The following is a 72,089-nucleotide window of genomic DNA, read 5'->3' as shown; positions in this document are numbered from 1 at the left end:
TTTTTAATGGCAATATGCAATACATACTCCTTCTATTCAATTTGTACACAAAATGTTAGTAAAGTGGCCGCATGTGCAGAGGGAGAAGGGAAAAGGGGGGTAACTTCAGCACTGTATCAATTATTTAGTAACCTATAAAGGGAACAAAAGAGAGAAGAGGAAATGGTAGGAAAATCTCTCTGACTAATAGTGAAGTGCATCATGTTTGTTGCTCATTAGTATTTCTCATCATGCCCTCCAGGGTGAACCTATGACAGCACCCAAACTTGGAAAAGCCTCAAACATTATTGTCTAAAATTTGCTATCTGACATAAAGCAGGAGCTTAACTGCAGCTTTGAATTTCTAGAAGGAGTATTTCAGGCACTTGTTGTTAGAGGGAGATGACGTCCACCCACACAGATACCCATGCCAATGATGGACATATAACACTGTCTCAGAACACCCTTCTTCAGATGTTGGAAGAAGTTTAATTACAGAGTTCCCTCCTAACCATTATTACCTCCACAACTGCACAGAGAGCTTTTTGCTGGTTAACATGATCAGCTCAACTAACAATGAGTCCTCAGAAGGTGCAGTTGAATAAGCTTCCCACCACACTGCAGGGTGGCTGCATCTTCACATCCATCCACGAGTTCACAAAAGCAGCACTTAATTTCGCTTCCTTCAAACTCTTGATTCCCCTCGAATTTTTCACAATACATCAGTTCCCTCAGAGTTCACTTTGCTGATGCCCCTCCAAAGAAAGCCATGGGACTGAAGTGGAACAGACAATTCTGCTTAAGAATAAGCATTTCTCACCATTCACCAGGTAAAGTCACCTTCAAACAGCTTATCTCAGCACACCTGTTAGGAAGTCTATGTTGGCTTTCAGCTGTAGCACCCAGCCCTCTTTTGATCTTTCCTTTTTTAAATCAAGTCATTCTTAATTTCTCACCTATAGAACACAAGTTTCTCATAAGACATAGTCCAGACCAGATAATTTCAGTAGGACAAGCATTTTCTGATATACAGAGGTATTGGATATTGTGTTTTCTTAGCTAAGGTGTCAGTTTGGTAGATTTTTTAAAGTGCATTTAAGGCCATGCTTTGGAACTTTTATTCAGACTGAGCTTCTCATTCTGTGAAAGCACTAAGTTCATTTTCTTGTGCAATAATTTTTTAAGAATGTGAACCTGTGTACCCAGCAAAAAGGGTAGATCTCATTAAAAAAAAAAAAGGGAATACCGATCTAATCTTAGCAACCCTGTACCAATTGCTGGTTTTACCTTGAAAGAGTGGAAAACAAATTTACAACATTTTATTTCCTTGGATACTTAAAAATGACAACAGCAGTTTGCCCAATACCTTAAAAAAACCCCCACCATATGAAGAGGGGACATTTTATTCAAGATTAGATGGTAAAGGCAAGTTCCAAATCAATACTGTAGGTCCACAAGTAAAACAGGTTAAAAGTAGGCAGCTAAATTCAAGACCAGATGCTCTAGGTGCCAGATTCTACCTTCTCATATCACCCTTCTCAAACCAACACCCTCATTATGACTTTCTACTGCCTAATTTAAGTAGCCTGAGGGATCCCCTTTTGGATCACATCGCAGAACTTACCATTAAAAATATAAAGGGTGCATTTCACTCGTTGTGTATTCTCAGGTTTCTGCCTGGCAGAAGAAACAGCTGCCTCTCTCTTTACTGTGAATCAGCATCAAATTGTGCACACATAGGTGCACTTTCCTGTATATTCAGTGTTAGAACTTTCTAAGCACACTGTACAAGAAGTTAAGTGGATTCAGATATACAAACTTGTTTTTAATGAAGAAATAATTAGATAAATCTGCAGAACACTCAAACATTTTAGATTATGTGTGCAAAAGTACCAGGTTTTTTCGCTGCTTGGGATCTGATCTGCCCATAAAATTCAATAATCCTGCTGCACACGGTACCTCATAAACACCTCTTTTTTAAACAGTAGAATTTTCTGGTTCTCTTAAAATGGAAATTAATAAAGGACTTCTTTAGTAACCTAGGATTTTTTTCTTTTTTTCATTAAGGCTCATCCTTTGTAGTCCTTAATATTGGAAAGCTGCCACCAAGATCAGCAAGTATTCTGCCTAAGGGAGGCAGGAGAATTTTATTTTATTTTATTTTATTTTTATATTAAAGGAATGCGTAGAATATAAAATTCAATATCCAGAAACCTATTTCTTTCAAACTGAGTTTTTGTCCAGTGAATTGCACAGATGCCTTAATCTGCATGGCTCAAAGTTTGCTGACATGAAAAAAATAAAGTAATATTTAAAGTATTCACAAAATACTTAGAATAGTAAGAGTTTACTGTGACCATGAAATTTTTTCACTGCTGGAAAGAATTCACAAATTGCTTCAGTGATGTTTTCCTGTTGTAAAGGCACCCACAGAAAATGTTGAAAGGCCTGAAAAACCAACTGTTTAATCTCTGTTGGTATTATCCAATAATATCAAGCACAAAGAATTGGACAAAAATATAATATAGATATGGTATAATATTAGATTCCTGAAAAATAGTATATGACACAGCAAAGAGCTAAAGAAGTTTCTTTTAAAGACTATGACATGTTTCACAGAACATTGGTGAGGACAAAAATACTGTCAGATTTAAAAAAAGACGTGCACACACATGCACGTAGCAATTATTTTTAAAAGTACAAATGAAACAAAAATAAAAAATGCCTTTTAAGGTATTTAAGGAAGGTATTTAGTTATGAAAACATCACTTTGATTATTCACTGCACTTCCTGACATAAGGCAGTAAAAGACCAACTTTTTTTGTTTGTTTGTTTTGGTAGGGTTTTTTAAAAATCTAAGCAGTTATTACAGCTTATTCTGACTGGTCAGCTAAGCCAGTTATTTGCCTGCTGCTTTTGGTGAATGGTTAGTGGTGAAGCTTGAAAGGAGCAAAGGCTCTGAAGATAGGAAACCCTTTCCAAATACCTCTTTATAGATCAGAGGAAGGGTCCCTGTGTCTGGAGTTGTGAAGGGATATATTCTGAACTTCTATTTTAGTTTGAATCCTCCACAAATGACAGAACCCCCTCTATTCATTCTGTCTTTTGGGCAGCAAGTCTTCATAACATTTTTTTTTTTTTTTTTACCATTTTTCATGTGTTTACCTCTGCTTCCCTTCTTCTAGATTTTCTACAGAGCAGTAATGGATCCTTTAAATGAGATAAATCCTCATGTTGCTAAGAATATATTTGCATTTGTTGCAAAAGTATGAGGAAAGCTGGGCTAAACCAAAAGGCTTTTACTATGTAGGGCTCAACTTTAAGTAACGTGGCACAGCTCTCGACTATAAAACTTCAACATTCCAAAAACATTTGGTTCCCCTCATATGAATGGTTTCATAGATTATAACTCAGAATTTATGCAGGTCATGTTAATTTCAACCCCAGTGAATAGGATTTTTTCTCCCATCTAAATTGTTTTTCTTAAATAACCATCCTCATTTAAAAAAGGAGAAATTCTTTAAATCTGGTCTCTTTAAGATTCTGTTTCTAACTACATTCAGAAGACATATTTCCATATGAAAAGGTAATCGTTTTCTTATTATATTGATTTTCTACTTACAGTAACTGCAAAGATTTTCAGTCTTCCTAAAAAGAAGGATCAAAGTCAACATATTTTTTATAACCTGATGAATATTTTCCACACTGAGTCATTCAAGAAATGAAAAATAACACTCTGTAACATTTAAAATCATAGTGAGAATACACTCCAATGTACAAGTGCTGCACTTCAAAATATTTAAAATTATTGAGTTCTTGGCAGCCGTAGCTTACATGTGTATATGTTTAATGTATTTACACTGACAGAGATTCCACTTCAAAATACTCTACCAGATAGGAATCAAAAGATGGTATCATAAACGATTTGCTGCATCTTATCAAAAGTTAGACAAGCTTTTGTTCCCTGTGGCAATTTTTCCAAAGAATAAGTAAACAGGAAATGAGAATAACTACATCCAGATTTCTGTCTTGCATTGGTAGGTACAGCTGTGCTGATGAAGCCCTGCAAAGAGGACTGGCAAAATTATCTGTGTGGGCATATACATCCTGAAATAATAAGTATTAATTCTACCACTTTTAGAAAATACTATGAAAGCCACACATACAGGTAAAAAAAAATACTGCCATCAAAAAAGGAGCATTCTATTACAACAGAACAGAAGGACAGAAACATTCCTGCAGAACAGGATTTAATAGACTCAAAAGACAAAGTGACTCCTTTCTTTTTAGAGAACCATGCAATCCATAACTTTCCAACAGCAGCACAAATAAGTTCCACAAGCTGCTCTGCCTGACAGCAGACACGGAATTGCCAGAAAGGCTCAACAAGTCACTGCTACAGCACTACCCCCAAAATGCCCCAATCAGTTCTTTAAAACAGAGATACAAGTGGCTCTCGCATTCTTCTCTTTCACCAGCTCATGACAATCCATCAGACTGTTTGGAGGAAATATTCCTTTGTATCTAGGACACAAAAACATTAGTAGACGTCAAGACAATAGTCAAAAGAAGAGCCCTTTCAATGATGCAAATGGCAAAACCTCTCAAATTCATTTATCTCTCATAAAATACTTTTGAAATAATAACACCTCTTATTTTAGCCATTTAAGCAGTGCTTAAATAAGGAAGTGATATCAGTGCTTTGCATGGTTATTAAAAGATACCCTAGCTATAATTGAAGCCAGAGAACTACAATCAAGATGATCCTTATTAAAATAATCAAATGAGATTTGATAGAATGTTAATTTAAGCCTAAATACCAACAATGTCATGCTGTCAGCAAATGAAATATATTAACTGAAAACTGTTGCATTTGATTTAAGGCCCTATCATGCAAAATGAGAAAAGAGGTCACGCTGGACCTTCAGGGAATCTGTTCTTACAGAAATTTTAATTTTGTTCACAACCCCTGTGAAGGGAAAATAATGAACTGCCTTGCTCAGAGATGTGAGAGGTGTACCAGTCACACACCGACAGCATTACTGTTCATATTAGCTCATCTACCTATGCAAAATATTCAGCTAAAAGTGCAGTGATGATTGGGACTAGATAGTGTGCTCCTTTACTCGTAATGGAAATCCTATTTCAGTGGAAATGCTCATGTGAGCATTAATATTAATAATTATTAAGTATTAAGTATATTAAGTATTAATAATTTTCCTTTTCCCTGAATAAGTGCTATACCATACCGTTCTCCTGTTTCAGTCAGATGCAGAAGGAATGGGTTTTGTGTATTTTAAGTGTAATAAAATAGCTCCTTACAGAGCATGAAAGCTGTAAAATAAGGTAGGGTGAGCCATACACTCTTTAAAAGACTCTCTGGAGCAGTTGCTGACAGCAACTTGTAAGTGCAGAGCCTTTTGGATGCAGTTTGGATACCAAAAATATTCACCCATCCAAACCTTGTACTGCATCTGAAAACCAAGGCCATGACATGCAAACAAAAAGTGTGTGACAGTTTCAGTCACACACATTTCTAGGCCAGTTGGCCTCAGAACGTGACCAAGAAGCCTGAAGGCTCTGCCTCTGGACATCAGCTGGTCTTTTGCCCTGGTGTCCACCATCTGCTTGACAACCAAGTTGCTCTGGCTACTGGCTCCTATATGGACTCCGTGGTCCAAAATCCTCCAAAGCTAAAATTCTTGAAGGCACTACTATTTTAATTCAACTTCCCACATTTCCCCAAGCCTCAGAAAACACCACTTAGCAGCACAAAACAAATGCACTGCAAAGTGGAAACCTTTGCAGCACCATCCTAGTTCAGAACAGGTCCCAGCACAAGTCAGGGCTAAACATCAGTTACCCAAGGTCACTGGAATGGTCTCTACCTCCAAAACATATACTTTGAAATGTGCCATTGGGAAGCTGGGCTGCCTCTTTTTTATAATGGTACAACCAACTGATTGGAAGTTGCACTGAGGTTGCACAGAGGACATTTTGAAGACTGGCCAAAATCTTTTCTTCAGCCCTTCGATGCTGCTTGGGAGGACAAATAGGCAAGCAAAGAAACCTATTGCTAGTGGCTTGGATGGCCTGGTGGTAATAAAAAGTGTCTTCTCCTGTATGAATAGTTTGAGAGATGACAGCACAGTCAGGAATTGTACCTCAGTTTAGCAATGTTTTGTTGGTAACGGTTCAACACTCAATAAAATCTGCCTTAGTTTTCCATGTGAGAAGGCCACTTCTCAGGCTCACTTTTTCTGGTTTTGAGAACTCCACAATGGTCTGAAATCATCTCTTTCATGAAAATACCAAAGATCAGTCATGTTCCTACTTACCGAAAAGTGTTATCTAGTTTGTGTGGAAGAGTACCTGACATGAGAGATTCATCACACAGAGAGAAATCACTGACTTTCCAACAGCCACAGTGGACATTCATTGACTATTTCTGAGGGTCAACTGACACTGGAGTCATATGTATTATTTTAACAAATGAGAGTGGTAAAAGCAAATCAAGTCATATACAGGAAATGATGATTTTTTTCTTTCAGCTTAATGGCCATCTGAAAAAAATCAGCATTTAAGATGACTAAGTTGGTAGTTTGGCTTTAAAAGTATCTTATCCACTACTGAACTTGCAGTTCAAAGATTACCTTCAGTATTTTCCTTATAATTTCCTAAGGCATATTTCAAGGGTTGGGTTGGGGTGTTTCTCTATCTAATGGAGTAAAACTGCTTATTTCTGGGGTGTGCAGTGCAGGAACACTTGTGGCACCAGTGAGATCTGCAGAAGGCATAGTGTAAGTGTAAAGTATTTTGATAACTTGCACACTGGTGGCAGAAAGTTTCCTGCTTCTGCTTATTAATGACACTACAAAGTCTTATTTCTTGTCTTCCTACTTTTCTTCCTGTCAGAGACTGAAATGGTTAATGATTTATGCATTCTAGGAGACTTTTGTAGGCTTTTGACTTGCGTTGTACCTCTGATGAGCAATCGAGTCCCTCCCTCCCTCCCTCCAGTGCTGAAGGTGTGAAGCCCTGAAAAGGCAAGAAGAAAACAACTCCCTGCCTCAGGGAAGATGTAAAAGCATGCTGAGGGTATATAAACTGACTAGTGACTTTGGGATTTAGGGATTTTTCCTTCTCCCCCACCGCCTGCACGTCTAGGCATGGCCCGTGACACTGACCATGGATATAACTCATAACTTCTTGGAGTGTGGGGGCTTCCCTCCCTCACCCCCAGCAGGTCAAGGCCACCACTTCAACTGACAGACATGGAAGCTGCAACTACTAAGTTTCATCGCTGGACCCCGTGGGCAGTGACTATATACATCTGTCCACTCTCAGCTTTTCTTTCCCTTACTCTCCCTTACTCTCATCCTGCCTTTCTCTCCCCTATGCATTTTCTTCCCCTCGCCAAAGGTTGTCTCTATGTCACATTGTTATATGACAGCACCCAAAATTCTAGCATACCTGTTGATGCAAAATTGTCCCCTATGCATTTTCTCCCCTCACCAAAGGTTATCTCTATGCCACATTGTTATATGACAACACCCAAACTGCTAGCATGCCTGTTGATACAGAATTGTTAAAATAAACCTTGCCAGTATATGTTTTCAGACACCGATTATTCAGTGTCGTTTCACTCTAATCCACCCCAAGGGAATTATTGATAAAAACCTGGGTTACCCCCCTCCATTTTTCTGGGGCGGGTCGTAACACTTCCCTCTTTGTTTCTTCATCCCACTCTACTTCTGTCCCACCAACTCATTTTCAGGGTCTGTATGGAAAACAGAAACATAATTAAGAGCAAAACTTACAGAGCTTACAGAAGATGAGAAAAGGAAAAACAACCCACTTTTATTCTGGTATGTGGAAGAGGTACAACTACTTGTGAGATACAGTATTAACAGCAAAAGGATTCTGAGAGAACCTTGGACATGGCCCAATAAGTCAAATCAAATTTCAAGGCAAGGATAACGTAGTTCAGAAGAAAAAAATCAATGAATATTCTGGAGAGAAATGTGTAAAGATTGTGTAATGAAGTGCTAAGTCAAAAGTGCATTTATATGAAAATTATTCTCCTGATACAATCAGGCAAAATGAAGACCATGCAAATTTTGCAGAGCCAATACATCCACCTCCAGAGAAAGTGGTGCTTTTTTTTTTTTTTGGTGTTCCATTTCTTAAGCGGTAGAAATGAGAATATTGTAAAAAGGAAAAGGTTATGTAGCCAGGAGTATTAAACAGCTATGTCTGCCTCACTGAAACCTGACAACTAGTCTGAATAAAACAGCTTCGTAGTGTAAAAAGCCCAACTTGTAAAAAGAAAGAGAAAACACTGTAGACTGAGAATCTATAAATAATCTCAACTGGAAAGCTGGCATTCAGCTGGCATAAAATAATTTCCTTTATTTTCAGTCAGCTTGGAAAAGTAGTGGGGGGGGTTATTATATATATTTTTAGTGGATGTTCCTTGATTTTTCACTGTATTTGTATTTATCTTCAGAGGATTTGGGTTTTTTGCAGTAAAAAATTTGCATGAGTGTGTAGGCATTGTTTGGTTTGTTTGGTTGGTTTTGGTTTTTTGTTGGTTTTTTTTGTTTGTTGGTTTGGTTTTGGTTTTTTGGGGGGTTTTTTTGTTTGTTGCTTTTTTTTTTAAAGAGTATGTTCTGCTGTTTTTTTCCTGTAGATTTCTGTAGCTTGGTACCAGTGAGTCATCAACATCCATCCTACTGAATTTTCCAAGTGGAGGAAGTACACAACGCACATTTTTCATCTTATTATTAGCTTTCACCTTACGTTTTCTTCCTCACTGGGATCAGGTGTACTTCATTTCTGCTGCCAAGCTGAGTCCTTCTCTTTTTCTGGATTCAGACTGAGGAACTCCCTGCAAATAAAAGTCATGGTGAGTGGCCACAAACAGAACTGAGGCAGTGTCTGAGGTGCCTTTGGGACCAGTGTCACTTAGCAGATCCATTACTGATCTGGAAGATACATGTAAGAAGAATGATAGCGAAATTTGAAGACTGGAAATAAAAGAGCACTAAGAACCAAAAAGTTGTGCAAGAAGAATGGACTATGCATTTCTCATAGGCCAGTAATCTTCTTGCAGAATGATGTCTGTGGCACTGTTTCCTAACACCTGATTTTTTGGCAAATCCTAAATGGACTACATTGCAACAGTGAGGAACCCTAATTTTTATATATTATGTATGTTTATTGTTTTAAACCCTTCTCTCCCTCCAAAAAAACCCCAGACAGGCACCAACTACTGAGATTTGAAAATTTCTAAGAAGGATTTCAGGATGGCATGACTTTTACGAACTTTAAAAGAAAGAACTGAACAGCCCCGAATCCAGCAAGTGATAAACCTGTTAAAAACAAAACCGTGAAACTATTCCTCTCTTGCTTTTTAGGTTTATCAGGAAGACCATGTTTTAGCTGCTGTTTTCCCAGTATCCTTATCCTCAAATCCTGGAAAATAGCCAATTTTAAGTGGCACCAGTGGGAATTTTCAAATTCCTTTCTACAGCAGACCAATGCAACATGAATCACTTTTGCAGAAAATGCCGTCTTTGCATCCATGTTAAAAACTGAAAATTCAAAATCTTTCATACAATGATACTGAATGTTCTTTTTTTTTTTTTTGAGTTGTTGCCATGGTCTGAGGTACCAGGAATAATAATCAGCAGGCCTATGAAGTTGCTCATCATGACAGTGTTCCCAGGTAAAAGCAAAACCTAATATCCGTTCATCTTGTCTGACCTGGGTTTGAGCAAACAGCTTTCATTCTGCAGTGTTTCATGGTCAGATACCAAGAGGGGAAAAATATTAAAATCTAAACTGTGCTTAGAAGAAAGGCAATAAACATCCTTGATCACTATTATATATAATGGTTACTGAGTGCTTCCCAGGGATGATTGATGTGCACGGAGCAGTGGTCTGCATGTGGAGCAGCTCTTCAGCTGGAGTTAAACTGCGCATGTCTCTAAAACCCTCCACAGGATTGATACAGAAACACCACTATCAAGATATGCAGATTAGGCCCCCAAATCTGACAGAACCATATGAAATCACTTTTTTTTTTTAACCTTTGTTGAAGGCCAATCAGGCAAGTTGCAGTGCACTAGCTCATGCTGTGCTGTGCAGAGCTTCTGATTTTAACCCAAAATTCCTGCAGAATCATGTCTGTCTCATCAAACAAAAGTCACAATTAACATTTTTCTTGTCTCAAACTCTACATCTTTGCTCAACAGAATGACAACATTTCACTATGACGTAATACATGGAAACACACTTATTGCCCCAAAACAATGTTCATCTTGCTCAGCATCTTGCTCAGCAATATTCAGTCTTGGGAGCCTGAAGGATGACTATGGAAAAATCTTCTATTCATATATCCTCTTGGTATCCAGGAACCAGCAGCTCAACACTGTTCCAGTAACTAGTCTTCAAATCACGATAAGGTTCCAGAATTAATTTTAAGATACACCAGAAGGCTTTATGATAAGACTCCTATGATGTTTCATCCTCTTAGTTTACCTGTACCTGACATATAACTGGGGAAAAAAAAAATGAAACCCCAGAACTGTAAAAAATTTATGAGAAGACAAAACTGTGGAAAAAAGTACAATGAGAACCCACACAGGTTCACTTTGTGGGACATTTTTGTTGTTTCTTTGGGTTTACTATGTCTAATAAACCAAAAATAGGGCCCCTAAACCAAAGATAGGGCTCCTAAAAGACTGCAACCCCACAGCACAGGGCGTTCGTGTAGAAGAGCTGGGAGTCTCTCAGCTCAAACCCGCTACACATAAAACAAATAAACAACCTGAAGGAAAGAGGGGTGGGGAAATAAACACCCAAAAAAAAAACGACGGCAGGTGGAAAAACTCGGCGAAATGCCCGTTTCGGGTCACTTTCACACCGCTGCCGGTGCGGGGGGCGGGTCCAGCTTTTCCCAACGGCATCCCCGGGTATACCACCATGACTGGGAGGGATAGAGGAGGGAGAAGGGCCCAGAAGAGGGGAACAGATGGGGCCACCGGTCTCCTCTATATCCCCAGTGTCCTCTCAACGCTGTGCTGAGGTGCTGCGGTACCGCGCCCCGCATCCCTCCCGCGTCCCCCCCGCCGCATCCTCCCCGCCCGCGGGGCCCCGCCGGCTTCTCCTGACGCCGGGGGTGTGTTTTTTCTCGCCGTGCCCCATCAAAGCCCCCTCTGTTATTGAAATATGAGGCCATTTCCTTCCCGGCGGGGAGGGAGCGAGACCGACGGGGTGGGCCGGGCACCGCCGCCCCGAAGAAACGTCCCTTTGTGAGGGGCAGAAGGGGCCGGTGCCGCCCCACCCGGAGGTTCAGGTGCACCCCCCCGAGCTCTGGCGCCGGCTCCGAGGGGTGTGGGCAACTCTCCCCCGACCGCCAGGGTGCCCCAGCACGGAAGGATGCAATCCGGGAATGGGCACCCAGCCCAAAAATCCTCCCCGTGACCACCTGTACTTCGCTGTTTTACACTGGAGAAATGCATTGCACGGGGTTTTTTGGGGTTTTTTGGTTGTTTTTTTTGTTTGTTTGTTTGTTTGGTTTTGGGGTTTTTTTGTTGTTGTTGTTGGTTTTTTTGTTGGGTTTTTTTTTTTTTTTTTACTGTTATTGATAGCCACAAACTCTGATATTTCTTTCTCTCAGGCACTCAGTATTCTCTACTCCCCATTCTCCTGGGTTTTTTTACAATTTTGTGTAATTCACACAAGTGCATTACAGAAGGAAATAATAGGTTAAACTTAAATTAAAGTGCTTGTTTTAATATGGAATATATCAACAGAGATGATATTTTTGGGACTGTCCTGTGCAGGGTCGTGATCCCTGTGGGTCCCTTCCAGCTCAGGATATTCCACGATTCCAGACAGAGGCCTGTTTATTTGCTTGGGGCTTGTTTTGTTTGTGTTTTATTTTTCCTTCCAGTGGGATGTGCTGTGAATTAGCCGCTGAGACACAGCAGTGGTGACCCCTGCTCAGTGACACCGCCGAAACTGACGTCCCTTCAAATGTGCTTTTGCACCACGATGTGTCAGGCTCTGACATTTCCTGATCGAGGAGGATTGATGGGCTGCAGCCTCTTTTTGATGGTACAGGCTGAGAGTTTGACACCCACAATGATAAAAGCTTAGCAGGGTCCAGACTAAAAAATTATGTTGGAAAGTTGCAGTGGGTGTGACACAGTTACATTCTTCTGTTTAGGGGGGGAGGATAAAATTAATCCACAATACTAAGTTTCCTGGGCTACCTGTGTTTTTTGATCTAGCAGATTTAAGAGGTTAAGAATTCCACATACATTTCCTACTGTTTGGAAATGAGGCATCAAGAACCCTATTTTTTTCAAGTGAAGGAAAGTGACACATGCTTTAAATAAAAACATTATTTGAGCCCAAATTTGCCAACCTGTAGTACATCATTAAGGTCTGGCCTTTTTTTTTCCCCTTTTCCTTTCAACTATTGTTGTTTGATTTGGGGTTTGGTTTTTGGTCAGTTGCTTTTTTAAATAAGACACATTTATAGGTACAACAGTGTCAGCACCTTTTGCCTACAGTTGTAAGAGGGGAGACTCAATCCTCATGCTTTTCATTCCATGGCAGTTAGGGAGCTAAAGCCACATAATGCATGGGTTTTAGCAGACTTTTTTGGGGTTGTGTGTCTCATGATGTGAAATGGACACCAATCCAGAAATTTTTGATGCTGGAGCAACACTTTGGCCTGAGATGGTGCTCAGAAATTGCATAAAGACTCAGAGCCAACAGTTACCTCACATTAGGAAGTAGTCATGTCAGTGCCCTGAGCAAGGTGTGATCTGTATTTGAGGTGTAACAAGAGAAACTGGGTTTGTTTCCTGGATTAATAATTCAATTGGAAATTGGTGATAAAAGAAAAACAGACTGGGATCCTGTTGGGTCCAGCTGTTTCCTCCCCACTGCACACTCTCTTCATGCATCACTTTCTCCCTATCTGAAACCAAGTTTCCACCTTCAAAGTTAATGCGGGGTGGAGAGGGTGTGAATAAGGAGCGGGGGCAGGGAATGAGCAGAGGCAAGTGGTCAGAAGTATCATGTTTCTCAGGGTGTCACACACCCTAAATCCCTAAATTCAATGGTCCCTTCATGAGGAACACTACCAACTTCCTTTTTTTTTCCCTTCCTTTTTAATTCCTTCCTCCTCCCCACCCTTTTTTTATGTGGATTTTTTTTTTTTTTTTAGCCCCATGTAGTTTTTAGCTCGGGACTTGTGTGCATACCGAGAAGCTTTTTTAGGTGTGGGTCTAGGAGGGCTGGACCTAAGGGGCGAGGACAGGGATCTGGAGGGAGAGGGTAGCGTGGTGGGGCGGGGGTGGCTGAGTGTGGGTTTGTGAAAGAGAGGGAAACGGCATGTGTGGGTTTATTTTTTCCTCCCATTCCTGGGTTCTGAAGGAAGCACATTGAGCTGTAATTAAGAGATCTTGGAGGCGTACTTAACTCATGACGTGTTGCTTTTCTTTTCCTCTCGGTGAGAAAGTGGCTCTCTCTTCCCTGAATCAGATCCTCTGCCACCCAGAGCCACAAAGAGACACTCGGGACATAGACACACACACGCATACACTGACTTAAGGTGAGCTCCAAAACCTTTCTCCGCACTTCGCTGCCCTCCGTCCCAAACTGCTGGAGAGTTCTGAGAGCATCTCAAGTCGGGAGCTCTGCGCAAGGTAAAAAAAAAAGAAAATCAACAAACTAACCAAACTTTTGGAAAAGTTTGTTACTCCTTTGCTTCTCTAAGTCGGATGGGGATCCAGTGAGCAGAGCCCGTGGCTTCAACTGCAGGGCTGCACTGGAGGGATTTTTGAACGATCTGATTTGGCAGCTGAGGCGGGGGGCGATGGTGAAAGACGGATTGAAACTGGGTACCTTCAGTGTCTTTGACTTTAAGCGCTCTGCATTACCAAAGGAGAGATCGAATTCCAACTGCAGGTTCCGGCTGAAAGACAAAAGCTGTGTACCTTTTTTTTTTTTTCTTACGTATTTCTCCATCCATTCAGGTGCTTTTAGAAGTTTTCAGGATGTAGGAGAAAGAGGATGGTAGACTGAACAAACATTTCACGGACTGGAAGTAGGTCTGCACAAAGTACTGCCCATCCCGTTCGAATAAGAAGATTTTGATAAGATGTGATATGTTGCATGCTGATGTCATGTTTGGTTATTTACTGTCAGAGAAAGCCTGAATAACATTTGGCACAGGTTTCTGTACCATCTCCACTTACCAAGAAAGTTTGATGCTGCAGCATTTAACACGTGTAACTGCACATTAGCTGATCCATGGCTGTGGGAATTGTATCATTTTACTGTTTGTTTGGGTTTGGGGGTCAAACACATATAAAGTTGTCATTCTAAATGTTTGTCATGGCAAAAATACTCGCGTGGTAGGTATATATAGAAAGGGCTGGAAAGCATTTGTGTGTTTGAATCAAGGAGATTTATTGCTATTTGTATGTAATTAGTGAGGGTTTAATTACTGCTGGGATCTTCCAGGGCAGAAAGTGCTGCCATGTAAATGGCTGTGTGATGTCATGTAAATGATATAACACCTCCAGGAGGCTCTGGGAACCTAGCAATGCGTCCAAGAGAATCATGTGGGTAATTAACAGCAATGAGTTCATATTAATGGCTACCAAGGCTGTTTTAGTGCCTAAATGTGGAAAGAAGCAATCTGGGAAGGGTCCTGTTTTGTTAGGGAAATATTGCTAGAAATATTTATGATGTGGTAGCTGAGAACACAGATGCAGTGAGGCTGTGTAACTGTGATACACACCCTTTCCGTAAACACAGTATCTAGAGGCAGGTTATTTTCAGCACGTGGAGAAATTTATCATAAGCAGGAAAATTATCCTCAGCTCCTGTGAAGAGGGAACCAGAAGTCTGTAGCCTCATGTTAAGGCATGTCATACAGGATGCTAAATCTCTGTGCTGCACAGAGACAGCTCATGCTTCCTTGGATTTTCATATCCAGTGAAGCCTATAAAGCATAGCTAAGTCAAGTTTCTCTGGGTGTGTTCTCTGAGAATCTAACCCTCGTATATTTTTGGGTATTACATTTGGTGTCAAGGTAAAGGGTAGAACACAGAATGTAGAAAGGAACAGAAAGAAAGTGGGGGGAAAATATCAATTTGTGATACTTTTCAATGCAGCGGTTAGAGCAAAGTAGGGACAGAAGTGTAGAGAACAGCTTTTTCAAGTTAAACAAAAATAAAAGTCAGTGTAATAATCAAGACATTGCCAGTCTGCACTGAAATTGTGCCAAAAAGCCCGTCTTCCTAATGAGAATCCTGAATATATAGGCAGATTCCACTAAGAAAGACCAAAAAAGCCCTGTGTCATTATGAAGAAAAGTATTATCCACAAAAATGTCCTCTCCAGAGAATTACACTGACAGTGTAAATCACAGCAAAGCATCTTTTCGCTATAAACATAGAAGGTTCAGTTTCCCCTCAGCTTCAGTGAGCATGGTTAAAACAACCTATTAAAAAAACCAACCAATCAACCAAAAACAAAACAATACAAAACCTAAAGTTTTGAGGCAGGGGGAGAAGAGGTTTCAGAACCTCTTGAGGCAGAGTGGAGAGTTTTCTGTTGCATGGTGGAGTGCATTTTATTTTTAAAGTTTGTAATAATGATAAGAAGAGCTTTTTCTACTGCAGGTCCCCAGCCTTTCTGATTTTATGCTCATATGTGACTAAAAGTAATATTTTTACCCACTATTGATCACAACCTGGAGCCAAAAGAACTATTATCAATACTTAATGAAGTTGTTCAAATTCCCTGCCCCTCAGTAAAAGCCTGGAAATAATATGGACCACTCTTTAAAAAGTGTTTTTAGGATCTTCAAGTGAAGAGAGACTTTGCAATTGCTTATTTTTAAAAATATTAAAGGTTTTCCAATTCACTGTAAGGATTAAAGTGTGATTAATATTTGCTGCTTTTCATTTGCCTTTTCACTGAAGCAGTACTTAAACTATCTTTGGAAGTTGAAGTATTTTGCATTTCTGTTTCATTGTAAACCTGACAGTGTATTTCATTGCTTAAAACTCTATGGAAATTAAAATTTTTTGGGGAAAAAAAGAAGTTATTTTCATATGACAAGCTGCTTCTGTTGCTTGTGAGGAAGTATTAGACATTCCGTCTCTGCTGTTAGTAACTGTAGCATACAGTGCTGCACTTGAAAAGGGAGCTTGTAACTTGTAGGTAACAAAATGTTCTTTGGGGGAAAAAAAAATAATAAAGCCTGAATATACTTAGGATTTCAATCAATCGTGTTTAAGGAAGATTAGAGGAAACAGCTGGTTAAACAAATATTAGGTGTAGAGTGGATGCAGTGGTATAAATTAATAATGCAGTTCTTTATCTGCTGTATGAATGGGAGGTTTTGTGGAGATAAGGCGATTTAACACGGTCACCACATGCCACCTAGTGGATATTGACGAGTCTTTTGGCAGATTTTTCTATTCTTCACAACATCTGTAACTAATTCAGGTGCTATTTAACTGTAAGTAATTAGTTTTATTCGGGTTTACCACTAAAAAAAATATCAGCTGGGTTTTTTGTTTTCTGGTTTTTATTTTAATAGATTTTTACGGGAGGTTATTTCTCCTTTTTAAGTGCCCATTAGACCAGACAAAATCAGTTCATCTTTTATTTATAATTTGCCACTAACATCTATTTCCAAAGACTTGTTAAATCACTCAGTGACAAATATCCACAACTTAACAGTTGGTTAGATGTACTGAGCTGTTGCTGCAAAAGTGGAAGGATGTCTGTACAAATATTTTGTCAGCAGAAGTTTTGTTCAGCAGTCAGGATTTCAAAGCTCCTTCCGAATAACCTCTTTTATTACTTAGGATGTGCTTTTGTTACCCCCACTTTTGTTTTGTCCCTGAATATTTTGTCAGTGATAGCCATGGATAAAGAAAATGTTGTATTATTTCTGATGGCTTATAAAAGGTCATAAACCCTCCCCATCTTTTCCCCCACCTGCCATTTATCTCCACCTCCTTCAGACATTGCACACACTCACAGCTTAGACTGTCCTTTCTCTTTACTAGGGAAAGGAAAATTGCCTTTTTTTTTTTTTCCCACTGGATTGTTTATTCGCTGGTGGATGTTCAGGTGCTGGCATTTCTTGTATGTCTAAAAAGGATCCCATCAAATTACAAAGTTTTAAGCAGGCAAACATGTATTTGGACATCCTTTGTGATCAGATTTATGCTATGTGACCAGCTTACATGCTTCTATTTCCTAAGCTTTTTTAAAATATCACCATCACCACAGCTTCCACTGCAGTTATACCCTGGGTAGCCAAAGTAGGAGATGAATCCATGGTTGTGACACCACATTTTTCAAGTAGATGCCACAATGGCTACTGAAGCAAAGAAATACTAAAATACATGTCAAATTCAAGCTTCCTGTGCTTTGCTTTCCCCTGATTTTCATCATTGAACAGATTTTCATCATTGAATAGTCAATCAAATGGCAACATTACACTTAGCAGAACAAACAGTTTCTATGTCCTGCTCATTCTCTTAGCTTTGAAAGCATTTCTTTTTTTCTTTTAATTAGGAAAACAGAATTGATGTCTTAAACAGTATCAATAGCTCTAAAAACAAATATTTAACATGTGCATTAAGAAGTCACATAGCAGTTACCTGCACTGATTCTCTGAAAACTTTTCTCAAAGTTTACACATGACATTACCATAGGAGGTTGTTAACACGAGGCACAAGGTATCAGCTAAAGTGAGGGAAATCTACTTTTCCATTAATCAGGCAAAGTTTATGAATTAAAGTCTATGAATTAAAATACTATAGCAGCAAATGGGCAAATTGGCTGGATTCTCTGCTTCATAGGTGACTTACCTGTCTTTTTAGCTCTGATACTGTGAATCACAAGAGGTGCTAACACAGAGAGATGCAAACTGTGTTAATGAGAGTCTTTGCAAGGCCTCAGATTCTCTCCTAGGACAAATCTTCCCAGTGGTGTCACTGGCACGCAACATCACTGCTACTTCCTAGAGCAGGGCACATCAGGGCAAAATCTGCATCCTTAATTGTCTGGCATAATAGAAATAAAATCATGAGGCCAGAAAAATATTCCTGGATATCTATAACTCTTGCTTTGAAAAATGTCATTTTGTCATTTGTCTAATGGCAGGAGACCATTATCTTGAAAGAGCTTTCCATTAATAATATCTCCTAATTACCTTAAAATGTTTGCAGTCTAAAGGAACATATGGGCAACCAAGACAAGTTAGACTGGAGATGTGTCTGATAGAAATGTAAGTGGTAGAAGACAAGCTACTCCAGTGTAGAAAGAAGAAAAAGTGAGAATCATGGAATGCTTTGTGTTGGAAGGGGCCTTAAAGGTCATCAAGATCCAACCTCTGTGTCAAGGAGTTACTTAGATATAGTTCAGATTTGGGTTTGATCAATTTTGTTTTGTGTTTTTGGGAGTGGATTAAGTTTGGGGAGTTTTTGGCTTTTTTTTTCTTTTCATTTTTTTCTGCATGTCATATGTTAATTTGCACTGCTTATGTCATGATATCTGGTAACTCATCATCTAAATTCACTAGTACATCAATAAGTACTAGTGAATTATATCATGAGATATACTTACATCTATTGTGATTAACATTTTTTTGTGTCCCGAATTCCTGTCCTGCATTAATGCCTACACATATGCAGAAGTGGCAGTCTCTGTGCATCTGTGAGTATCTATAAGTACTGCATTTTAATGTAGGTTCAGCTCTGATCAAATCAGACAATAAGTCTCACTACACTGTGAGATTCTGATCCAGGTAAACAATATATAAGCAACTTTACTAACACCAGTAATTCAGTGAAATCAATAGAAAATCAAACAGGCCTCAGTGAATAAAACTATTTATCTATTTGCATCCATAATATCACATGTCTGATCAAAAAGCAATGCATAAAGCTCCTAACCTGCAAATCTCTTTAGCTTTATAGATATAGATGACTCAGTGATGTCAATAGAACATTAAGTGCAAATTCACTAAGAACAGAGGAATCAAGACCTGCCCCTATGGAATCTCTAGGCAGAAGTAGGTGATTAATGTAGGAAAAAAACCAACATTAATTGCTAAAATAGCTTCCCAAACTCTCCAATCAAAACTGAATGACTACATATCTATTCATTAACATTTGGGAAAATACATACTACAGTCCAAAATATTTATGTGGTTGTTGTTATTTTCTTTCCCATAAATATATTTTCAAGCAAAAAAAAGAAACCTATCCCTGAGTTACAAAAAAATAATACAGCCTGGAAATAGGAAAAGCACCTTGAAAAATGTGAAAACATTGTAGTGTTGGGCCTAACCAAGAGAACTATGTCATAGAAAGATATTGTTGCAGTAGGTGTTGTGGTTCTTTTACTGAAATTGCAGTGATACATGTGGTGCAACTATAACAGACCATAACAGTGCCACCACTCTCTGATCACACTGCTTGTGGCTTAAGGTAATTTTTTTAACACCCAAAGTGATGTAAATGCAGCAGTGAAGGTCTGTATTTTTAATTTCTTGCATAATCTGAAAGATTTATCTGCATGTTGTTATTTTCAAACTATGTTTCCAGATTTCCAAATGTCTGAAGCAAAATGTGAAGTCTTGCTGAGTGTTTGTAACTTGTTTCTCTAATGGCTTTGATTATACAGACATAAAATGGGTGGGGCAAAGCGTGACAGCTTTTATTAGCAAATCTTGCAAGCAGATACATTTTTTTGTTTGGTTTGGTTATTTTGTTCAGATGTTGTTGAATATATTCTTTGATTGGTTTCATTGGAACAGATTTTCACTGGTGCACTTTAAATACAGTTGGACTTGATGATCTTAAAGGTGTTTTCCAACCTGAATAATTCTAAGAATGTATTAATGCAATGATTGTGTATTTGTCTGGTTGTGGATGTTGTGGTGTACCTGGTCACATGTTGCTCTGATGTACTTTGGGGATTTAATGGTCATCTCTGTGAGCCAAGAACCAAGGAGAGACAGTAAAAGTGTTGATATATCAAAGGGTTTCTAGATTTTGCCCAGCTGAAAGAATGAAGGGATAGAACAGTAATTCAGCAATTATAGATGCAATCAATGTAGCCAATGAATGGGTTGTTGCTTCCCGTTTCCAGGCGTTTCACTCTGTTTTCCCCCATGGGCAGGCTGAGAGAAGCAGCCTCCATATCTGGTTTTATCTGCTTTTTAATGTAAGTTCAGCTCTGATCAAATCAGACAGTAAGAAAAACTTTCAAATCCGATAGGCCATTCTCCAACAGGATGGGAGAATAATAGTGGCAACTTTAACATCTTCATAAACAAGCCAGGGAGATATGGTCTTGATTAAAGTAGTGTGACATGTTTTCAAAACTGATTAGGAAACAAATAGCTCACGGTGAAAACAGAAGCTCATTTTAAATAGGATTTTGCCAGGACTAGTCAGCATTGATACTCTCAAGGTTTTCATTAGTAACTTGGATAAGTGAATAGAAAGTATGCATAGGTTTTTAGAAAATGCAAAGTAGGAAGGGACTTTGAAGTTAAAATTTTTTTACCAGACTAGAGAAAAAAATGGGGAAAAAAGTTTAAAAAAACAGAATGTGGTAAACTGAGGCAGAAATAAAACAACCTACAAAGATGTTTTGGCATCTAAAGAAGCAGAAGAGTGTTTAACAAAATCCGAAGAGGTTAATGAGTGTTCACAGTTTGTGGGTCAAGATGATAACACTTCCTTCTTGAACGTAGAGATTCAAATACGTTATCTCTGCAGACACAGTTCAGTCCAGTCTGACTTCAAAACTCACCTGGGTGCACAGAACTTGGCAATTACTTATTTTCAATCATGTACTGCAAATCTGAGACAGAAGCAGCATCCTTGCTTATGCATAGCACTGTTCTGAGGGATAGCTGATAAAAACTTTAGATTTACTGTTTCTCAAGACACATCAACCAGCAAAAAATATGCAGAGAGTTGTGAGATAACTTCGCTTGAATAGAACTTAGCCAAGGAATAACGGGCATCTATCAGAAAATTAAACTACCGCACTTATGGAAAAGTGTCAAGAGAAAGCACAGACATTTATTTCCAGACCAGGAGACATAGATTTTGTAAGGGTGACCTATATTTGGTGCATCTGATGATTGATGGAGATTCTGTTGTTTTATCTGAGGAATACTGGTTCAGGACTGCACCATTACTGAATTACTGCAATCTGTTTGCTTCCTGACATTGTACTGGGGAAATGTACTTTATTTCTAGCTGGTTATGTGTTTCTTCAAAACTGTATTTATTTCTGTGACTTGTAGTTTGCAAAATAATCATGTCAGAAAACAACCCTCCTTCTGCAATGATATTCATTGACTCTTTATTATTACTTCAGAAACTGATATGGAACTATGATTTATAGGTTTTATGGCTTTTTAAAATATATATATGTGTAATAGTACCAACTGTCCAGTTTATATTGAGTTTCCCACATAAAAGGAAACCAAAATCATATAGATATAAGTGTAGAAATGGTGACCACATGTTGGAGGGCAAGAGCTCACCCTATAAACGTCCAAAGAGAAGGAGGTAGGTGTCTCTAATGTGAAAGCACACCATCTTTTAAGTTCCTTTGATACCAAATAGCCAATTTAGCATATTTTTTATGTCAGGCTTGAATATTCCCTAAACTGTCACCCCAAGTCGTCAGAAATCCAGAATCTTGGTTCAATAAATCTTAGCGCTCTGTTTATGCCACCCAATTAAATGTTTTCAAGTTCAGTTTAAATGTGCAAATAAGTATAAGCAAAAGGAAAATTAAACACTCTGCTTGTCAACAGATGTAACTTTTTATTCTCGTGGTTTTAGGATGCATGTTGTCATTTTATGAAATCGTGATAAAGGCAATTCTGATTCTCTGTGGGTACATAAACTCTTCCCAGACTTTAGTAAGTCCAATAGAGCACACAGGAAATACCTGTGGGTTTACCTCAAGGAGAATTTGGTTCACACTCCTCTGTCATGGAAGCTTAAATATGGCAGATGGCCTAGAAAGCATAACAGTCTACTCTTACAATTCCCACAACGTTTTTTGGGTTTGTTTTATTAGGTCATCAGTTTTGAAGTCATAATTTTAGATAACAGTCTTGAATCCCAGTAAGAAAATCTTTTGACCTTTGTGCTTATAATGGAAAGCTTGAATATGTGAACTGCAGAGGCAAGTTAGAGAGAATAAAGAAGAAAAAAGGAGAAGATATTATGTAATTATGCCAAACCTCCAGTCTAGCATCATTTCCTGTTGCCTTTTGAGCAAAAAGGAAGAAGAGCAAAAATACTAGGAAAGAAGGAGTGAAGTTAAACTAAATTGCACTAATTGCTTTTCCTCACACAAGAATAGAGAGTAGGAAGCTCCACTCTTCTGTGCAGGGTAACTACTGCTGTAAAATGTTGAACAGGCCTCCTAGAACTGTGTTTAGCTGAAGGAAGCAAAGAAAGACAGCATACAGAAAACATGAGACTCATTTACACTGTGTTTTTCAATTGAGTCTTCAATTTCCTATCATGCAGCCCTTAATTGCTCTTGGCTTTGACCTTTAATGCAATTCTCCAGCGCTAAACTGATCAACATCTCTAGATTGACTCAGGAAGCTGTGGCTGCATCATGGTTGATTCAGTGCTAGAAGAGCCTTTTGAAGCGCAATCTTTCTTCTCAAAATGACCTCAGATAAATCCATATAGTGCATTGCTTGGACAGTGAGGAATGAGCCAAGAAATTTGCCTATGATGCTGACCTTTGCTTTACTCTTTCTCAAATAAAATCACAGTAGAGGATAGCCAAAGGTCCACAGGCACAAAATAGACCATTACCAACAAGTTAGTGTTTGTTGTATGCTTGTGATACAGTTTATCATTTCACTGCTGCAGGAATTCTGGTGTGATTACAAGTCAGGCAACTCTATTGAAAAGCTGAAGACCAGCTCCTCACTGCTTATATCTCCCTGCCACTCAAACTGATAACTTCTAAGTTCATAATGGAGTGCCCACAGAGGACTTCCAGGGAATCACTGTTGCCATCTTAGTTCCTTTCCGTTTCAAGGGGAGAATTGTGGTTGCTGTATTAGCAGAGAATACAGCACAACATCGATTTGAGGTTGAGGCACCTGAAAACAAATAATAATTGTTATCTTTTATTTATGTATTACTTGCAACAGGGAAGAAAGCATTGCTGAGCAGTTAGAACATTTTCCTGTAAAGATATTTCACTGTGGATTATAATGAAGTCCAGAGGAACTGCATGAAGAGTCCATCTCAATCATTGACCACTGCTCAGTTGATACAATATCACTGTTTTTATGCAAACTCAGAGTTCCAATAGGATTTATGAGTTTTACTGAATCACAGCAAGCCAGTCACTGAGCCCAGAGCAACAATTCCACTAGAAGCTGGAATAATTCTCAGCACTCATATTGATTTGGGGCTGCCATTGTCCACAGTACTTCAAATAGTGATTATTACAAATACAGAAGAGATGTTAAAGACTGCGAGAAAGTAAATGTGATTAAAATAAAATAATCTAGGCTGCTGAAAGTACTGGGAATTCTGAAGGTTAAAAAAACAAAAAAGGAAAATTTATTAATTTGCCCCAGAAACTTTCCAACTCACTTCTAGAAAAAAAAATACAAAAAACTACACAGAGAAGATGTAGAAACAACAATAAAACCTACAAAAAATGCCTACAGCTTGTCACTTATAAACGACACATTTTAGCGATCGAAGTTAAAACTAAAAAAATAAATATAGTAATAGAAATTATATATGGAAATTTATAAAACTTTTTTCAATGCAATGGAACCCCTGATATTCACCTCGTTTAAGATATACTGAATGTCAATGCCATGCATTTACTTTACAAAGATATAAATATCTGCACAAGTAGAAGGCAAATAAAAATCTGGTCAAAAAGTTTTGAGCAATGAGGTTATTGTTCTATCTGAAGAAGACAAAAAAAGACAGCTCTGGCCCATGCTTTGTTGAAAATAGTCATACAACTTTCCATTATTTACTTTTCCAAAGGTTAATACTGCAGCCTGAAAAATGTTAAATAATTAGAGTGAAGGTTGTCCATGTTAATGTCTTCTGACCATTGACTCAGATACCAACAACATTCATTTTGATTTCTTAACTTCATTTTCCTTTTAAAGTATCTCTACCTTCTGAAATTGTTAATTTATAATTTTGTAGACATAATTGCAATACTTTTAGGTACATTTATTCAGAGCAGGTAAAATTATTCCATGTATTGGCCAACAACATCATCTAGGCTGTCAATGTGTCTTGTAGCACATCCCCTCTCCTTGAGTTAGATGGATTACCACTGCAAGGGTTCAGTTACCAGAGCACATGACCTCCTCTGCACCAAGGCATTGGAAAGTGGCTAGTCCAAGACAAAGAAAAAAAATTCAAGACCAAGCAAAACCTGGAAAGCCACTGTATTGGCAATATACTTCACATCATCACCCATGTCAACTCTTCATTTCCCTCTTATTCAGCCCAGTCAGTGCAATGCCTCTCGTATTTATTTCATAAGGACTGTGGGGGCTAGGGCGCCATTATCCACACCATTAATTGCACCCCCAAGTTACTTTGGTATTAGTACACTATGCTCACATTTTAAGCTACTTATTGCATAAAGAAGATACTAGGAATTTTAGATAATCTAGTGTATTCAAGGGTTTAGCATGAGTACACTTCTGACTTTGGAGTTTCTGTTGGAGGAAAACCAGGGTGAACTTGGACATTCAGCTGGAAAAGATGCTTTCAGAATCATGATGTCTGTCTGATCTTATCCTCGTTGTGGGCAGATATGGCAATGGTTCTTTCCAATCCAAACCATCCTATGTGTGATTCTATGATTCTCTCTACCTGTTCACTGTAGTTCATTTAGGGGAACTGAGTGATTTTGCAAAAGCTATTACCATGAAAGTGTTAACGGTGTTGTATTTAAACAGCAATTGCTACACTTCTGACACTATACTTAACTTCTTTGAAACAAATAGGTGCTGTGGGCTTCCCTGAGGGAAGCTTTTCCAGGCATAACATTGCAGGTTCCTCCAGGGACCACAGAGGTTCTTTCCACAAGTTCATATTAAGCAGGTTTTCTTCAGAACCATGAAAATAATTTGTAGTTTTTGCAAATCACTTCTCATCCCTACCTCTTAATTAGCATTACAGAGATAGCAACTAGCATGAAGCCATTTGATACAAGTGGATGTGAATTTAAAATTATACATATATTTATATTTTTTTAATAAAAACACGTTCAACAGTTTCAAAGCAAGGAGAAATCTTATGGGTGTTTCTTGTACACATCCGTTGTGCAGAGAATTCTGCCTGTACCGATAAGTACAGATGGTGACAGACTCAGTTTGCAGTGTCTGTGCAGTGACTGTGTCCTGTACACTGCTGAGAGGTATTGCACAGTCACCACGAGACTCAAGCAACAGACCAGCAAGGAACACTTTGACAGAAAGCATTTTCAGGTCAGGGTGTTTTCTCAGCTACCCTGCACTGCTGAAAATGTTTCTCAGATTTATAGCATAACACTGCAGTAAGATGTGGATGTGTCTTCTGGAATTAATAACTTTGCTTCAGTGACCGAGAAGTAGAGATGATGTTGTTTAACCACTTCTCTTGCCTGCTAAAAGTCAAATATTTATCTTTGATAGTACCCACTACTCTGTTTTACCAGTGCCAAAAAGTTGGGTCACTTTTCCTTTTTTCTGATGACCAGCAAAAGGAAAAGTGGGCTTACACAGTTACTATTGTCTTTTTCTTTATCCTTGTAAAACATTGAGAACCAGAATTCCCAGATACCTTCATATGGTTCAGAAAGGTTTACCTTAGTTTTGTTGGGGTTTGAGTTTTTTCCCTGGTTGTTTATGTTTGTGGGTTGTTGTTTTGGTTTTTTGGGGGTGGGGGGTTTGGGGGAGAATTTCTTGTATTTTGGTCTGGAATTTGGGGGGGGGGGGGGATTTTTTTTATGTTTTTCGATTTTGTTAATTTCTTTTTCATAGGTTTTAGGGGGGTATTTTTTCAGGTAGTAGCATTGTCCTAGGTGTTCTAGAACATTTAGAGGATCTATTTCTAGATGTCCTAGAGAACACTAGATAGTTAGATTTTATCCTTTTATATTCTGACCATACAAACACAAGGAAGGGGAATTTTGAAGCTGGAGGTGAACACACAGGTGGAAAGATAGTAGAAAAAGTTTAAAACTTTTCACTGAGGAAATGAAATCTTCTGAGGAAAGGTAAAAAAATATCACTTTAGATAAAATCACAGTTGACTGAGAAAGTGCAGGTGCTTAGAAGTTTGAAGTGAGCACAGAGAAGTTGGATACTGGATCATAGTCCTGGGAGTTCTTTGTTCCTGAGATTTACTGCTTGTTATGCCATGGCACAGCAGGGAGCTGCAGGATGTCCTCCCTGAGCAGCAAGTGAGGCCTTTCACTGCAAACACATCTTTTATCCCCAGACTGAATAAAAAGACAGAAAATAGTTTCTTACAGGATTTTATTTGAGGATAAATAAATGGTAAATAAATGTTAAAATTTATGAAGAATTATAAAGAAAGAAATCAGCTGAAATCCAAATATCACTTCTGAATTCAGAGCACACAAGGAAAGTCTGTGTTGTAGTCCAGGTGCTGCTATTTCTAGCTTATACATTCAGAGTTTACTCTAGAAATGAGTTTATAATGGAAAATATTTCGAGTTATGAGTGTGCCAGTACCTTTTTTCCAACAAAATCTAATTTGAGACATTTAAACAGAGGTGTTTGGAGCAGATGACTTTTTTTTTCTTCTTTTCTCATGACCAATTTGAAATCCTTCAGAAAATATGTGTACCAGCCCTTTTATAGTAATAATGAGGGGGATTTCTTGGCTTTTAAATAGCATCTGACTATAGAGCCTTTGATATCCCAGTTGCAAAATAGAGGTCACCCACTAACTCACACAGTAACTGTGAGGAACTGCTCACAGACACTGCATTCTAGTTTTGGTTTTCTCCTTTTGCTGCCAAGGGATATGACCTGTTGCAACCATTTAGACCATACCTAGAACTGAAGTCCCAACCAGATCCTCAGCCAAAAACTGTTCACCTCAGCTCCTCGCCCCCATTCTTGGAGAAAAAAAAAAAAAAGAACTTGTTTTGTTGCTGCAATTTCTGTCCCCTTCCAATGGAAGAGAACGTATCACATTCCTTTAATTGATTTTCACTGTAACACATCTTAGAAGCTGTGACTCCCTGAGACTAAAATGCCTCTGGTATCTAACGGCAGGAATTGTGTTCCTCTTGACACTGACAAAGATCAAAGATAAATGCCTCCAGTTAGTCTAGAAGTGCAAGGCAAATGGTCCTCACTCTACATTTATGTAAAGCAGATCCATGACTATACCTCAAAAGCTGTGAAGTGTAAATTTCAGATTAAAACAGCAGGGTTCAAAGGCATTAGTTCTGTATAGTGTAATCTCTTAGTGGTATGTTGGAGGTGCACAATTTATCTTCATTAAATGCAGGGTTTATATGAATGCTTTTATGTCTATGTCAGATTTAATTAGAGCACTGACCTGATTTTTAGGAATAGACTTCTACTGTCTACAGCCTTTTCAGGGAGACTGGTTTATTAAAGATCTCATCTATTATATTTATTTTTTTCAGATTATTTCATTTTGGTGCTCAAGAAACTGCTTTTTAAACAGTATAGATTCCTCAAATTAACCAAAAGAAAAGGGTGTTTTCAAAGATTGCTATCATGTGCCAATGAAAACGTATTTTTTAATGTGCTAATGTCAGTGACATTTTCTTTACTGCTTTTTGCTGTATTAGCAGCTATGGCCCCTAAAATGAGAAACTTCTCCCTTTGGATGTGTGGTTCCTGTGAGAATGTTAAAATAACTGTTCTACATGAATAACCCATTTTAGAAACAGATTAACCACCAAATAAGTCTGAAGGAGGGGTGAGCATGGAGGTTCTATCTGGGGCCTGCTCATGCCCATCCTGTGAGATTCCGTTCCCAGAGAACAGTAAGTTAATATTTTGTGAATATTAATTTTTTGAATGTCTTGAGGATTCAAGAGAGAAAAAGAGAGACAAATTGTTTCATTGAAGGTTTCATGTTTGGTAATTTCTCTCCTTGTCTTGAATAGACATCTCTGGAAAGAGGATGACAAAATTTCTGCAAGATAGGTAGTCTTATCAGTTTTCACTGGAGCAACCATGTCAACCAAAAACACATCTTGCTTTGTCAGAGTGTGTTCAACAGTCAGAGTTTGAATAATGGTCATCCACATATATGTATATATACATATATACACACATATATATAAAAATATGTGTGTATATATACACAAATAGCAATATATATGTGCAGTGGAGCACATTAGAAGGGTTTCAGCTTTTTTCCTGTTATATATTAGACAGAGCATCTGCTCTTCAGTTCACAGTAGTAGCATCCACTGCTGCAGTAAATACCCCATTGTGGCCAAAATAGATGCAAGTTCCTGGGCTGGTTCAAGCAAACCAGCTTGGCAGGTTTTTCTCCAAGACAGCCATGGGTGCAGGAGAGCAGGACTTAGAGTCTGTAGTTGCTCCACAGGTCATTGATACCATGGCACGAGTGCAAAAAAACTGTGCTTTTTATAATAAGACATCACTTTCCTCACCAGCTGCTACCAATTATGCTCTGGGAGGCTTTTTTCCCCCCTCTTACAGCTATGCCTACACTAGGACTGACCTGTCAGCATTGCTCTACCCATCTAACTAAATCAATAAACCTTCTTTAGTGTAGATTAAACTTAATTAGGGATTAGCATAGCTCCCAGTCTCTTGTTTGGCAGCCCTCAGGCTGAGAGGTGGAGCTCTGCTAGGGTTAGTTTATGGAGGCCTCCACAGGGATAGGTTTGAGAATTTGGGGCTCTTTTTCTTTTAACTTCTGCTATTTGACTCTTTAAAAACCCTGCCCTGGCAAAACAGCCCAGAGAACAGCATTTATGCTGCGAGCCTTGACATTTGGATGTAAGTGGATCTGTGCATTTGGCCTCTGAAAAAGAAATGAAACTGAGCTGACCCCACAAGATTTAAACTCCCAGTAAGTGAGAGATCCTAGAATAGTGTCCTATGCCCTGTATGCTCTGCATTTTATATAGCTCAGGAAATTTCTACATGTCACCGAGATGAAAGCTGGCTTAAGTAGAAGCCAGTAACTCAATTTATTTGATAATTTTTAGTCCCAGTTGAAAATCACAATCCTAACTTCAAAAAGCAGTAAGAAAATATTAAACCTTGCTGATGCACAGATCCCTCATGGTCTGACAAATACTTAGGGTAGATGATGCCGCATATAGTGGAGAAAAATTACAACTCTTCCACAGTTCAGTCTGTGGAGCATCTGAGAAGAAATGAGCAGAAATGTCAACTTTCCAAGGCAATCCTCAGTAGATCTTCCTGTTCTCTTTTCTTCCCTGTGGGGCAGTGAAGGCTTAGCAGCAACAATCCCTGCTAATAGCACACCAAAGGGAAAACCAATCCTTTTTCCATTACCAGCACTTTGGGGCAGGGAATGTCCCCTCAGAAAGTTTTGGAGATGCCCTGTTTGCCCTGCTTTTCAGTCCTTCACCACAGGCCAGTTTTAACACCCCTATTTGCAGTCAGTGAAGCTTATTATGGAAATTTTCCAGTTGCCTCTGGGACACATACTTGTGTGAAAGTATCAGTGAAGATTTAGTGACTGAAAAAAAAGAGCTTGAGAAGGGCCAAACTGTGTCAAGGTAAAAGTTTGCCTTGCCCTGTGTCCAGTGATCACCTGCACTAATTGCTCAGGGAAAGAATATATCTTTAAAAATAAAAAGTAAAAATGGACAGGAAGAGTGTAAAACTATCTTGTGTTTCCAGTGCCTTAGTAAGAGATCCCTGTCTGTGGTATAGGACTGTTCCCACCACCCTCCAGAGTGTGTCAGGAGTCCTTGTTTTAGCAGCACAGCTTCACCTCATGGTTGAGGGTGTGGATTGGGTGACACTGTCTGGAGGGTGTTCAAAGGTGCTATTGAAATAATGTCTGTGGGGCTGAAATACCCTGCATAATCCCGAGGACATTAAAGGAACAAAAAAAGCCCTGCATTTATTCTGGATGACTGTAGAATTGCTGATCCCTGTAATTAACTTGGTTGAGTGGAACATTGAAAAAAGTAGGTGAATCCTATTCATTTAAATTGACATCTTTGAAACCCCATTGATTTTCAGCCTACCAGTGTTGTAGGCATTCTTGTTGTTGACTAAGCAAGGATATGACCTTGTCTGGCTTAAACAAATCCATACAATCTCCTTGTTAACTGAGCTTTCCAATTCAGAGATTATCAAGAAAACCTGTTGGGTTTTTTTTCTGAAATCTGCACAGGTTTACTTTACTTGAAAGAAAAGACCATAAGCCAGCAGATATTGCTGGCAGCCAAAAATAAGTCTTAAAACAGTTGAATTAACAATTACATGGATTTTTTTTTACATTATATTCTGTTTCATGTCATATACCTATGAATTAAAACCAATCCTTAGACTTTGGTTCTCTCAGTCTCTATATTAGTATGTACTAAACTCAACTATCTCCTGTCTGTGGCTTTCCATACATTCTTTTTCTTAATGTATACGTTATTTTTCTGATGCAGAATGTAAGTATTTCCTAGATATAGGACTTCAGTCACATCTTCCTACACCTGAATATATCTGAACTTAAAATACAGCGTACTTTTGTTATTGTACTCGGTGCACTAAACTACACAACTAAACTGCACACTCTGCAAGCTCCTTTGCTTACACAGCCTAAGAGAGTTTTGTTAACCATGATATGCTGCATCATGATTTTATCAAGCAGTTGCAAATTATTCAGTTGATCTTAATTCTCTGTTTTACATTTTCTGAAATTTCCTCGAGCCCTTGTGCTTTTTCGTTATGAGGGCATTAAACCAGGGAAAAGTGTTTGGAGGACCTCCTGCATTCTTTTTCATTTTTTGTCTTTGATTTACAAGTATGTGTTAAAATTATCTTTATTTTCACAACTTAACATCTCAAATCACTCTCAGTGGTCCAGAGTGGGGATGGAACTGCTATTTTGCATGCTTTCTACCACACCCTTGGAATGTGAGGGCTGACTTCTTCCCATTTTGCACATAACCACTGCATCAGACAGAGAGAAACCTTCTGTATGACTAAGCATTTCAAGAGACAGACCATTAAGTCAGCCACATGTATCTCTATTTCATTTGCAGATATTTAATGACCTGTATCAGGCAGAACAGTGTTGCTATTAGAGCATGGAGTCCATTTAGGAAATTACTGGAGTCAGATAACTGTCAGAGTATTAAAAGCTGCTTTGAGGTGTCTCTTGTAAGAAGTCCCAGTGATGAGAAAGGTGCTTTGCTGCCAGTGCTGAGTGTAACTGGGAGCGTTTGGGTAGCTGTATGTGGATTAGTAGGAAGCCCCATCCGATTGTACTGGATCATATCATTAATAGCAGGAACCAGGAGAGTCTGTGCCTGTCATAACAGGGAAGGAAAAAATTCTGCTTGAGATAAGAATCGGTTAACCCACTTATATTAAGGCTTTTGCCAAAAATTAGGTATCCAAGAACAAAAAAAAAGGGATCCCCTGTGTCATAATCTAGTCCTCTCCTATCCACGTTCCACTTCATCCCAGGCAGTTTTTCAGAGAGCAAGCAAGTTATGATTTAAAACTAGCTGTGTTTCTTTCCTCCATGCTAAAATGTGATTTAAAACTTGCTATGTTTTTTTCCGTCATACTAAAATGTCTTCATGGAGGCTGTGACATTTTTCTACAGCTTAAAATCATGTAATTTCCAGTCTGAACTTATTTACAGCCCCACTAGTTCTGTTCCCAAATCTTAGCTGAAATGTTCTTTTCCTCCTCTGGCATTTACTCTGATGTATTTATAGAGAGCAACTATATCCCTCCTCAGCTGTATTTTGCCAGACTAACGAAGACAAGCTCTTTTGGTCTGTTTTTGTAAAATGGGTTTTTGTTTTCTCTGATTCCCCCAACAAACCCTTGCCTGGATGTGTCATATTCTGAGCTACTCCCTTCTGATCCCAGGGGACCAGGGATGTGGGCAGAATGCCTGAAGATGTTGCCAGTGACATGGAGTGGGAAAAGAGATTGTCAAGGTGATGGAGATATACAGTAGTCAGCCCAGCTCTTCGTTGCACCCTGGCAGCCCTTTTGCCGAAATTTCCATTTTCTGTTGCAGTCTTTCTGGAGACCATCAACCCAACCATCCACTTATTTCATGATTCCCTTCCTTGAACTCATCTGGTGATGCTCTGAGGTATAAATTTTGAGGTTTAGCACAACTGTACCATCCACATTTTTTAAAAATCTTTGTCTCTTTTTATAATAGTCTCTTCCTTCTCTATCCTAAATAATAATTTCCCATTTTGCCTCTTCCTCTTGAATCCAATAAATGTCTTTTTCTGGTTCTGTTGCTGTTAGATTCCTTAGTTCAAATTGCAGCACTGCAATCACTGTAAGTCAATATCTGCAACTGGTAGATATGCAGTCTGGACCTTTGAATGTAGAGTAATTTTTGGCACCTTTTTACATCTGACTGATCAAGGGTGTCATGCAAGTCTCTGTTATCATTACTGCAAACCAGAAAACAATATTTTATTTGGGGCAGAGTTGAACCCATGTCCCACAAAGTCTGAACTCACGACATGACCTCTAGACCTTCCCCTTCTTTAGAATAACTGATCTCAGTAGCAAGTATGTTTTGCCATTGAGTGCAGATAAATTCAGTTAAAGTATTGCTGAAAGAATTGTGCTTTTACAAGTGATCTCCATATGGCTTTGATCTGGCCACACCTGCAGCCAATTCTTTGTGATGAAATATCCAAAGAAAATTTATGTATCATTGCAGTAGGATGCAGATGTTTGATGAAAACAGTGCTGTTGTAAAATTAAAGTGTTTACCTTCTTAGAGACAATGAATCAACAGAGACTTGCACTGGAAATGTGGAACAGCAATTTAAAAATATGCAGAACATTATATCTCTGCTATTATTTCTTGAGGAAACTGAGTAGCTTGTTAAAACTCATTCTCAATGAGATTAAAAGTGCAAACAGGGCAATTCTCAGACGACAGAAAAAAAAAAAAAAAAAAAGAGAGAGGACAGGACCAGGTTCTCATGGCTGGCTGGGCAAGGAGTCTTGTTTTATGGTTTGCACCAGGATCCATGACAAAAATGTTATACTTCCAGTAATTCCTTACAGCAGGCTGGCACCAGCTCCCATTCAGAAAGGCTGGCGGTGCATCTGTTCTCTCCCAGAGTGGCATCCTTAGAGGATATGAAAGCACTGTTAATGTTTTTAATTTTAATTTTTATATTGCTGGTACCGTCAGCTTAGCTGGCAAAAGGAATGAGAACTCCATCATATTTGATGTGGGACAGTCAGAATGGAGATGTTGCACCTCCCCCTGATAAAACAAATATCATCTGGCCCATTCCATAGCTCATATTGTTATCATTTCATGGACTGTTTCCTAGCATTACCATTCCTATAACTTTAAAAATATTTCCTGAGCAAAACGTCTAAAGACTAAATTTTAAGGGGCAATTAGATAATTTGGTTTGAATGACTTATCAAAGAGCTTGAATAAGTTTAAAAACCAGCTGCCTGCAGTGACATGGAATTTCTACACTGAGTATCAGTAGGTGATTTTCCTAGCTTCTCTTGAATTCATTCTTTTTTGCCATATTTGCAGAAAAGAAACTTTTCTTTGTCCCTATAGGAGGGGTTGTGTTTGGGGCTGATTTTGTTTTTCATGTGCAATAACAGATTTTCTGCCAAGTTTGTGCATGTACTTGATAGAAATTGGAGGAGACTTAGATTGTGTAGACGCATCTTTTAGGTCTGCTTCAAAACATCATCATATTTTAAGTGGCTGAGCACATGGAAGTTCTCTTGGGGGAGACATGGCTTGAGTTGTAGGAAGGATGAGCAACCATTCACCACAGAGATTTATGAAATAAGTTTACTAGGTAAAAAACCTGTTTCTTGTCATCCTGGACCCTGCATCTGGTAGAGTTTAGAGGCAACAAATGTAGTACTGTTTTGGTGCTTAGTAACACTAATGTCCTAGAGCCTCTCTGCCCAAATGTCCCAGCCTGAATTAATTAAATGTGAAAATGATCCTAATTAAATAAATGTCAAAAAGCCAACTCACTTGGGTTGGCTTTGGGTAAATTCTTTGCTTTTTCTCTGTACACAAAAACCTCAAAAATTCTGTCTGACTGATTTAAAATGGTGTTTAGATTGGACTAAAAAATCAGCTAAGAGCATGAAATCTAGCACTACAAGTTTAGATACAGAAGGTAGTTCAAATTCTCAAAAACAGGAAAAAGAAGAAGATACAGTAAGCAAGTTAAAAAACCCAGATTTTAAGAATCTGCCCAATTATATAAGCTATATGAGATTTATTTTTTCAATTATCTAAAGAAGACAGGCATCCAGCTTTCGTTTACCTTTGGTAGAGTGACAGAACACTAGAAATTTAAAATGTTTGTGTCCCTGTAGAAATCCAAGGATCACAAAAAGAATGGGTAGAACTGGAAGCATCAATAAGGGTGAAAGTTAGAGAAGCAGAAAAAAACCCTGGCAGAACTTTCCCAAAGTGGGTGGCCTTGCAGAAATTATGCAGGGCATTGGGAAATATAACTCTCACCAAAAAAGTATCTTGAAGAAGAGGTTTAGGTGATAGTAATGGACCCAGAAAGCAGCAAGGGCCTGATGAAAAGCCAGTTTTGTAAATATGACCAAAAGGCAAGAAAAACAAAAGAGGGAGATCAAGTTATATAGTTCATTATTTAAAAAAAAAAAACAAAAAAACAAAACAAAAAAAAAAACAAAAAAAAAAAAAAAAAAAAAAAAAAAAAAAAAAAAAAAACAAAAAAAAACCAACCAAAACCAAAACCAAAAAATCAAAATCAAAACCAAATAAGTAAATAAACAAAACTCCAACATAACTAAGAAAGAAAACTACTCCAAGAACTGAGTAGTCAGTACTCCATCAGGGAATCCTTACAGCACATTTTCTGTACTCTTATTTGTATCCAACCTAGAGTACCAAATTTTCTACCCTTTAGTCCTAAAGCCAGACCACATGACCTTGGCTATACCCTATGAATAAAGTCAAAAGTACTGTTACCCCCCCTGCATCTGGAATAAATTTCATATCTAATGCAAGGCAGACACTTCAAAAACCATAAAGACATTTTCTTTCTCTCTACAAGCAATTTATCAGCATTCTTCCCAGGGAATTAATAGTCTGCAGGGGGTTTCAAATGCCTTTGAATGGTCATGCTGCTTTTGCACTGAGCTGTTCTGCCCTGGGTTAGAGTACTACTCTGAAAACCTGCTCTCCAGACAGCAGCTATCTGGACTTTGGATGGCCTCAAGTCTCACACAGCCTCACAAATTTCCAAATTACCTTAACTAATGAAGTGTCATGGGAGGAGCCCTTGGAAAGCCAGCTATAAGTCATTCTAATAGAGAATGTAAACATCATCATTCTCATGCTACCAGTTGTTCTTTCTTCTTGCCGTAGCATCAGCAAAATTTCCTAGTGGGAACCCTTCAGCTTACGGAACAGCCTGCTGGATCTGTCTTGCCTTAATTCCATCAGGCTGGGGGACTCTTTCACCAAGAAAAACTTGTTTTCCTAGCAAAATGAGTGAAAAACAGAATCCAGAGTAGATGGTGTAAGGGCAATCGTGACAAGAAGTGTATTTTCTTTTGATTTTGTGAACTGAGGTCCCAAGTCTGTAGCTGGAACTGAGTATTTTACTTTTGTCTTTGGAGAATGGAAGATCTTTGAAGGAGATAGGAGTAGTTACTCAAAGACAAAAATTATTAGACAAAAGGTATCCTGGGTCAGTTAAACACACACCTACCTTCCACTGACCACACTGGTTAGATATAAACTGACCTTAACAATAGCTGAGACTCCCAGTGAAAAGTAAATGTTTCACTTACAGACAGAATAACTTAAGTGTCCACAATCGGTAGCCAAATTCCATTCTTATGGTTTGACTCAGCTGCCTCAAAACCCAGGTGTTTATCCTTGTCTCCAAAGTATGATCTTTAAGAGATTTGGGACAGACTAGAAATCTGCTTGATCAGCTAGACTGAAATATTTTTCTCCAACTTCCCAGTTTTAGGAAAGGCTTTTTAAGAGAGTAAATACTGCCTAGACTGGTCTTCCTCCTATTGTGTTATCTACCATCAGTGTCTAAAGGTGAGAGATCCTTCATTACTGCAGCTGGCTCCGTCTCCCTGAAAATACATATATTTTATTTCATTAGCATTAATTTCTCTCAGCTTAATGCCAGTTCTCAGATAGATCAGAGCTCCACAGAGAGTGGGCCTGTAAACACTTATATTATACAGTAGGTTTGTACATGGATGTGAATAGCCCAAAGATTTGAGGGCTGTTTCAAACTCAAATTATCAAAAGTGATTTTACTGATTCTGCTGCTTGGTTTAGATATCATTGCTCCCTGCCTTTACTGGCTTTATGAGTTAGATAAAATCCATTCTATGACAGTGTCAGCAGCTGGAACATAGGAGGTGATGGTTGTACCACCATATCCTCTTTTGCCATTGTGAGTTCAGGCAGTGAAAAGTCCTTTCTTATCAGGGGAACAAACATCACATATATTAATATATTAGTATGTGATATAAGACAAAATTAATTCGTGTGAACAAAGGCATTCCACAATAAAGGCTATTAACTACTACCAGAGAGAGAATATTGAGTTAGGTGGACATTGTCTTCACACAGTGGATTCTCTCATATTCTGTAGCCAGAGAGTAGTTGTAGGAGTAAATAAGAAATATTTTATTAAGAACAGATGTTGGTATGTAATGCTATTTTTCAGTATTCTGCCTTTCAGAGAAATGCCTGTCCCTTATGCAGTTGAATTACCTCATGGCATTCTGTTAATTTTTGGAACGTTATGTTAAATAATATTTAACATAAACGCAAACATTGGTGTTTTACAACCTTTTAGTTTTACCAGTAGTAGATGAATTATGACTGGGTAAGTGTGACAAAATGGTAGTTAATGTCGAAATTTCAAATTGTGTCCGAGAATGGAGAGTTCTTGAGAATTTAAACACTGAAGGTGCAGTGACCTTGAACACTTCCCTGAGCCTTGAAGTCTCCCTTTAAAAAACACTTCTCAGCTTCTATGGGTCCCTGTCCAGAGAGACAGGAGATTCATAAACTGCAGTAATTGAAACTAGTGTGAATTTCTTGAGTATGACTAATCATTACCATTTCTTACCAAAAAAAAAAAAAAAAAATCACTTACTTCCAGCCAAGATTTTATTAATTTTAATATGGAAACATCCACACCTATCATGTCTCCCCTGAGGTCTTCCCAGACTGCTGCAGAAATGGAGCTTTGGCTAGAACTGAGGATGTGAATTCCTCTGGCTAATTGCTTTTTGGATAACCCACAAAACACCAGGGGGCAGATTCTTGGCCTAGTAAAGTGTCTCTGGCTTGATGCCATGACTCCCATTGTGGGGAATCCCAGGAGAAAAGTGGTACAAGGTTGTAACACACATCAGATACACATATTTTCTCAGCTGCTGTTGCACTTGGCATAATCTGTGCCTATTAACAAATCTAAAGCACCACCATCTTGGGTATATTACTCCAGAAAAACCACAGAATCGAATGTGTCAGTCTGCAACCATAACGCTGATTTTGTCCATGTCTGTGGCATGAATTGTATAAAACTGTCCAGCTGCATTTAGAATATTTGAGGAAAAGGAAAAACAGATCTTCAAGTCATCACTGACCTACCTCTCATTCTGCCTGTGTGATGCTGTCACATAAACTCTGTAGAGTAACAGGGTATTTGCTTGAAGGTACAGGTAAATATCACTGAAAGGTATATCCTGCTGCCCTCAGTGCATCACACTCAACCTGAAACTATTTATTCTGACAATCACCCCCTGTTAATGAGCAGTTAAAGCTCTCCCAGGGCAGTTCTGCAGAGCCCCTGTGGGCTTTGCTCCTACTCACTGGGCCCAGGAGAGAAAGAGATAGATAGGTAAATTAGATAGATATTAATCAACAGCCAAAAAACATAGACCTCAAACCCAAAGCATTTTTCACTCTTGGAGGAAATACATGTGTGGTTGGTATGGGGTTTGTGAGTGACAGAGCAGTGTGTCTTTACCCCAGCAGGTTCTGCCCTCCCAAGCAGCCAGGCCAGCAGTCCCCTAGTGCAGGAGGAACGCCCAGCTGCCTTTGTGTGACCCTTCAGACAGCCTAGGCTCGTTCTGGTGTGCTCTAGAGGGAGCCACATATGTCCTTGCTCTCCAGAATGGAGGTCACCAGCCTTTCAAGCTTTCCAGGAAAGAGGGAGTGGCCTTAAGTTACTGAGCGTGGACTACCTGGAAAACAGTGTGCAGGCAGCACTTGTGCTGCCTCTAGACACTCCACAGAAAGGATTAAGGGATGCTGAATTGGCTTTGATCTCCCTCTCAAACTGGTTTTGAAGAAATGGAAGGGCAGGCAAGTAACAGGCATGTTCTGATATGAAAAAAATGGCAATGACATTTCTGCATTTCAGTCTGTAGTAGGGGTTGGTTCATATCACAGTATTTGGATCTAGAGTTGAAACAATTCGCTGTTTGTGTCTGTCTGGGAACAGGGATTGTTTGTGAAGCTCACACCTTGAACCCAGTTTTGGCTGAGTACCCTGCAAATTTTATGTGTTTCTAAATCTGATAGAGAAAAGGGGGGGGGGAGGGAATTATCTCTGCATTAGTAAGTATGTTAATAATGCTGCCATTATCTGATAATTGGGGGGAAAAAAACCCTAGTCTCTTGAAAGGTATAGTTGGGAAATAGCTCTCTTTTATTTCAAGAAATAAGAGTAATGAAACGTATAGCTATAAAACACGCAGCAGTCCAAACCCTCTACATAAAACCAATCTCTTGTATTTTATGCCTCCTTTTCTATATCAGGTCTTCATTTGCCTAATTACTTCTCAGAGGCTGGCAGAGATTTTCCCTGCAGCGCTGAGCTCTGCTGACTGCAGAGACCCTACCTGGCACACTAAGTTAGTGCGTCAGCATTCTAGGTAGAAATGAATGAGAAATCAATCAGGGCAACTGCAGTGGCAGCATATACAATACTAACCTAATCCAACTTCGTGCATGGTTTCAAACATTTCATTGTGTAATTTAGGCATCTTTTAAGATGGTAAATGGATCTGAAATAAAATGGATCTTTCTAGTCAGCCTAATAAATGTTTTGTCATCTTTACTACTTAGCTCAAGCAACCTTGCCACATTGACAGATAAGTTAAATTGCAGCCTTGATTGAAATGCCAAATCCTACAAGAAGGTTGTTTTAATCTTGAAAGTCTATCACCAGCAAATTGCATCATGCAGTGGATATAGATACAGTGATACAGCTTTGATTGTTTTAATTGTATGTTCAGACCAGGTCTAGAATAGGTCTGGAAAAGCAAAAGTACACCAGAACTTGTTTTGCAACACAGATACTGCTCAGGTATGGTCTTGCAAGGAGTTTGGTTTAGGAATACTTGTCTGTGTGCTCTCATTTTTTCGTGCTGTATTTCTGCACAGGCAGAGTTAAATATGGATTGCCAGTTTCATTTGATTAAAGTCCACAATAAAAAGTCTAACCTTAACACCCAAAAAATTAGCAGATGTTCTAACCTTCTTAGCTGAGTGGGTTAAATATGTTACGAACCCTCATCAGATCACTGCTCTAACAAGTTGTGCAGTGCAACACTGTAAAGGTTTCCAAAAATTCACAAGCCTCCCCTTATGTGATGCCCTTACAGTGAAGAAGATTCTTTGGGCTTTAAAGATGAAGAATCTACTTTTTCTGGTGCTGATTTCTGTCTGCTGGGCTGAACCTCATCCTGACAAGTCCAGTCTGGAGCATGAAAGAGTTGTTCACATTCAAGGTAAGGAAACACATGAGAAAATACCAGTATCTTCATGTTGTTGAGGGAAACAGAATAATATGTTTAATGATTCACAATTTATTAATTTTTTATGCTGCCACACTGTTTTTTAAGTGTTATTATTGCTGATGACCAAACCTTTTCTTTTCTGTTCTGTTGCATTATTTTTACTTCTAAGGAAAGAAAAAAAAATGAAAATTGCACTGTTTAATAGCACTTAGTCAAAACCTTGCAAATATTAGTGAGTAAAGTACAGCATGATTTAAGACAAAGGCAAAAAGCATGCATCCTAAACTAACAAGCAACTGCAGTGGGTTGAAATACTTCAGTTTATTGTGAAGTAGATTTGATTTTAAGAGATCTGCCATACATAGTTCTTCACAGTACAGAAATTTATTGCTGCGTATTATTTAAAAAGGCTCAGCATGTTTGAGATCATATTTTCACAATTTAAACCAGAAAAAAAAAGAAACTTACCCCGGTAGAAATGCACCTTTCCTCATACCTTTAATTCACACTAAATATTATCCTGGCCTCCTGCACAATCCTGCTTGTTTCATGTTTGAATCCCAGAGCTTATAGCTGTGGCAGGATTTGAGTCTGCAGCAAAATGCAGCTGTTTTTTAAAGTCCCAGCTTCAGTCATTAAGGGTCATCCTCTATAAGAAAAAATAGGGGGTTTATGCTGTTAGGGCAGGCAGAATGAACAGGATTTTCCTGCTTTCACTCCTGTGTTTCTCGGGGCTGGTTTAAATAAATTCTGCAAAATTAAGAAGCACAGAATTAGTGTTCCTCCCACTCCCTCTCTCTTCAAAATTTGATTCTTTCTCTCAACAGCTGACAAATTTTGTTATTTGAGTGTTTGTGGAAATATGAATTACCAAGGTCGAACAGGTTACTGGGGAAGGCTGAGCATTTAAAAGTTCACAGGAGAGTCATAGAAGTTAAAGCTACCCTGCACTTATTAAAATAAGCGCTGGAATTGTCAAGGTCAAACAAGGAATAAAAAGGAGCTGCCTTCCCTCTGAGTAAACTCTCAGGATGAAGGTCAAATGAATGTGTTAAATCAAAATGAAGACATACAACTGTTGTGAGATGATGAACATTTGATCCCCAGGGCAAATTTCAAATTAGACATCAATCTCTAATAAACATGCATTTTGCCTTTCCTTTGTATAATGCAGCTTCTCTTCTCTGAACTTTATCTCTTTTGGAGGGTTAACTTAGTGGACTAGTCACTAGTTCAGTGTAATTCACAAGTCATACATTCACTTATCAGCAACTCTTCAGCATGTGTACAGTGCAAGTGCCAAATAGTTCAAAACTGACAGAAGTTTCAAGATGGACCTTTCTCCCGGTCCATGGAAACTCACCTGTACCTCAAGAGTTTCTTCTTACAAGGAAAGCTGGATAAAGCCTTAAATTTGGGCTCTGCCATAAGTTTTGTACATCATCGAGTTCAGGCTCTGAAATACACAGACCACAAATCAGAGAGAATAAATCTGCTTGGGACTTGCCATTTTCACGTGTAATTTTTGTTATTCCTCTCTGCATTATGGAATTCCATCAGGGTTGGGATTCCTCCCTCCCCAAAGCTGCATAAACACAATATTCTACACCTGGAAATGGGCTGGAGATCAGGGAACACTGTGGAACATGTGTTGTAACTTCATACAAAAGGTATTTTTTATCACATTAACAAGTCTGGCATCCTTCTCCTCATCTGAAATCCAAGAGATGTGTAGCTAGTCTCCTCCTGGATTGCATGCCTGGGAATACCTTGGAATTACAAAAGGTGTGGGTGAATGTTGTGTAGTTAATTCTTACATAGAAATGAAAGAGATTTCCGGAGGCAGTGAAGGAAACTCTCTTATATTCCCCGTTCTTTACCTCATGTAATCTCCTGCAGGCTAAGTTTAATTTCATAAAAAAGGTTGATTCAGATCTCCTGACTGCACCCTGCTTTCCTGGTATGAAAAATACTCTCCTAATTCTCCATGTTTATTGTATGGCCTTATGCTTCCCCTACTGTTGTTCTTTAGCTTCAAATAACACTTTGTCTTCTTTGATGTTCACTTTAAAATATTAATAACACCATATCCTTACAGCTATCATTTGAGTATACTTTTTCAAATTCTTCTCTAAGTGTATAACCTCCAGATTACAATTATAATTTGATATTGTAACCTGAAAATGTTAGCAGTTCATCTCTACGCTGGTTCTTATTCAAATTCATATTCCTTGGGTGCACCCAGCCAGGATTTTATTCCAAATAAAATCTTTGGCTGCCTTTAGTATTTTTGTTTTCCGGATAACAATGCATTGTTCTTCAGACCTTGGATCAAATTTGCATTCTTCCCACCTGCACTGCAATGCTGGTTAGCAATCTCTTGTGATAGACAGTATTTAGCAGTCAATGTCCCTCACTGTCACTTGCAACTAACAAGTAGAAGCTCTATATCAACAAGTCTTCATACTGGGGCTTAAAAATCTAGACTGTACATTTAGTGTTAAATGATATCATACTTTTTTCACCCTTCTTTCTTCGGACTTTCTAAATACCCACTCCCTTCCCTTCAGTGTTGTTTAATATGCTATGTGAAAATTTAATTAATTCAATAGTCACGATTATTTTTTAAGGTAAAATTAGTGGAAATATTAAAGACTCAGATATTATACAGGAGACAGTCCACTGGCCTTTTTCATGTATTGTCCATTATCACCCTGAGCTGCAGGCAATTGATATATCACGTTTCCCTGGACTCATACATTTATTTTTATTATGTAGCTGATATCAAACTAGTCTGACACCCCTTGGTAAGTATCTACTGCGTTTTATCCCTCTTTCTAGTACTTTGTATCTGTTCTTCAACAATTTCCCTTCAAAGATTGTTCTAAGGCCCTGTATGCTGTTAAGGTTGGACTAATCAGATTGTTAATGGTTGAATTACTTTTCTTACATGTATTTGTTATTTTACTACCATGTAGAAATATACAGTACTGTCTTAAAGTGACAGATGAGGTCATACCTCTACCACCAGGTCTACTTACCCCAATTTGCTACCTCTCCATTACTGTTAAAAACTCCTTCCATCTCTCTCAAACTTAGCATTTGTGAGTCAGAACAAACTATTTCATAGACTGTATTGTTTTACCTCCCAACTTTTCACAATATTCCTTTCAGCTCATTTCCTCTGGTCCAATTGCTTTGTTTCTATCTTCTTCTTCTTTGGTTTTATTCCAATACTGAGAACAAAGTTTATAAAACTATCTTAAGATGCATTTTATCTCACCTGTGACTTTATTTTCCTTGCTGAAGCCAGTGGTGGATTTCACAGTTTTGGTCAGGCTGCTCTGTTATCCCAGGCTACCTGACCATATTCCCTTCCTCTGGTGGTTTGTCTGCATAAAAAAAATCATTCTAGTTTCACTTTTTTAGATGAAAGAGTGAGAGTACTGAATTTAAAGAAGATATGTTGTCCCCCTCACCCCAGAAAAGCTCTGTGTGCCTTAGGGGGATACCAGTTCCAGTCTTTAGAAAAAAAGTCATAATTATAAATGAAGAAATCGTTCGGTGAATGAAAAAATGGGATTAAAGTATCCCCTAGCTACTTAAATGCCCACAATAAGAAAGCACTGCTTTAAGCATATCAGTGCGATTAGAGACTCATATTTTCTTTTGAAGACAAGATTTTTGAAGAACTCTGTGCCCTTGAGAGAGGACAACTCTTCCCAGTGCTCACTTTGTGTATCTCCCTAAACTATTCATGGTGCCACTTGCTGACCAATTACCCAAAGAGGCAGAATACCCTTCACAGATAAGAGCATCCCTTCTGTGTGTAGCTGCTCTGCAACATAAGCAAAGTTGACGAAGACATTGCACTAATTGCTAAGTTAATTACCTGAGACGAGCCAGAGCCTAGAAATTACTCCAGTTTTTTCAGGTTTTAGAAATACAACAAGAAAGGGCGGCAATGAGAACACAAAGTTTGGTTTGAGAAGGATCAACATTTAAAATTTTAGCTTTTTTCTGGATATGAGACATTTGTATTATGCAGCATTTCTTTACCTTTGAGACACAAGAATGCATCCCTTTGCCTATCAAGACCTCTGCACACACCAAAAAAATGTGCCCACGTGGAAGGGATGGAAAACTTTATTGAAACAAACAATCCCAAAACACACACACACACACACAAACAAAAAGGTAAATCAGTTAATCAATAAAAAAGGAAAAATAATTGATCAACTTGTTCTGCATTATAATGAGCCCACTTCCCTTTTTACAAAACAGGTCAGCACCAACAGAGGGAAAGAAGCTTCATAGACTTTCTAGACTAGCCAAAAAAAAAACCATGATAAAAGATTAAATGCACTATTGAAATGACCTCTTACACTAATTCTTGTCTTCCCAAGTTTTATGCTTTTCCACTTTGCTTTAGGCTTCCTTCCTTTGGCCCAGATTTCTGCATTTTTCCTTTTTTCAATGATTTTATCTGTCACTTCTTTCCATTTTCTTGCCTTTATCTTTTCCACTTAAAATTTCTTCGTAGTTTTGTTGCCATTCAGGACAGTTTAGGTAACACCATGATCCATTGTGCTTTCTCTTCTTGTAACTGAGCTGCTCCTTTGACATCCACACATCATGTTTTGCTCTACCGATTGTGGTCTGTTGCACCAGCAGGAGATAGAAATGACAGCAAAGAGCAGCCTCACCTCCTATTTTCATAGCGCTTTTATTAAAGGCATTCAGGATTCCATGTTCAGGATCAGACCTTAGGCAATAGGTATCAGGATATTTGGGTTGTAAAATATTATTACAGCAGCAAAACTATTTACATGAAGCATAAATTTAAATTATTAGTTTGCCTTTACTTGTTACATATATATAATTTAAAGTTAATTAAAGAACTGGAAAACCTCCTCAGCAGTTTTGAAGTCTTTGGTTTTGTCAGTCTTAATGCTACCCCTGAAGATTTACTCCTGTGCAGAGACATTATCATGATTTCTGTTCTGTTCTGCTCTATGAGCCCTGATCTTCACGAAATTTATCTATACCAAAGCAAAACATACTTAAATTTTATTAGAGGCAATAATTTAGAGGAGCTGAAGTTTGTTATTTCCCTGATGGGTTTATGTGTTCTTAGGTCTCCCAGAAACATAAACTTGAGTTAATATGGCCTCTTTAACAGTTCCCCCCAACTTGTTACTCAAACTGAGTAGGTGGAATCTGCTAAAAAATGTTTTATCTCAATCTTGTAATGTCTTTGTTATAAAGACAGATTTCTTCTCCACCATTTATAAACCAGGTATTTTTAGCTGTACTATTATTTGGAAACTGAAGTTTTTAACTAAGATTTATCTAATATCTCTCTTACCAATTAAACTTAAAAGGAATGTGTAGGGAGTATTCTGTCCTGTCAGATTAGAGGTAAAAATACGGGATTTGGAGCCTTGTTTTTTTTTTTTCTCATGGCACAATCAAAATGACATTAATCCTTGAGCCAAAAAAACCCAACTTTTACTAGTTTTACAGAGGATATACAAAAGTTCTTACATTTTTTTTTCCCAAAAACAACAGTAAAAAGTTAGTTAGTTAAAACACAGATAGAAAATATGTGTGAGAGGTATGTGGAAAAAAGTGTGTGTGTGTAATTCTTCCTCATGTTCTTCCCTCAGGATTCTCTAAATAATAGATCCATATACAACAATATCAATAATGCGCTTTCTTTAGATATTATAGCAAGTGGGAATTATTGTTATCATATAAATTATTTATGGCTGTTACATAAGCATGTTAGGATCACAAGATGCCAGTGCTATGGGAAGAGTGAGGACATTTTAGCATGAGAGTTATGCTCAAGACCCTGGTAACACCACAGGAAAGCCAGAAACAACTCTGTGTTTATTTAAAGTAGAATGGCAAACAATATTATCAACCTAAGGGCTTGCTAACAGTGGGAACCTTTAGGCAATACATTATCTGACAAAACACATCTATGATGTGACCTTATGATATTTTTTTTCCCTGTAAAAATGCGTCTTGTTCTCTACTACCACTTTTTAAGTTGTTCCATTAAAATGCGGGAATAATCAAGTTTCGTAGCCAGGTCAGCATAAGCCTGTGGACATTACTGGTGGATAAAGTGAATAAGGCTATTTGCCAAGGGTTGTGGTGTGACCCATTCCCTCTGCCCCACACTGTGTTCTTGGCCTTACAAACCTGGATCACCATCCTTCTTGAGTACAGAAGCCAGTTAAGAGGGAAAAATTAAAAAGGAAAAAAGAAGAAAACTGCACAGCAAAGAAAAACCCAAAACCAAACCAAAACCAACCCACTAAAACAATAACAAAAAACCTGGCACAACCCAAAAGTCACTACTGAAAAGACAAAAAAAAAAATCTTAAAATGTGTCCAGCACTAAAATTTGGAACTAAACCAATAACCCAAGGAAATAGAAAGGGTGAGGATAGAATGGGTGGACAGTTTGCTGCTGCAGTGCTTCATTACTTAAGGCTGTAAGATACCCTTTCACCTGCAGTATATACCTGTTTGATTTGGCACCACTGAGTTACAGTAAAGGAAGTTTTAAGTAAGTTTTCATCTGTGGGGCACAGTTTTTCCCTGGGAAAGCAGCTCCCAGAGTTGCATGCTATCCTGCACAGCTGGACATCTTCTACAGCTTGGACAAGCTCTCGTTTAGCTGGCTTGGCTGTATCTGCATTATGCTGCCTTTGTCATCCAATTGCACCACAAGAATTAACTAAAGGCCACAGCCTGTCAGAATCCATGGTAGGAAAGCAGGAGTGGAAAAAATACAGTGAATTAGTCACCAGTAGTGCCTAGTCCTGTTTTAACAGCTTAGTTATTGCCTGTCTTACAATGCAAAATATGCCTGGAAGGGTGAAAGCCCCACCTGGGAAACCTTTCTCATCCTACTTCTGCCCTTGGAGCTGAGACTAGAGCCAATCACCAGGCTGTTGCCACCTCTGGTTCCCAAGAGAAGGAGCAGCTGGAAGTTTCATAGGACCGTTTGTCCACCCTCTGAGGCTCTGAAGTGGCCAAGCCAGTGATCTGCCTTGTCTCCAGCAAAGATCCAAACCATCCTGTTGCAGACAGCTCCTGTTAAAGAGGTTAAAACCTCTTTAATTTGGGGTTTTCAGATCTTACAGTTGTTTGGCCATTCACCTTATAAATTCTCTGATGCTACTTCTAGGGAAAAAGAACTGTTATCTTCCTCAAGTGACATGCTAGACTCTGTGACAACACTCACGTGTCCCATGCCTTTCCTTCTTGTTGTCTTTGTTTAGATATTCCTGACATTTAGAAGCAAAGATAATTTTATTCAGGAGGCAGAGACTTGTCAGAAATACCATGAGGAAATCAGTCAGGGAGCTACTCTGACAACCCTTCAAAAAAGTGTTAACTCCATCTTCCATGACCAGATCACAACAAATCAGTTCTCATTGTATTAAGGATCCCAGGAAGTAGGAGTCATTACTCATTTGAGCTGACTTGCACAGCAGTAAGCCAGAGAGCTGCACCCAGAGCGGTAAACATATTGTAAATTAAGAGATTCTGGTTTGCTCTGTCTTTGGTTTGTTGTGATTTGATGTTTTGTTTTTTTTTAATTCATCAGCTCCAGGAAAACCGAGACCATTCTTTTTGCCACACCCCCAAAAATGTGCAGTTAGTTCAATTTGGCCCTGCTTCTGACTGGCTAATGGACAATAAAGACCTCTTGGCCTCTTACCAAACCCCAGTCATCTCATTTTCAATCCTGAATCCCTGCTGTCTGCGTATCCTCTAGCCCAAACAGAAACTATGCATCATTCCCCAGTCTGATATTTTCTTTGCCTCGAAAGCCAGAGATTCTTCCTCACCTCCTACATCTGGGAGCAGCAGCAATATAATTTTCTGCCAGAAGGGCACATCATCTCATTTTGTGTAAAAAAGAACTGGCTTTTAGAACACTCGAGGGCGTGGGCATATTTCAAGCGTTGCTTCTCCCTTGGAGTCTCCAGGGACTTGAGAGATGATCTGCAACAAGAAAAACCGGGTTTTTCTCTTCTTTCCCAGGTTGTCATCAGGTAATGGCTGCTGCAAAGGGCCAGAAGAGCTGGGAAGCAGCCAGGAGGGGGAAACACCACCCCATTAGGATGGTGACACTGGTATCAGAGATGACAGTGCTCTAGGTACATCTCCATATCTTGCTGGCAGAGGAGAGCTGTTGTTAGAAAGACAGAGCATTAGCAGCCTGAGTCAGACTCTCCCTCCTGCTAATATGTATTAACTTGACCATTCCAGTATGAAAGACCCAACATAGTTGAGCTCTTATTCAGATTTCTTGGTAATAAGCACCCCAAAGCATAACATTTCTCCTCCCAAGGTGTACAGGAGTCTGTGGAATGTCTTTGTCCCCAGGGAAACAGGAAAATTCACAGAAAAACTGTGCTGGCTGTCTTCACTTTCCTCCTTCTCCTCCTCCTGTGGAAACTGTTGGTAACATGGTGCCTTGCCTCACCTCTCCCCTTGAATGCTTTCCTCTGAAAGGGGGAAGATGGGTTACTGGAGCAGTCCTAAGCCTCTAGGAAGAAAGGCAGTGGGAAAGAACACCAGTTATATGTGGCTGCAGGGGATCTGCTCTGCAGCAATGATTTTTCACTAGGTAGGAAGGCCACTCATCCTGGTAGAACACCTTTCAGTGCTCCAGCTTGTTCATTCTTGAGGAAGCTGGGGCCTTGTCCCACACAGGCAGTAGAAATGCTCCTGACAAAGCACCTCTTGACAAAGAGCTGTACCTTTGGCATACCTACTTTTCCTTAAGCAGGTGCACATTTGGACATAGAAAGATTGTCTTTGCAATTATCACTCCTGAATGTGTTTTTATAACCATAAAATACTGCATTACCCTGGTGTCCCCTCTGCTACTTGGTGTAGTTAGTGTGGACAGGGAGTGAAATCCATCTGAGGCTGCAATTTAGGTGAATATATTATTCAACTGCAGACCCGTCAACAAGGCTCAGAAGCCTGGGACTGTCTGGAGATACTTATGAGCTACAGATCTGAATATCTCCCTTTACCCCCTGCAGCTGTGGACACACCAGAGACTCCTGCAGTGCTGTGGACAGACAGCTGACAGGGTGGGATACTCATCACCTAAACTCTGTCTGTCAGCCCATCTCCGTCCTAGTCCTCCCCTCCTTCAGTCATCCACATGTCCCTGGCTGATGATATTTTTTATGCATTTCTGTGGTTTTGTCTGGCCAATCCATATTCATGCCCAGGGATACCAGCAGAAAATTGCTGCTGGCCTTCACAGGATCATCCTCTCAGCAGCCTCTGCTTCTGGGAGCTTATCCCAAATGGTTTTTCTTGAATTTAGAGAGAGCCAGACTGAACGTCAGAGCTGGGAATCACATTTCTAAGCAGTTATAGTTACTTGCTGAACGCACATGGGGGATTGCAAAATCTTTCTTCACAACCTGTTAGCGGAGACTGTTTCCCCAGTGAGCTGATGATTCATGGCTGGTTTCAGTCAATGTCTCAGTGGTCGAGGGCAGCAACACCAACAGAATCACTGAGCTTGCTGAATCAGTTTTGCAAACTTTGCATGAGTTGAAAAGCAAGAGTTACCAAAAGTTCCCACTTTTGGACAGATCTGCTGACTGCCACATGAAATCTGCATTTCCCAGAGTTTTCCCTGTAAAAACCCCAGAGACTCAGGATTGGAAGCGAGCACCTGCTCTAGCTGACTGTCATAAGTGTAACAATTTCACAGAGTAACATCTGCTGTAGTGACCCAGTAGGGAGAAGAAAAGCAGGAAGTCTGGGATGAGGAGAAGAGCCAGACAGTTAAATACAGGTTTGAGCGAAAAGTGAGATCAAAATATCAGAGATAAAATAGTGATGAGTAGGAAGGAGATCAGAAAAAACAGATGAGGAAAAACCAAGTTGAGATGATGAAGAAAGTGAGCAACAGAGGATCAGATTTTACATTTGAAGATAAACTGAACTTCCTTACTCTGGTCAGAAGAGGAACTCATGCTCAAAAGTTAGAATAAAATACAAATAGAAAATGTCTAAAATATTTATTTAAGAATTATGCTGACACTTTTCATCAATATAGATAGTGTTGTTTGGTACTGTGATGGTTTTTCTGATTTGTGAGTGGGATTCACTGCATCCTAGACTGTGAGGAGGTTTATATGCTGTTGCCTGAATAGGCTGAGTCCGTGGAGAAAAATTAAATAATGAAAAAAATATAGAGCATTGAGACACAGCTCTTGAACAACCCACAGGAAAACATGGAAAGTTTGTGTGGAGCCTTTTATGGATGATGACATTCATCCATCAGCTATGGAACTCTGTAAATATATTTACATAACTCCGTCTTCATGACTGTGGGGTGTATAGGATGGCCTCTGCCTGTGTGGGGTGAGCACAGATATATTTACAGCTAAGTAAATAATTATTTACAACTAGTTTACCCACGCTCCTACTGCATAGGTAGAAAATTACTCCAGACCTAATGACCCTGCAGACCTAATATATAACATAGCTGATGATTGTTACGGCATTGATCACAGCCATTTTGTAAAAGGAAAACTAATGCTTGGGGGGGTTGTTGTTTTCCCTTGTTCTTCTCCTTGAATCCCAGCAGAAAATGGACCCCGTCTACTTGTGGTAGCAGAACAAGCCAAAATCTTCTCTCATCGGGGTGGCAATATCACACTGCCATGTAAATTCTACCATGAACACACATCAACAGCTGGCTCAGAAGCCCACAAAATCCGGGTCAAGTGGACCAAACTCACCTATGATTACCTCAAGGAACTGGATGTTTTTGTGGCCATGGGTCACCACAGGAAGAGCTACGGGAGCTACCACGGGAGAGTGTTCCTGAGGGAGAGCAGTGAGAATGATGCCTCCCTTGTAATCACAAACATAATGCTGGAGGACTACGGGAGGTACAAGTGTGAGGTGATTGAGGGACTGGAGGATGACACGGCAGTGGTGACTCTGAATCTGGAAGGTAAGTACCACCTGAGTTATACCCTGCGTCAGATTTATGCTGTGTTAAATACCTGATTTATTATTTTTTTTTCTCCTTGTACTGCTGATATTGTATTGTCAGTAATAACAGCAAGCTGAGGAGCAGAATTCATTATGCTCTGGGGAGTCTTGGCCTGACAGCCCATGACAACAATCATAAATTAGAAGAACATTAGAGCTGCTCTAACTTATGCAAGTCTACAACATATTCAGCTTCCAGTGAGACTTTTTGTAAGAGGAGCCAAAAAAGAATGAGCAAACATAGTGTGAAGAACTCCATGTGTTTTTAATTTGCTCCTGTCATTTTGTAGAAGTCACTGGATCTTTTTACCTAGGCAAAATTACATTACATTTGCCCCTAATGGCAATTTTACAAAACTTCAGGACATTTTAAATTATCAAGCAAATACAAATCTTTCTTGCAAAGATGAAAAAGTAGTTATCCAGAGACAACAGTTTTGGCTTTTTCCATCCTTGCACTGATGCAAAATAGATCTGTATTGTCTGTCAAGACAACTCCTACGTGTAGTCTCTAGGTATTTCCCTCAACAATATTCTTGAAAACAGTAGAGCACAAATCATTTGAAAAATTAGGGAAATAGGTTCAAAGAGGACCAAAAATTCAACTTGCCTTCCTTCTTGTGAAATTCAGATAAGTGTTATGAGTTTCAATGTATATAAATGGCCTTTTTTTTCCCCAAAGCACTACACTGAACACAGGAGTAAACTACAAGTTTCATGAAGACACATCACTTATACTTACCTTGCCAGAGGGATCCTTATAGAAAAGGAAAGGAGAGCTTGGTACAAATGCCAGTGCACACACAAGAAATCTGTATCTGAAAGGCAATATTTGATTGATTCTAGAGTAAGAAAGAAATGAGGAATCTTTTCTTTACTGCATAGAGTAAGGCCAGTGAAAAAAAAGGGAGACTTTCTACCCTTTTTACTGGTGGTGTTTTGTAATACAGCACCAGCCCATTGGATACAAGGTCAGGGTCCCTCCTCTGAAATAAGAAATTCATAAGGATAGGAGGAATGATATTTCTTCAGCCAAGTATGTCCCAATCTACACTCAAAGGAAAAATTATGTATTTTAACTAGTGTCTGGCTAACACAAGATTTAAAAGATTTTTGTCAGACATGAGAAAGACTTATGACTGTTCCTTTCTGACGTTATGGAGTGATGTTTCTTACACTGGCAGGGACATCTCCTTTGCAAAACCTCATGGTAAAACTTAACATTTCAAGTGAGAAAAGAGCAGGGAGAGTGTCAGTCCTGCTTATGTCAACTAAATCCAGTGATTCTGGGTCTATAGTACACTGCAGTTTCCTAATAAAATGGTGAGTATTAAAATGTACTAATATTACAATGGATATATATATATATAGCTGATGGAATATATCCCTCTCTTTGCATGGCACTGTGCTTATTTTTTTAGCTCATCTGCGCCTTTACATAGTGCTGGCATCAAATACATTAATTTAGTGTATTTGAGCAAATTTGAACAAAAATTAAAATATATATCAGCCCACTCCAACATTCTATGTCTGCTGTAAATGATCAGGTTAATCTCACAGTGGAAGAATTTGCATCAATAGCCTGATGTCCTGAGATGGTGGCCTTAAGGATGTTAATTGACAGCAACACAATGCCATTTACATACAGGAATGCCCACTAACAGTGCAGAGCAGCTGATGACTCCCATGTGAGGTCCCTGTACAAGCAGCACAGCTTTGGCTTGGTGGAAGCATGTTCATGTATCAATATGAAGATTGTTGACCTCTACCTCAATGGACCTTTTTTCTTCTCCCACTGTTGTGGTGCTTTATTCTTACTAGACTTGAAGGCCTTCTGGGATTGTCATTAAATTAACTGTTCGTAATAGCTAGGTACATTTAGCTTTGAAAAAATGTTGGAATTAGATCCAATCTGTGTTTGTTACATTTTTGTTGTATGTTTTCTTCACTGTTATTTAATACAGAATACAGAATTTCCTCCTCCCCCCCCCTACTGAGGCAGTGCTGCCTACCAGCAAAAGCTCAGAACTAGAATTCACTGCAGTTTTACACAACCGGTATCTTTAAGAACAATTCAGTCATGTCACGATTATCATCTTGTTTGTAGCCTGAAGTACAAGGACTGATCTAAGTGCAGGAGGTTGGGCTGGGCCCAAGAGCTGCAAGTGTCAAGTACTGTAGAAAGCAGAACATTCTCTGTATTGACCTCCTCACCAAAGCCATTTTCTCTCTGAAATGGTCTTACTCCTCTCCTGCACATAAAAAAATGAATCATGAGTTTTACACTCTCTGTTAAATATTCTGAAAGTCAAATACTTCACAAATTAAAAGGTCTCCAAGGGCAAGCATTCCTGTTGAGAGTCATAAGGAAAGAAAGAATTCTCAGTTTACATTAAATTTCATTTATGATGATGTTTTACTGTCCTACACTAAATTTTCTTTATGTTAATGCTTTTCTGGTTTACTTTCTTGCAAATGCTTGGCATTGTAATGAATCTCACTGCATCAGAGTGGTATGTTTGGCTTCCCAGGCGCATGAAAGCTCCAGCACTGGCTCTGAGGTGTATTCCTCAGGCACAGGTTGAGTGTATTATTCCTTCATGAGATCCATGGGAGAGGTGACAAAGAAAGCAATACAAAGCTAAACTGCCAAAGGCAAATTTTTATTCTATTAAACATTTTTTAATAGTTTCTGTCTTCAGAGAAAGGTGATGACTGAATACACTAAGATTGCAATACAGGCTATAAAATAATTATTTTTTACATCCAACACTGACAGAAATATGAAGATCTAGATAGAGCCTTCAAAACCTCTGTAGAAAGCATATTCTAGATAGAAGTTAACTCTTTGTGTAGCTCTCCATGAACCAAAAACCATCAGCATTTATGATCTTACTTAGAGGTATGTTAGCCTTTATATCCAAGGGAGAAAAAAAAACAGGCATTCCTTTCAAAACCAGGCTTTGTAGTTTGCAATAGCTCAAACAAATCCATAAGCTTCATATAAACAAATTTTTACAAACTGTCAAAACAGTCATTTTCTAAAGTAGTCATTTGGTCTTCAGGTCGCTAAAGCAAAGGGGAATTCAAAGCTGAAGCCAATATGAAACCAACTCCATGCTCTCAAGAGCAGGAAAAATCAGATTTAGCCTAATACTGTATGTTGTATTTGTTTCTTCTGTGTGTTGCTGTTACATTCATACACAAAAAACATTCTCTGGGGGATAACTGGTTTTATGGGACACATTTTGTTGATCCCTAGAATGGAACAGAAACTCTTGCAAAAACCAGCTGGGGGTTGACAAGAGTAAGTCGTGACAGACTGACAGTAATTTCTTCTGTGACAGGGTAACAAGTCCTTGCAGACACAGCTGTGTTTGCACATGCTGTGGGAAATGGTCCTTGAAAGATGCAGGAGAAATAAAATTTCAAAAAATTATCGGGAAATGATGACCCAAAAGGAAAAATGCTGAAAAAATTAGGGCTAATATTAGCCCAAGAAGAGCAAGGGAAGAAAACAGTCTTCAAATTTTGATAAAGGCTGTAGAAAAATAAGGGAATAATATGCCTTAGGCCAGACGAGTCTAGTTCCAATGCTTTTATATGTCAGAAATTAGCAACCTCACTGGCAGCATGGTTATGGGATGCTGTGGGCCTCAGGGACAGTATTTCAACCCTCAGTTTCGTTTTTAGGGAGATTGATACCTGCTGACAGCTGGCAGCCCACCCTGTAGCTGAGTAATCAGACATCTGACAGCCCTGACAGGCAAGAAAATGGAGACAGATTCTCCGTGAAAATGAGGGACTTAATAGTTTTTACAGAATTTTAGGAACCCAGCATGGAAAAATTTTGCCATTGAGTGTATGATCCTGCCAGCATAAAACTGTACCCTACAGTATAGTATATAGCAAACCCTACTGTTACCCCTTGTTTACACTGGCTACAAGAAAACTTACTTTTCTGTTCAGGCTAGAACTCAAGGAAGCCCATTTCTTTACCCTGGCTGTGGAAATACCTTTCCCCCTCCCCCCCCCATATGGGTCAACAGAAATTTGTGTTATTTTGTCCTGCATGTCAATACTCTTAAAACTGCTAATTATGTGTGGTGTTGGCTTAACAGACACCTATAAATTGTTACAGGAGTTGAGCTTTCTAAGGTCCTTGCACTGACAGTGTGTCTGAAGCAACTGAGTAATTGCACCAAATTTTAGGGGTTACCTGCATAGAAGACTCTGAAATACAAATGACTTACAGAGGACACACAGATATGTTACCCAAAAACCACAGTAGCTGGAGCAAAGTTGTAGGTTTGTGCACTTGAATGTAAGGCATTCATGGAAATACAGGCATTCCTACGAGGAGGATAAGCTGTACATCCAATTTTTATGTTCTGATTTGGTTGAAATCCTAAATTCCACTACAATATCCATTTTCTGAACTACAGTTCCTTTGTCACAGGTGCCTCGAGCAAGCCTCACCTATCCCTCCTCTTTCATTAACAGATTTATTCTCATTTGAGTTGATGTGTCTCAGGTTCTTCCTGTTTCTTTTTGGAGTTAAGGAGGTCTTTCCCTAGAGGTAGGACCCATTCTAGAGCACCATAGGTTTGGGAGAGAAGCCCATACTTTAGATTACCATGCCCACTCAGACTCCACATGTCACTCAGCTGCTTCCTTGGGGCAGGGAGAGGAATCACAAAGGTCAGGTTAAAGCTCCTCAGCTCCCTCTTCCCACGAACTAACCAGATTTTAACCTTCTGATGCTGGAGGTTTTTGTCTTCCTCCATTTTTCAAACAGTTTGTTAGCATTTGGGCATGAGTGTTTTGTCTAGTGGCAGAACAAAGGGCTAGAGTCAGGAGTTCAGATTCAGTCTGTACTTTAGGGAACAGAAACAAGTTGTGGAACAGCTTTTGTCCATTCAGGAACAGGTGGGATGGATTATCCCTTGATGGGTTTGCAACATCCAAGACTGAGCAAGGCGCCCTGTAGTTGACAAAAGTTCAGCACTGATAAAGTGTAAGGAAGGGAAGACAAACAGTAAGATCTAACTATGAATTTCAGCTAGGTTTCATAGGGGAATGAAAGGGAGAAAAAATTAATAAAAAAGACAAGATCATGCAAAGCTGCACAAAACACGCACACAGTCAATTTTCCTCTGCAAAATTGCCCATGGCCACCCCCAGCTGTAGGGTGAAATTAATGCTAATCAGTTGCAGGCTTGTACTGCAGATGAACTCTAACAAAAAATGGGCTTCTATGCTGTCTACTCAAATATAACCCAAAGCTAATATTACAGTTTAGTGCATATTTATGTTATGAAAACATCACATCCCAAACTGTCAAACCCAGATTTGTAACACATTTATATACATGCTTAACCCCTTTAAAAAAGTTGTTTGGGAAACCTTAAGGAATCCAATCTGTTAAAATAGTTTTCAATTAATTCTTGCTCAGTTATTAGAAGTATGCAAACTTATATCTTGATTAAAAATTACCCACCTCTGCTGATTTTAGGGGTTTTTTTTACATGTATATGCAAATCAGACACATGTACTGTACAAGGAATTGGTTGTCTGGGGAAATGTAGTTCTGGAAAAGTAATAAGTATTGGATTTCTAATAAAGTATTAAAGGTTTGACTCCTATGACATTTGCTAAATTTTTATTGTAGCCAGTGATATTTCTATCTACTAGCACTGAGGAAGAGTGAATAAATTTTTTTATAGAGATGAAAGAAAAACAGAGGTCCAGAAAAATATGGAACATCTTCAGCTTCTTGTTTATGAAGCTACAGTTGACACACGTGTTGTGTTACATTACATTCATGCTTTACAGCTCAGAACAGCCCATAACTGAAATGCCCTTTAACAAAGGGTTTACAAAAGGAAAAGGCTGAAGCAGACTGTTTAGCTAATTGCTGAAGGAGCGCAAAATATTGTTTATTATTACCCTGCCAAGTTTACATTTGTATGCTTCATTTTCTTGGACCAAGTCCCTAAGGTTTAGCAATAACATAGATTTTTATCAAAAATAGCACTTCTTGGACAATAGAGGGGTGAGGGAGAGAAGAAAAAGAAAGGGGACTTTAAGATATTGGTGGAATAGACACGGAGATGGGTTTGAAGGTCTGGAAAGAATGGCTTCATCCCATGGTGAAAACCCTGTATGACCACATTGTAATTTCTCTGTCCTACTCCTCACTGCCCCAAGGACAAGGAAGATGTCATAGGCATGAGGATTCATCAGCAGGGAGAAAGCAAAAATAAAGATGAATGTTTATACCAGTATAAAGTTTTTGGCTCATGTGTTACCTTGTCTTCAGTTCCTCTACATCCTACAGCACTTAGTTCTACATAGAGGTTTGAGGATAAGCAATTCTGAGCTGGATCTTCTCTGATACCGTTTTATTTCAGTGTATTATGAGACTGGGCTAAAGCCAACTGTAAAATTTAGATCTAGGTTAAGTTTCTAAACCCTGTCAAAGATTAGGGTGGTCTGATCCAAAACTTTGTTTCAAGTCTTTCTCTTCTCTTTTATCAAAGCCACCTGGGGAGGTGGTTCCTCAGTGTTTCCTGGAACATCTTTCCAAGAAGTAATGTTTAACTTCAGATCTTTTTTATAAAACAAGCAGAAAATATACTGTAGAAAATCTGTCAGATAAGAGCAATGTCTGTGATTAGATGTTACTTCCAAAGCAATTCTAAAGTATTTCCCATGTCCTCTTGGATGTCCTCTGTTGTGAGAAGGTCTCTCCGCCATGTCTGTTTGAAATGGCTCAGCAATAATGAGCATCAGAAAGGGCTCTGGGATGGCCTGTGGCTGGTCTTCCAGGATGGAAGGAAGCATTTTTCAGGTCCACAAGCAAACAAAAGACAACTGTCTTGAAATTCTCAGGAAATATTCACAAGGGCACATGCCAAGAACAGAACACAGCACTCTTTTATGTTGATCAAAAAATTTCATTTTAATGTCTATGAGTAAAAAGAAATAATTCATAGAAATAGTTCAACAATTTATTTTTTATTTTTAAATGACTACTAGGAAATCCCCAAATCCCATTAAAAAATTAAAATTAAAAGTATAATGATAAAAAAGTAGAACAAGGCTAGGGTTTAATTGATTTTTTTAAAATGAGACTTTTATCTTGCAAGGGATAAACTGGAATTTTCTGACAAAAAAAGAAATGTAGTTGCAAAATTCCATCCTGCTCCGCTCCTCTTTAAGCACTGTGAGAGCACGAGGGTGAGATTACTGTGTGACAGCAAAGCTGGGGAAGGGAGCAGTGTCCAGGCCTGGCACAGTTCCCACTGGGAAAGGAATGGGGTTGTGGGGAGATGAGCCAACTAGGTGAGGCAGCATCCCTATTCCCTTTCCAAACCCAATGCTAATGTGCTGCTGACAGAGTGTTTTCCCCTAGCAATCACTACAGTCCTGACACACATCCTGGAGTTTAACCTTTAATTTCTCCTTCTGGTGACTGTAAAACCTGTTTCCTCTTTCAGTACCTAGTGATGCTCCCTCCTTCCCCCCACTACAGGTGTGGTGTTCCCTTACTCCCCACGGCTGGGGCGGTACAACCTGAATTTCTATGAGGCTCAGCGGGCGTGTATGGAGCAGGACTCTGTCATCGCCTCCTTTGACCAGCTCTACGACGCTTGGAGATCGGGGCTGGACTGGTGCAACGCTGGCTGGCTTAGCGATGGATCTGTGCAGTACCCCATCACCAAGCCCCGGGAGCCCTGTGGAGGGAAGAACACAGTGCCTGGGGTCAGGAATTACGGGTTCTGGGACAAGGAAAAAAGCCGATATGACGTTTTCTGCTTCACTTCCAACTTCAACGGTAAGAGCTTTCTTCACCCCCACTTCACAAATGACTCTTTCTGTGCTTAGGCAAGAAAGTCTGCTGGCAGAGAGTGGTATTTGATTTGTCGGAGTTTATATTGGGCTTGGAAGATATTGCTGTTGAATTTATGGGGACACATGTGCAGAGTAACGTCCTCTTTGCCCAGTGCTCACGTAAGTCGTTTTTATAACTCAAGACTTGTACTGGCAGGAGTGCCTAATATTTCCACTTTCACCTCATTAAAATTTATATGTACCCTTTCAATGTTGATAAATGCCCAGTTTAATTCAGTTAAAGTGATGAAGAAACCTGCAGTTCATTAATTCAACTTTCCTGTTAAGTTCAATTACAATTCAACTCATATTGCTTAAATATATCCTCAAAAAATTCTAACCATCACTTCATCTGTACTACAGTGTCAGGCAGCTCCTGCTCATGTACTAGGTCTAATATGACTAATACTTCTTATCAGAAAACCTATTTCTAGCTTTATTCCTTAATAATTTAGGTTCTTAATCTTAGCACGTTGCCAAAACCCCATTCACTTTTGCTCTGAGGTTGGACTGCTGTAAACCTTATTTTAACAACTGCAAGCTTCTTTTGCTGTTAGTAGATGTTACTTTATGTATGAAACAAAATTAAATGGTTCGCTCTCAGCTTGCTATCATTTCAGGTTTTATCTAGTGGATGGAAAGGATTTAGAGAGCGTTGCTGTAACTGAGAGCAAGGCTGCAAGCGCACATGCATAAGGAGTCTACAGTCCTCTACAGCATCCTACTTCTGGATAATTCCTACACAAATTTGCATATGTTTGGCTTGCAGCCCACCCAGACCATGGGACATGGCTTTTTTTTTTTGTTTATGCACAGATTGCTTATCCACAGTGAAGTAGTTTTGTCCTAGAGCATAGCAAAAAATAAACATAAGCCTTGCTTTCAGAAGATATGCTCTAGTGCTAAGTCTGCTCCACGCTCTCTCTCAAAAAAAAAGAAAATCCTGAAGCCAACAATATTAAATTAGGCTGGAAGTGATCTGAAACAAAAGTTTAGCTGATTTTTATCATGCTGCATCATTCCATGAGATACTCGCTCTGTTTTTTCTTCCTTCATTTATCCAAGGTGAAATCCTACATGAACTCATCTATTATATTCAGATTTAACCCTGTGGTGTAGATATAACTAAGGAATAAAATAATCAGGGAAAATTAATTAAAATACGCTGGCTGCACTGTTTATAAAGCTTGTGACTACTGCTCACCACCCTTTTACACACGAAGCTGGACAGTGCCTCTTAAGGAAAAACAAGTATAATTTCTGGGGGAAAAAAAAGAAAAAGAAGTACTGACATAAATATTGTCTGTGCAATGACACAACAAGGAGAGAGAAAGAGGCAGAAAGAGGAATGAGGTGAGGATAAGGTATAAGATAGGAGGACAATCAAAGACAAGACACTGAAATGAATTTCAACCTTGGTAAGTTTGTTAGACTGACGTGCAAGACAGAACACTACACAGCAATAGGGTGAGATAGCTCTTTCCCTCTCTCTCTCTCTCCCTCTTTCACTCCTTCTATCTCTTTATATGCATATATATATATATATATGTGCATGTGTGTGCGTGTTCCCCACAACTCAATGCCATGGCAGTCTCTCAAGAAACCAGCAGAAAATCCAGACTTCTGCTTCTCTCAGCATCCATTTCCTTAACTCACCATATCACACTGTCCTCACACATCCCTGCTATGCTCTCCACTATTCATGTCCCAAGCTCACCTCAGCACCTAAAGTTAATCCAGCCACGCTCCGAAAAACCCCAGCTCCCTATTTTCAGCTCAGCACTTTGAATAGCTTAAACATGTGTTTAATGGCATATGTTGCCTTTCTCAGTGTAAAGAGAAAAGCTATATAATAACCCATTTTGCCACTGGGTTGGAATTGCCAGTTTTCAAAAAGAGTGGCTGCAGGCAAAAAAGGCTATTTCTGCAATACCCAATATTGATTCTCACAGCTCAGGAACAGCCAAGGAAAATGAGAATTAATCAAAAGACCTTGCATTCTCAGCAGTGGCAGTGACTACTGGACTCTCCTGAATGTATGAAACAGAGGAGACTTCAGCTTTATGTAAGGGAGTTGGGAAAATCCCAAGATCCCTGGGAAGTGTAAGGTGAGCTCAAAAAAAGTGTTAATTGTGAGAGCTTCTATAAAAAAAAAAAAGCAGTCAAGTGAGGTTTAGATTTCTGTTAACTGGATTCTTTTTAGGGAAAGAAATCCCCCAAAAACCTTATGATCTCAGGGATCATTAAAAAAAAAATAAATAAAAAAGAAGGGTTCCATTCTAAATAATTCAACAGTAAAACTAAAAAAATCTTTGTCTGAAATGCATGCTAAGCTTGTATTTTACCTGAAGAAGAAAGGTAAAAAAGAAAATCTATATTTAGCCATTAAGATAATAAAATGAAACTGTAGTTATCAATGCAATGAATTCAAATTCAGGCTCAGCATTTTCACGCTGGAGCTGTTGGATCCCCTCTGTGATGAGATGGATGTACAAAAACAGACTGGTTAAAAAGTTTCACCATTAATGAAAAATTCTACTTTCATTTCTGTTACCTGCACAGGGAAATTGTTTGAGCAAAACTTGTTTACAATATAATATAAAATAATATTTTTATTCTATAATATTACCCTCTACAGTGTCTTTTCTTAAACTAAGGCAAATGTAATACTTGTACATTTTTTTTCTTCCTGTATAATTGATTTATACTCAAATTTTTCTGTTGTTTCATAGAAGATTCGTTCATGTTCTCTGCCCAAAACCAGGAAAATGTTTCACACCCTTTCTGTCTAGTAGTACCAGCAGTTTACGAGTTTATAAGAATATTTAGAGATGTGTTTCACCAAACAATGCAAAGAATGTTTAGCCTAATTTAGCCTAATGTTATTTATGAAATCCATCAAAATATTGTGAAATAACATGATTTTTTTTCTGCCTGCATTGGATGGCAATGTTTCCCCATGTTTTTACATGCCTTTTCTTAACAAAGGCTGTTGAAAATGAATATACATAGCTGGGAAGTATCTAACTTAACTGTGAAAATTCCAAAATTGGAACTCTCAAATTCCAAATTGGAATTTCTTGGTGTCTGAGGACTCAGCTCTGCTCCCTTACAACCAGTTTCTCCTTCTCTTGTCCTTCACAGTGAGAGCCACTTTAGTTCATGTTGCCTTTAGGAAAGCTGAAGGTTCCTGACAACCTGCCATGGTCCAAAGTTTTGCCAGGGCTGCAGACAACCCTAATTTATTTTCTTGCCTTATCCCAAAGAATGGGGGTGCTCCCCTTCCATACAGTTTGGGGGAATAAATGCAGATGAATCCTTTTGTTACAGTCTTCTCCAGAGAGCCTAAAAGGCATAGGAAAAGCAATATATAATGGAAGAGCTGAGTGGTTATTCTTTGTTTAGTTTCAAAGGGCATCTGAAGGAGAACAGCTGGGTTTTTTGAAGGAAAAACCATGAGACTATTTTGCACTGAAAAGTGCTTAATGAGCTAAATGAAAACATATTTATTAACTCCTCTCTAATTAAGCACTTTCAAAGAAAGAAAACATAAGGTACAAGTAGAGATTGCTTCACACTTTCTGCTCATTAACATACATTTTGTTATATACTTTGCACGCAGAAACATGGTTCATAATTGATCGTCCATCAGCTCTAGGAGATCCAAGTAAAAATCTCATGTTGACAAAGAATACAAGGAATAAATTTTAAGGATTATGTTAAAAGCACCTGTTTATTACAGTAATTCATGCTAAACACCTCTACCATTTAAATGGGAGAAAGGTGTGGGAAGTCCTACCTGCCTAATTCTCATTTGACCATTGCAGAGTGTTTTATCACTGGGAACATGTAACCATTGTTCCACAAAAGAGAAACAAACCCAAAATAAAATTACATACCCTTTATTAGAAGTGGATGCTTCTGAGTTGGTATTGGAGCACTTAATAAAATAATATTCCCACATATTTAATTCAAAACCAGCTGTCTGAGATGAACACTGGATATCAAAATACTTATCAGGTCTTAACCTTGATTCTTATTTTCATAAGAAAAACTGACTAATAAATCTCTCAATTTAGAGCTGAGCTTGGAGAAATTTCCAAGGATGGATCATCCCTCAAAATCCCACAGTAACAAGGATGTGGGGTATTTAGGTCACTTGCTGGTGTTTTCCTCTTTAAGCTGTTCTGCTACATGCAAAAAGCTTAAAATAGCTATTCTAGTGGGGTTGAGGGATGCCTCTGCCCCATGAGTTGGTTGTGAGAAGAAAAAACAAGCAATCCCATCCTCTGTTGGAGTGACCCAACTATGAGGTATTAATGAGAAAGAGAGACGCAGCTAGTTCCTCCCTCTCCTTCCACAGCAATTAATAGATACTAAGATTGAACAGTTAGGAGCTCTTCTCACTGGTTGTCAGGAGGAAAACTGCAAATCTGTATGGAGTTTATTAAAGGAGTAATCTGGATACACATGGTACTCTTGTAGGGTTTGCTATTAAATTTCTCTTATTTAATAAAGGGGCAGAGTATTAGAGTTTTGTTATTGGTGTCATATATCAAAAGCCTGACCTCGCTGCAAATCCCTAGGAAATTACATTCCATGGACATATGGTTTGAAGAGGAACTAAGTAAGCTAGGTGAAGTTTACATACTATCAGTCCAGATCCCTCTTCCCCAAAGTCTGAAATTCTGTTTGTTTTGGGGAAACCTCTTAATAGCATATCAGTAACACTTTTCCACTTAATATTCTTTTTACGTCATAAATGTTCTCGACTTGCTGAGATGGAGTTGAAAAAGTGTTTTACAAAGGGATAGATTATCTGTTCTCAATAGTTTTCTGTAGAAATACTGTAGATATTGTCTCTGACAGCAATGAAATTTTTTTAAAGTTTCTCCTCTGCCACAGCTGCAATGTAAATACCTTTTGTTAAAGTGTTCTTGTCTTGGTATACAATTTCCAACCCTTGGACAAAGTTAATTCCGTTGTCTTTGTATTGTCATCTGACCAGACTTTTTTTCACTTAGGAAAAAAAGACAACCTATGTGTTTTTTACAGGAATCTGAAGCTTACACAACTCTTAGCTTGCTCATCACTTTTTTTGTCACTAAGAAGTAATTTCAAACTGAGCAGAGTTTTTACCATACAGAAAAGGGATCTTGTTCTGGAGTACATTCTTAATTAAGAAGTAGAGAGTGTCCTCTGTAATTAGAAGATCCCCACATTAATAAAATCCTTCTTTTTTTCATCTAACTTGCCTCTTCAGGAACAGATTGAAAAGTAGTGAATTTATGTGGAAATTATTATACCTTCAAAAAAACCCACTATTCCTCTGCAATCCACTTTGTGTCAAATCAGTGATGATAAATAACCCCAAGTATAATCAATGAATTGCTTACAATGAATGTTTATTGCCTTGATAAATGAAATCAATATTATTGCTGCTTATGGATTAGTAGGGGAGACTTCCTTCTTGAGCTTTATTTGCTGGTATATATTTTCATTACCTTGAGACAGAGGCATGTTTTCCTTATCAGCACTATCAGTTCAGTGCTGTGTTAGAGTGAGCATGTACCCTTTGGTGCTTAAAGAGAAACAGAACTGCAGAACTGCTCATAAAATCTTTCAACAGCCACGATTTTGCTCTAGTACAGGTTCAAACTCTCCTTCTGAGAAGCTGTTCAATACCTTGGCCTTTTTAGAGAAAAAAAATAGTGCTTGTTTTTAGTCAGAAACAAGGTCACCACCCTGTCAGAGAGCAAACAACATGTGTTGCCTCCAGCCACCCACCCTCGAAAGCTACCAAAGGCTGAATCTTACTGCCAAGAGGAAAACTCACAAGTTTTTTCACTATTTTAAACTATTACTGGGATCATAACATAGACCTGCACTGCTTTGGGTATTTCTGATTTGCCTCTCTGACAGTAAAATACAGCTGTAGGAGATCAGCTCTCCCTGAAAGCTACAGGGTTCTTCAGATGCTTCACTGCACTGTCATTGTCATCATTAGTAAATGCATCTGGTACCATAAAGTTAAATGAAGAGCAGGGTCCCTCTGCCAAATCTTGCCATCCTTCTTCCCTGATATTTTTCTTCCTGTTTTTCTACCTCTGAGGATGAAAGTTAGAGAATCAGAGAATGGTTTGGGTCAGAAGGGACCTTAAAGCTCATCCTCCGCCATGGGCAGGGCCAATTCCTACTAGACCAGGTCACTCAGAGCCCCATCCAACCCGGCCTTGAACACTTCCAGGGATGGACAGTTCAGTTACCACGGGGCACAAGTAAGGTGGGGATCCCATACTTTGATATCAGCAGAAATAAACATAGTCTACATTTTTTTTTTTTCAAATGATCTGTTTTCTGTACCTAGATTGGGTTTTTTTTGCTTTTTCTTTTTTTTACTCCTGGTACTTATCAACTCACCATAAAAAAAAATCACAACATTTTTAACAGTGCAGAATCCAAACAGCACAGTCCAAAATCAAGCACTGTTTGACATGATTCTTCAGTGAAACATCTTCACTTCTCCTCAAAACTCACCATTGCATTATCAACATCACTGTACTCATAGAATTGTTGCCTAAAATCAGCTCTTAAAGAGACCTCTAAGACCCAGTTTGTGAGTTTAGAAGTCAGGCTTTCTTTATTTTGGTGTACTGGGTGCACTGGCAATCATTTTGGCAAATTCATGTATCTCAGCTACAGCTGATATGTCAGCATTACATGATTATTCATTTTTGTTCCCCACATTCCTGTTACATATTCATGACATTTCCCAACACTTATTAGCATATATACACTTACAGGGTCTCTGAGGGGCTTCATTGAGGGTTTCTGGTGGCCGTTTCTTTCTGGAGCCCCCAAAATTCTAAGTTTGGGGGCCAACATTAAGTTCTTAGACCAATTCTTAAGTTCTAAGAGTAAATTAACTCTTAAGTTCTAAGACATATTTATCTTCTTTAAGACAATACCCTTGGTTATAGAGCAACTCGGTGTTGCTTGGCTGCTTTGGTTCCCTTCTTCATTGTTTCTTTACTTTGCTTGGCTGGTTTCTTTAAATCAGTTGTCTCAGCTATGCATAATTTTCCATGGCACATTCTGTTGCAAAAAACATTAGTTCTTGTTACATCTCTAAACCCAGATATCAGAATCATTGAGTCGTTGACTCATTAACTCATTAAGACTCATTGAGATCACCAAGCCCAACCTTCACACCGCCAACAGCTCCAATAACGCCTTAAGATTATTAAGATTTGTAGCATATAGGTTTTTAGTATAGTTGTATTATAGTTTCTAGCACTTTAAAATAGCGGTTAACAGCTTCTAAACCCCTTTTCTCAAGCTTTGTGCCAAATTCTCAAAATTCTTCAAGTTTTTGTTTAACATTCTTTTCAAGGAAAAAGATTTTAATGAGTACAACTTGTCTGGGAACGGACATGTACCTAGAAGGACATAATGAGATATCATTGTAGTTAAACCAACCTAGAAGGCCTGGAAAGCTTGGAGAAGATCCAAAGAACACTGAAGAGGATGATGGTGGAGAAGGAAGGGGTCTTGAGACCTCCAGCTTGATTCCAGGGAGGGGCAGACCTGAGGGAGGTTCTAGGGGCAGACGATTCTTGGACTAGATGTATCCATTAGATATGATAATTAATTAGTGTTATAAAATTGTAGAAGCCCTGTGCTGTATCGTGGCATTATCTCTTTCCCTTATCCCCCCCTGCCAGGCCGTTTTTACTACCTGATCCACCCGATCAAGCTGACGTACGATGAGGCGGTGCAGGCGTGCCTGAAGGACGGGGCCCAGATCGCCAAGGTGGGGCAGATCTTTGCTGCCTGGAAGCTGCTGGGGTACGACCGGTGTGACGCGGGTTGGCTGGCAGACGGCAGTGTGCGCTACCCCATCTCCCGGCCCCGCAAGCGCTGCAGCCCCAGCGAGGCTGCCGTGCGCTTCGTCGGCTTCCCTGACAAGAAGCACAAGCTGTACGGGGTCTACTGCTTCAGGGCCTACAACTGAGAGATATAAAAACGCCTAGAGCATGCAAAAGTCTTTAAAAAGTCATCAGGAACATGTTTGAAAGATTTTTCTTTTTCAGTATGAACTCATGCAAGTTTGCCAAAACTGTGATAAACTTCTTTTACTTACTGTAAAGAGTCGTTTTCATAAACCCAACCCAATAATCCATTTGGTTATTTAGTTTGTTTTTTGGGGGTTTTTTTGTGGGGTTTTTTGTTGGGTTTTTTTTTGGTTTATTTGTTTGTTTGTTGATTTTTTTTAATTTTAGTGGTTTTGGAAAATTATCATTCCATAGATATTTTAAATTAATATAATTTAACAGAAGCTCTAGGTAAGGAACTTTTAAATTCAAATTCTTTACAGCTACGTCGTCCCGACAAAAATTCTTTTTTTTTTTTGTGAATGGGCCATGCAATAGAGCTTGAACAATTGCTAGGGCACAATTATGGAGTGTAAGGCTACTCAAAGCAGAAGCTTTTAAAAGCACAGATTTTACATATTTGTACCAGTTTCAGAAACACTGCAAATTGATTATATCAGGAATTTTAATGTAAGATAATCTTTCTGTTAAAGGGGATCAGTGAGGTTTTGCAAAGAAACCTCACAAAAATATATGTTAGCAAATAACTGTTTTCACTGGTTCACATGGGAACAACAAAGAGTATAACAAAAGCAGCTGAAACAGTCCACCAAAATAGGACTAGTTTTACAATTTAAGATCTTACCTTTCTGAAAAATAAGCTCGTGGTCCCATATATAGGAAGAAGCACAATTAGTTCTCCTGAACGTTTCAATTGTGGTTTTGTTGTGTATAAATAAATGAGTGAATAACAACTAATGAGAAAACCCTGTTTTCTTCTTAACTTCAATTAAAGATGCCTGAGAAGTGTTGTATTACCTTTGAGTAGCTTTACTGAGCTATTTTTAAACTCTTAAAGGCCATTTGCTAAGTAGCATAATAGCATTTACTCAGGGCAGTTGTATAAATGAACTGCTGGACAGAGAAATTGTAAACTTTAGCAGCTTGGTTTTACATTAGCCTTTGAAATGTTATTGTCTTAATGGAAGCACATTACAATATTTAATATTTCTTAGTTATTTACACGTCATGAGAAATAAAAATTAGAAAACAAATATTTAAGTCTGAAACCAAGACTATTAAATAAAACCTGAAACCAGACATCAAGTTTTAGAAGAGAAATACTTCATTTTCTCACATATAATTTCTATCTAAAGAGTACATTTGTTTTTTAAACTACCAATGAAAAATAAAAATAGTATTACTAGTCCTGAATTATTTAGATAGTCCTCCTTAGAGTTAACGAAAAATAAAACTATTGAAATGCTTCTTTTCACTAAATCTGCAGTAGTGGAAGATGTTTACCTATATCTGCCGGTGTCAGAGATAAACACTCACTGTGCATGGTGCCTAGGATTTTCAGAGCTGCCTAAAGTACTAGGTCCTCCCTAAATACCAGTTTGAGGGAATTTGGATTTCTAATGCAAACCTATTTTTCAATGCAGCAATTCTTGGTGCTCAACTTCAGATACCTTAATGCAACCAGTTTTTCAGAGAGCAGGTGCTCAAAGCTTTCTGAAAATTTACTCCACTTATGGTGTCTCAAGCTGGATATCCAAAAAAAAAAAAAAAAAAACAACAACAAAGATGCCACTGACTGAAAGTATCTTGGTCTTGGGTAAATCTCTTAAGCAGTTTTTGATGTTCTCTATCCAGTATTGGTTCTACCACTTAAAAATGGAGAACTCTTTTTCGTACTCTATGCTTGCTGACTGTAAAGATTTCAGAGGACCAATGTTTGTATTCACACAAAGTTTTATAGCTGCCCATTGTTTCCATAATTAAATGAGAATATAATGGTATTTATCCAAGTAGGACACAATCTGTATGCTGTCATGAATGGTTTGGTGTAGTTATTTTCCCATGGATGTGAGCAAATAAATCTCTTTCCCAGAGTAGTTGTGGTCCTGTTTTAACACTCTGTGAACAAACCAGGAGCAATATATGGAAAGGGGCCATAGAGCAAGAGACACTTTGTTGGAGTTCATTCCCATCAAGCTCAGAGGCAAATTTCAATCCTTCTGAGGACATTTGCATCCTCTGTGGATATTTTCTCACATTGCACAGGTGGAGCAATCTCAGTGCCAAACTCCCAATTTTTGTAATCCACTAGGAATTGGATTGCCTTGAAACACTGTCCTTTAGCTATAAATAGAGACTTAAGATAGGTTAAACCCCCCAAACCATGTAATCTTTTTTTGAACAGCCATTTTTTAAATTGGTGTCCACTTCACACATTTTCTCAGGCCGTTCAGAACCTTTTCTGAAGCCTCTAGAGAAACACATGGAAGTGGAAAGAGAAATGTCGAATATCCAACAAGGATATTGAATGAGATTTGCAGGAGTGGACTGTGACCATGAGGAATATATGTTATTCCCACATCCAACCTTCAGAGAATTGGAAAAAAGACACAGATTATTTCATAGTTCTTTTCTGAAGCTTGAAGAGGGAGGTTGTGAGATGGGAAAAGCTGTAAGGAATGTCCCAGTAGTTACCCCAGCTAGATCCAGAGTTGCTGTAAAGAGGGGAGCCTTCTGCAGCTGGCTCTATCCTCCCCAAAGTCCTGCTGGGTCTGGAGGAGGCTACATGGTTTACTTATTGCACAGAGGTGAAGAGACCCTCATGAATTTTTTTTTTTTCTTATTTTTTTACCTCTCCAGGGAAAACTCTTGCAGGGTTTTTCACCCAGACACATCTTCTTTTTTTTTTTTTTTTAGCAGGACTGGGGATTATATTTTGCCTGCATTAAAAAAAAAAAAAAAAAAACAACAACAACAAAAAAAACTAAACTAAAATTAAATATACACACCCAACCCCCTTAGTGGGGCTGGCTGAAGTGCCCTCACTGCTAGACCAAAGGCACTGCGGGAAAGGCAATTTCAGCCTTTCAACAAACTCTGCAACGCTCTGGAGATGGCTGGTCAGGTCCTAAAATCACAGCAATCTCAGGCTTGCTCTAGCTTAATGCTTTCTGTGTCCACACCTTCCCGGGGCTGCCGCTGTGACGGCCCCACACATAGCATCCCCCTCAAAACTTACCCTTGCTTTGTGCACCCCCCAAAAAAACTCCAGGCCGGTGGCTGAGCAGGCTCTGCACCACCCCGGTGATCCCTCCCCAGCTTGGCAGCACAAGGGTTTAGGTCTGCAGAGAGGTGCTGAGTTGGTGTGTGTGTGTGATCACAGAAATGGCCAATTTTATTTTATTTAAAGCCTGTAGAGTCCGCATCAGATGATGTTGCTTGTAGGAATCATGTGTCTGTGTACGGAGTCACAGCTTGTGAACTCACACCATGTTGCTTAGGAGGAGCTCAGTAGTTCTAATCTGGGATCAGACTAGGCTAGGTTTAGGTCTATGTGTTGATATACAGCATTGCATATCATTATAACACATACAGCTAATTGGATCATTTGATGAAAATATGTTTGTACGAGGAAAAAAATAAGCATGAAAAAATAATTAGTAATGTAAGCAGGTATAAAAACAATAAAAATGTATATGATTACCTGAGAAGCGGGCACACATAGACAAAAAAAAGACACGAGTTATATTTATTTTTTACAGCTACTGACTCCATTTCCTTTTGTAATGTCAAATGTCAGGATGTTTTTCTTATTTTGGACTAAGCTAGCTAGGTGCTTGAATAAGAACTTCAAAAAGCCGCTTAAGAACTGGATAAAAGTCTGTGCTATTTTATGTTAATGAGAGAATATCGTTAGTATCATGTTCTCTGTCATTATCTTCTATTTCTCAATGTATCAAAATTTTAATGCCCATAAATTAACAACAATTAAATCATGTTGTTCTTTTCAGTGTGATGATTTCTCCTTATTGACTGACCATTCTTCTACTTCTGTCCCAGAACATACTAAAAGCAAAGGAATAGATCAAAGTATGAAAATATTTACCTTACCATAGTAAACAATATAATTACAAGACTAAGAGGGATGGGAGGCGAGAGGGGGAAGACTACACTATGAATATGATTTACAAAGAAAATAAAGAGATATGTGTTCCAAATCCTTTGGTTTAGGCTTCTTTGAAGCATTTTTAAAATAGAAATGCAAGTACCAATTTCTTCTTTGTGTTCTCTACCATCTTCTAAAATAAAATAAAACATAAGTAAGGAAGGCATTTTTTTAAATTATTATTTTTATTGTTATGGCTGATGTTACACTGTATATGCATCACTGGAAATTGGATGTAGAACAGTGTTTCATGTATGGGAAAATTTATTATAACCTTCCAGACTCGGAATTTGAAACCCAACAAAAATCACTCTTTGTAATGTGAAACAAGAAAGATTTCCAGTGTCAAGCAAAGAATTAATTATTCAAAACACGGGGCCAACTTTTGGGCTTCTTTAATCACACTATTTCTGCATTCTTTTAATGATCTGTGCTGGACAGTTAACCCAGAAAGTTATCTGCACCGCATCACTTCACTAGGAAATACTAATATTCCAGAAGGCTTCCATGTATTGGCCATGCTTAAAAACAAGAGGAAAAGAGCTTTGGAAAATTTGTAACTCAGAATAAGAGAAATCCGTGTTATCATTAATGTATGGTTGAGAAGAACAACCTTCATTTTCCAGCAACTTAGTTAAAACAATTCTCAAAACTATTATGATTTTCACTTCACAACATTACTAAAACTGCCTCTGGTAGAAACAGTCATTCAATAATTACAGTTTTAATTAATTGTAGCAGCTTCAATTCAATGACATCTCACTATTCAAAACAGAGTCACTATTGCCATGCCTGGAAGTAGCTGGATGTAAGAATTGATGGAACTACCTCAAAGCCAGAAATGTGTAGATCTTCACCTAAATACTTAGCAAATGAAGTAGTATCTGCCATCTTCTTTAACCATTCACTCATTTAATCAAGAATGATA

General features: G+C 38.7%; 1 protein-coding gene across 1 annotated transcript; it reads left to right on the top strand.

The window, feature by feature from the left end:
* The first annotated feature begins 13,406 nt into the window (after positions 1-13,406).
* HAPLN1 (hyaluronan and proteoglycan link protein 1) lies at positions 13,407-67,377 on the top strand. Its single transcript, XM_032676750.1, has 5 exons — positions 13,407-13,709; positions 40,004-40,129; positions 50,793-51,164; positions 58,743-59,045; positions 66,826-67,377. The coding sequence occupies exons 2-5, from the start codon at positions 40,030-40,032 to the stop codon at positions 67,113-67,115; spliced, it is 1,065 nt and encodes a 354-aa protein (XP_032532641.1). The 5' UTR covers positions 13,407-13,709; positions 40,004-40,029; the 3' UTR covers positions 67,116-67,377.
* The last annotated feature ends 4,712 nt before the right edge of the window (positions 67,378-72,089 follow it).

This window comes from Chiroxiphia lanceolata, chromosome Z (genome assembly GCF_009829145.1).
Source record: "Chiroxiphia lanceolata isolate bChiLan1 chromosome Z, bChiLan1.pri, whole genome shotgun sequence".
Taxonomy (NCBI): Eukaryota; Metazoa; Chordata; class Aves; order Passeriformes; family Pipridae; genus Chiroxiphia; species Chiroxiphia lanceolata.
This window is presented reverse-complemented; position numbering and strand designations above follow the sequence as displayed.

What these genes read in the sequence shown, in the direction of transcription:
- HAPLN1 (XM_032676750.1), top strand. Translation starts at nt 40,030, where the DNA reads ATGAAGAATCTACTTTTTCTGGTGCTGATTTCTGTCTGCTGGGCTGAA. An exon ending in AAGAGTTGTTCACATTCAAG is followed by an intron (nt 40,130 to 50,792) that starts GTAAGGAAACAC and finishes GAATCCCAGCAG; the next exon opens with AAAATGGACCCCGTCTACTT. An exon ending in CTTCACTTCCAACTTCAACG is followed by an intron (nt 59,046 to 66,825) that starts GTAAGAGCTTTC and finishes CCCCCCTGCCAG; the next exon opens with GCCGTTTTTACTACCTGATC.